This window comes from Electrophorus electricus, chromosome 4 (genome assembly GCF_041902795.1).
Source record: "Electrophorus electricus isolate QZ-2024a chromosome 4, ASM4190279v1, whole genome shotgun sequence".
NCBI classification, from domain to species: Eukaryota; Metazoa; Chordata; class Actinopteri; order Gymnotiformes; family Gymnotidae; genus Electrophorus; species Electrophorus electricus.
This window is the reverse complement of record NC_137500.1, coordinates 34,927,449-34,999,537: the sequence shown is the minus strand read 5'-3', so window position 1 is coordinate 34,999,537 and position 72,089 is coordinate 34,927,449. Positions and strand designations below refer to the sequence as shown.

The 72,089-nt window shown below is 41.1% G+C and overlaps 4 protein-coding genes across 10 annotated transcripts in view; all 4 read right to left on the bottom strand.

The window, feature by feature from the left end:
* Positions 1-8,641, bottom strand: part of gsk3ba (glycogen synthase kinase 3 beta, genome duplicate a) — a 29,918-nt gene extending 21,277 nt beyond the window's left edge. For 2 of the 3 annotated variants that reach the window (XM_027011895.3, XM_027011897.3), the window contains exon 1: positions 7,773-8,640. In XM_027011895.3, the coding sequence (XP_026867696.2) occupies positions 7,773-7,860 (88 nt within the window). In that variant the 5' untranslated portion in view covers positions 7,861-8,640. Of the gene's footprint in view, positions 1-7,772 lie in introns of all 3 variants that reach the window. The other variant, XM_027011896.3, reaches the window with a different exon arrangement.
* A 1,408-nt stretch (positions 8,642-10,049) lies between these two features.
* On the bottom strand, positions 10,050-28,810 carry gpr156 (G protein-coupled receptor 156). 3 transcript variants are annotated; one of them, XM_027011862.3, is made up of 10 exons: positions 28,270-28,810; positions 20,598-20,749; positions 20,296-20,423; positions 19,961-20,096; positions 18,160-18,270; positions 17,787-17,912; positions 16,972-17,067; positions 16,102-16,338; positions 14,713-14,874; positions 10,050-13,578 (listed from the first exon to the last, which is right to left on the bottom strand). In XM_027011862.3, the coding sequence occupies exons 2-10, from the start codon at positions 20,712-20,714 to the stop codon at positions 12,151-12,153; spliced, it is 2,541 nt and encodes an 846-aa protein (XP_026867663.2). In that variant the 5' UTR covers positions 20,715-20,749; positions 28,270-28,810; the 3' UTR covers positions 10,050-12,150. The 3 variants fall into 3 exon arrangements, with proteins under 3 accessions (XP_026867663.2, XP_026867666.2, XP_026867664.2); XM_027011865.3 differs by having other exon boundaries at positions 28,274-28,810; XM_027011863.3 differs by having other exon boundaries at positions 28,312-28,810.
* A 5,337-nt stretch (positions 28,811-34,147) lies between these two features.
* On the bottom strand, positions 34,148-39,964 carry lrrc58b (leucine rich repeat containing 58b). 3 transcript variants are annotated; one of them, XM_035520356.2, is made up of 4 exons: positions 39,347-39,964; positions 36,518-36,646; positions 35,974-36,251; positions 34,148-35,805 (listed from the first exon to the last, which is right to left on the bottom strand). In XM_035520356.2, the coding sequence occupies exons 1-4, from the start codon at positions 39,799-39,801 to the stop codon at positions 35,612-35,614; spliced, it is 1,056 nt and encodes a 351-aa protein (XP_035376249.1). In that variant the 5' UTR covers positions 39,802-39,964; the 3' UTR covers positions 34,148-35,611. The 3 variants fall into 3 exon arrangements, with proteins under 3 accessions (XP_035376249.1, XP_081569610.1, XP_081569611.1); XM_081713484.1 differs by having other exon boundaries at positions 34,148-35,712; XM_081713485.1 differs by lacking the exon at positions 36,518-36,646.
* A 513-nt stretch (positions 39,965-40,477) lies between these two features.
* On the bottom strand, positions 40,478-70,717 carry fstl1b (follistatin-like 1b). The gene is made up of 11 exons (XM_035520363.2): positions 70,562-70,717; positions 70,401-70,457; positions 51,610-51,711; positions 50,554-50,683; positions 49,624-49,656; positions 49,107-49,237; positions 47,006-47,124; positions 45,796-45,908; positions 43,608-43,718; positions 43,113-43,189; positions 40,478-42,375 (listed from the first exon to the last, which is right to left on the bottom strand). Exons 1-11 carry the CDS (start codon positions 70,562-70,564, stop codon positions 42,334-42,336), a joined length of 918 nt encoding a protein of 305 aa, XP_035376256.1. The 5' UTR covers positions 70,565-70,717; the 3' UTR covers positions 40,478-42,333.
* Between the last annotated feature and the right edge of the window lie 1,372 nt (positions 70,718-72,089).

Here is a 72,089-nt window from a genome sequence, read left to right as displayed (position 1 = left end):
CCAGTGCGACCTTAGCAAGTAGAGAACTCCTGTCATTACATTTTCAACAATATCCTACATCAGGGTGAATTAATGAACTTTTGTATTTCATGTTATTTTTTTGGTCTGGCTAACGTGATGTGTTAATTTATCTTTATGGTGCAAAATGTAATAAAACTGCATTGAATTACTGATCATAGCTTAATGTTACTCCCATAGCACCAAAAATAGCTAATTGTAGAACACCATAACAGTAGTGGTAGCTCAGTGCTTAAGGTACTTGACTAGTAATCAGAAGGTTGCCAGTTCAAGGCCCATGTGTCTTCAGTGATGTCAGGGCTTTGCTGTATATTTCCATTATTATGGAGACTGGAATGTACCTATTCTTTCACATTTGTGTATGTTTACAAATAAATAAATGCGCTGTCAGCGATTTAATTCTCGGTGACAAACTCATAGATTGAAATTACATCGCTATAATTGTATTACAATTGTTCTAGTTGTTCCTTGCAAAGTGGACTCCACAAGAAAGAAAAACGTACAGCGCCAAGAGGGATATGGGCCTCGCTCAAGGGCTCAACAGTGGCTGCACGGTAGATCCGGGATTCAAAACCACAAGTTTCTGATTGTGAGCCAAAAAGCACACACGCCAGGCTACCACTGCCTCACTAGACCACTGTTAAAGCTGCAGAGAGAAACAATGTATCTGTTTATCTAGGTTGCTATTGCCAGTATTGTGAGCAGTTAAGTCAGGAGAAGATACTGTTCTATATAATGCTATGTATTTGCTGTGCTTTCAAACTAGCCTTTCTGGCTAAATATCTATTGCTTTGACATCGTCTACTATTAATTATCCGCCCTTCTGACAAAATTCATGCCATGGTCAAACTACATAAATTCTGCCCAATTTTGACATGATTTTGATACAAATTTCCAGTCCTGGGCCCGATTATGAACATCGGGAACAAAGAACAAGACTTGTAGTGTGACTTAACCGAGGAACAGCAATGTGGTGTCTGGGAGGCTTTACAACAGCCTGACAAAAATCTAGCATGTCAGAAATTTTTGTATTTCTTGCCTAGTCTGACAACTTATGTGTTTTTTAACTTTGACCTATATGATGGCAGAGTGTTCTTAGGTGCACACATGTAAAAACAGTGAAGAGGGATGTTCCTGTTTCTGTTGACAGTGATCATGAAACCATATATTTAAAAATCTTTGCATTTTCATTAATTAAACTCTCTTTAATTAAACTCTCTTTATTTACCGGGAACTTGGTATCTACTTACATTTACGTAAATGTTTTTGACAATATTCATTGTTTAGTCATTATTCATTAATTTTGACATATTCATGGTTCTCTCTGAAGGATAGACAGCCCATACTGTCCTCTTTGTGACGTGCAGGAATGTTTTTTTTTCCCTCCTTTTTCTGGACACAAAACTGCCAGTATCACGTGTAGAGTTCTGTAGCCATGATTGACAGCTTCTTGACCCTCTTCCCCAATAATCTACGAACTCATGGAAGGGCATGAACGATGATTGCTCATCTTTAACGGTATAGTGTTGCCGACCTCCCAATCGAGACACGGCAAGAACGTATGCCACCATGATCACCTAATCTGACACTGTGGAAGACAAAAATATTGTGTAGTCAGTAACCCAACACCACCCCAATAACATCAATTAGGTGTATTTAAATCAGCCGGGCAATCAGTCCTTCTCTACCAGCCACCACACCCTCAGCAGTAGAAACCCAACATCTGCCTCACCTAAGTACTACCTTTTGAAGTCATGCACCGGCTCATCGCACAGCATTGCTCCGTGTACACCCACTCCACCACCTCATCAATACTGTATCTGCCTCATTCATTTCCGCTATAATAAACAAATTATATAGTGCAGCACAACATAAAAGCTCACTCCTTCAACATTTAACGGAGAATTTTAAGCAATTTCAGTTATTAAAACCTACCAGATTATTTTTATTTGAGGGGTGGGGGTCAGATAATTAATTAATTATTGATCACATTCCTCGATTTTTATAATCACATCCAAATTTTTGTGCTTACTCTTGAGTATGGAAATGCTCAAGGAAGCATAAACGCATTAGCCTATAAACTTTCATATTTACTTGCCAAGGGCCTTTTCAGAGGAGTGACACAACTGGTAATTTTACGATGTTTTAAATTCTACAACACATATGTAATTCTACTGGTTCATAGTAGCCCTAGACAGATTATTTTGTGCAGTAGTAATAGCCCCTTTTCCACTCTAGAGCCAGACACATGAACACAATTGGTCACGGAACACTTAGAAACATGCTCAGAGCTACAGAATCGTTCAGGTGGGACAGCTTAATGCCACAGGGATTTGCTAATTGGTTCTGCACACTTGGGGTAAGCCTTGTGTCACTTTCTCTCTTGTCACCAACTTTCTGCATTTGAATATGTCCTTTACTGTTTTGCCCACACAAAAAAGAAACACTAAAACAGTCAAAATAACCGCAAATTATCCATCGGACAAACGCAGTGACTGGTGGTGATTAGTGACATACTTATAATGGGAATCCATTGTAAACTCGAATACTTAGAGGTCCCAATTTCCAGGACAATACTTGTGGAAAAAGAAAATGCAACAGGTCTGGAAAGGCCTGAGCCAGCCTTAGAAACCTGGCTGGCTTGGGGGAAAAAAAGTTGTGATTTTGTAGTTGTTTTGTAGTTATGATGTGTAGCAAAGCTAAACTTTTGTGTGTGTGTGTGTGTGTGTGTGTGTGTGTGTGTGTGTGTGTGTGTGACAACCATGCATAAATCAAGTAGCCAGTCACTGCTCTGAAATTTTTATTAAGATTTCTCATCCTGTCTGAACAGTACTTTAGGGAACTGGAAAAGAGCATAAAACATAATGGTTTCTTAAAGCCCTTTACTGTTCCCTATTTGGCTTTTTAAAATAGCATAAAATAATACATATATAAAATGTAGAAAAAGCACAAAGCAGTTTCAAATGTAATAAATACTGCGTGTTGACCTCCTATCACAACACCACAACTGAGGATCCTCTATCTTACTCATACCTTAGATTTAGACTCAATACCGTATCCAAGCCAGATGTTAACATTTTTAAGATTTCTTTTCATGCATTTTTAATTGTTCCCTTTTAGGTGATCAAAGGAACAATAGTGGATGGGAAAGACTGATTGAAAAATATGGTAGCCTACCTCCTCTTGCAGTAAGTACAAAGCCTACTCACAGCCTGTGCGTGTGTGTGTGTGTGTGTGTGTGTGCACGCGTGTGCCACACCCTCTCTGGATCTGTTTTATTCCCCATCCCCCATGCTACTACTTCCTGCCATAGAGCAGACTCACACAGTCTGGGACCCAGGGCTACTGTTCCCAGACCTCAAAGCTGTACTCTTATAGTGCTGGTGTAGAAGCTGTTTTTGTGACCAATCCCACTTAACTCAGCATTAGTACTCAAAGGTCCCTTTCTTACTGCCAGCAATGCATATCTGACCAAAAGAAGTTGACCTAGTATGATTCTGCCTGCAAACAAATCGACTCTAAGGCTATGGACACTGCAGATCTTTAGTGCCTGATGCACTTAATTGTTAGGGACCCTTGATTAAACTAATGAGAGACTTGAGAATTACTAATTACTCACTGAATGACTCCCTGACGGCCTTTGTAGTTTGGTATGTAGTTTGGTTTAAGTGGAGTTGTATAGCCGACATGCACATTATAAAAGGTTTGAAAGTAAACACCTTTTTCATTCAGTCTAACCATAATAAGAACCATTCTGATTATTTTTAAGTCATTTTTTGTGTACTGCAGCTGAGAACTGGTGATAACATTTTCAGTCATATTACAAAGGGAGCATATGGAGAAAACAGGAAAAGCAAAGCCTTTCTCTGCCATGCCCCTTGAGAGAGATGTGAAAAAATACTATGATTCATTTTATATGCACAGATTTGCCTGCTGCTGCTTCTTTAAAAAACTGAGTCTAATGTACTAATGTTTTATGAAACCAGGCACACCAACAAACAAGCATGAGCATTCCAAAGTTAGCAGCAGGACCACAGCTTTGCTTTTTTCTTTTTTGGTCAAAACAGCTAAAAGGCATTAAAAGGCATCGACTAGGAAAAAAAAAAAATCCACTGCATGATCACAAAACAAACCAGGTTTATCCTGTTAAATTTGCTTTGTATCTATTCACACAAGGAGACGGTTGGTGCGCAATAGCTTTTAAATGCTAAACAAGGGTCTCATTGTTCCTGGACAGCTGCCTTTTCCGGCAAACAAATCTGGGGGAGGCAGTCTGACGAGTCACACTTCCCACTTCAGATCTTGCTGCCGCCACTGCCGCCCACCAAAGCAGCCTGCCCAGACATTTCTGCGTGTACACGCGTAATTATGAATGAGAAAAGTAACATGTATCTCTCCCCATATCCAAAAGCAGAGACATTGTCATCTAAAGGACTTAAAGGCATTAGATCCAACAATAGTAATGTGGCTGACATTGCTGCTGTTAAAGCCACAGTGTTGAATAGGAAGCAGGGCGTGAATTTGAGACAGTTTGTAGTTGCATCAAATCTTTGATGTCAGGACAGAGCCCTCATCTGGCATTCTGACCTTGGACATTAGCCCAACTGGACCAACCTGCGTGCAGTGCATTCCTGGTAAGGTTTTTTTAAAAAAAAATCAATTTACTATGATGATGAGCTCACATGATTAATTCCTCTGCATTGCTTCCTTCTACCCATAAAACAGCAGAAACATAACAGCATGTCCTGTCTCGACTACAAGAACAAACCACAGCTACTGAGAATACTGATATGTGTAACCACAGTGACAATCAGATGTTTGATAACTCTTAAATGCACAAAACAGAATGAAAGGTTTTCCATGCAGCGTCACTTTTTCAGAATGGGCCACTACCACAGGTGAATATTAACACATGAAGAAGCAACTCAAGAAGAGGAAGAGGAAAAGCCTGAATACGGCTGTGTACAGTAAACCCCCCCCCCCCCCAAAAAAAACGTATAGGCTCTTCCTTTAAGAGAACGTGTTGCCTATGGGACTCTACAACTGCCCCCTCACACATTTCTGTCAGTGAATACGCAGTAAAAGAGGGGTCTTTGGGAGAAGTGCTCCCCTACTTACATGCATGGGAAATCCTCTATGTGGAGCTCCTGTATTTACATAAAGCTTCAGGCCCTCACCTGGTTCATAGGAGCAGTGATGAGCTCTCCAATGGGTTTTAAGCTCTTAAGGCTACTTGAGGGCATTTATCTTAAGTGAAATGATTTGTTAGTAAGAGGGCAAAAGAAAAGATTACCTCTACAAAAAAGGAATGAGTAATTCAGAGCTGAACAGGAAAATTTTAAAGGTGGGAATAATGTGCTCTGCTCAGCAGTCAGAGGGGCCACTCAAGATGCGGTTCTGTGCCTGTTACTTTGAAAGACTTTAGTCATTAACCCCATGTTATGTAACTGCACTTATCTATTTATGATATATTTGCATTGTAGCAGGGAGTCAGCTTCACTGTGCTGTGCCATTCAATGGTCTGGTGTGGCTGGTGCAGTCATTTCCTGCTGCTAGGCTCTAATGATTCCATGTTTCAGCCACTTGTGATGTGCAGAACAAAGGCTGGTTCATTTTTACAAGCTTAAGGAGGCGTTTTTGGGCATTCTCCAAAAGAAATGGTACAAGATCAAAGTGTACTATACAGACATCCTGGAGCAGGTTGAAATTAATACTGAAGCAGGTTTCTGTTTGTGTTTCACATTCTTAATAGGCAACATGTTGGCATCATGCTGAAAATAGTTATGCTGTGCCTTTAACACTCTTTAAATTGATCCTAAACATCTTTGAACTTTATTTTTTTCACAGTAATAATACCGCTTGGTAACAATGAAGTAGTTAAATAATAACAATTAAGAATAACAATGGGACAAAATTTTTAAATGGATTCATTTCCTTCATTGGCCACAGATGTACTCTACTGCTTTAGTGAAATCCATTAACTTGCACACCCTGAATCAGGGTAGGTATAAGTCAGGAATGGTTATACTATCACTGTTACTTATACTATTAAATTACTATTAATGACACCATTATTCACATATATAAATAGGCAATCCAATATGCATTTCATGCTTTATCTATCGATTTTCTTTATTCTTTAAAACATAAGGTGAAATAGGAACATGTGAATAACTGTAAAAATCGAATAGAACCCAGTCACCACAAAAGTGGGAACACTTCCCTACACACTAGGACATAATGAGTTGTGCTGAGGTTGCAAGAAAGTGCGTGCACGCACACACACACACACACACAAGCAAGAAAAATGGTAATGAAGTATGGTGAAAGGTGACACCATATGTACCAAATCGACAGTATTAAGGGGTCATTTTTATTCCATGAGGAGGACATGGCATTATGTCTACACAATCACACTCAAACTATTGATCTAAACAAGTTATCCAACTGGGCAGAGCAATTCATGTGAGAGCTCTGAACAAACTCACACGCTTACAAATTCTACTGGTGTGATTATATCTCGCTAGGCATAAAAGGGACAATGTATCAATGCATTTTTTACTCTTCCATCCATAAATAAATTACAGCATAAATAGCAATCCCAAACACCTGAATCAATTTCAATGTTTTCTCTCTTAAAATAGAACCTTGATCTATGCAGTTCTAATCAGCAATCATCAAAACTGGACCGGGACTCTAAGCATCTCAAGTTCACCCACTTAGAGGTCAGGAAATATAACTGTACAGCAGGCACACTTCATGTGGTTCCACTTGCGTGCAGAACTGTTGTCTTTTGAACACCTCCACTGTTGTAGTAGCAGCAACTGCAGTGCCTCCTGGATGGAGGCAAAGATCTCCATTAACACAATGAAGGAAAGGAGAACAGAGACACCACAGCCGGTGCAGAACCCAAACGGCCGTGTCCATCTCATTCCTGGCTCGCTTACACACAGGTTAAGTTTACGTGTTTAAAACGGTCAGATATAATACTAATTGTAGTGTGCTGTGTTTGGTTAAGTTTAATCTGTCTAAGATTAAATCTCTTAATACAGTTTAAAATAAGGCCTTCATATTGACCATGTCCTAAGCGTGCCATGTTCCCAAACCCGAGTGTAACGGTATTTCATTTAACGAACTCAAATTATGCGATGTCTCTTTATTAGAACAATTTTTTATTTCTCTACTGGTCTCACACGACTGCTCAAACTGCTTAATCATTGCACTGTATGAGAACATTTGGCACATAAAACACTTTCTTCACTGTTTACAAAAAAACCCTTAAATTATCCAGTGCACGACAGGGCAAAGGGTTGATTGGGCAGATTGTGAAGAGATTTCTACAAGCTTTCAGATCGACTTGTGGCATATATTCCTCAAAAGCTGCGTAAGTCTTGCCCAAGGACAGGTTACTGAACTAAAAAGAAAAGTATTCAAGTCGCTACAACTGTTGTAACAATATCGTCTCTGACGTTAGACGCTCAACGATGACCGCTTCGCTGCCAAATATCGGAGACTGCGTGTGCCAGCTCTTCCTCAGCAAGGCCTTAACGGAGCGGAGCGCGCTGACCAACTCAAAAACGGGGCACGTCACGTTATACTTTACCCAAAAGGTGAAATCTCAGCTAATGAAATAAATGGGCCGATACGCATGGAAACATTTTGATAACTCAGGTGACGGGTCTGCTGCCTTTGCGACCGCATGAATTGTACTTCGCCGGTGAATTCCCACCAGGGTCTGCAACCCCCATACTCACTGCTGACTTTCGTGTTGCCGAAGGCGGATGGCTGCGGCACTGGTTTGCAGCTCTCGGCGAAGGAGGTGGTTCTAGGGCGGCCAGACATACTCCTTTCCAAAATCCAACGTGTCTCTCGTAATGAATGCGCTTTATGTTTTACGAATAATATCCAATTTGACACACTGGGGCCCGTTTATCTCCAAGATAGAATTTGTAAGGGGGGGGGGGGGGGGGGCAACTCCGTCGTCCGAGGACCCTTCCCAAACGTATTCTTCAACTGGCTCTCAACCTTCTCCCGTCCACCGGCAATCTTTCTCTCAAATCATTTTTTTCCTCTTGTTCGTATTTTAGTATTTATTTCAGTTCACTTATAAAATATCGAATACACGCTGTCAAGCAAATTAGTCATGAAACTGGCCTTTTCCCAGTTTCTCTCAAACACAACCTGCCGGTTCTCCCCTGTAAAGCTTGTGTACAATTTTACCCCAAGAATACAAAAAGCTCTAATGCACCCTCCAAAAATCGAGGAATCTGAGTGTATTAGACTTCTTATTACCGTACAACTGAGGGTTTTTTTTTTCATATACTAAGGTGGAGACTCAACGATCCAGCAGCTCCAGCCATGGCGGCTCCCTGGCTTTAACCAGCGATTCGAATGAGAATTTTCCAGTTGCCCAATTTGAAGACAGAAATCCTCGGCCTCTCAGTTCCGCGTAACTCCATACACACAGGCGATAAAAACTGAATCCGATTAACTCGAGTCCGAGTGTTAAAAACTATCCAGATTACAATTCCGTAAAGAAAACCCGACAAGAATCCACACCGCAAGCCCGAAATCTGGCTTTTATTCCTTCCCCGTCGGTCCGTGCTCGTTCTCTTTGTCACTCCGACCTAATCGAACGCAAACTGCGTATCTTGAGAAAAGCAGCAGTGTCCGCGCACGTGCGCATCGAAAGGCCTACGCCAAATTGTAGCTACGAGAATCGGAAAATGTGAACGCGCATGAAGGCCTAAGAAGTTCGGAGGTAGCCAATCCGTCGCCTTTCTTTCTATGTGGGCGGGGGAACATGGTCTTCTTAACCAATCGAAAGGCTGTGTCCGCAGAACACATGGCGTAATTTGCCAATCTGTCACTGGCGTTCCGAAAGACTTGGGTGACGCTCTTAGGGCAAAAGTGGGCGCGTAAACAGAGAGATTGATTGTATAACCACCAAAAGATTTAAACCAAGAAAAGAAGCAACTCAGTTATAAAACCGCTAATTGCGGCCCGCTGGTAACCAAACTGTATTGCTGCTAATTGACTGACACTGTCTACAGTTTTGCTATTGGCCTACGCATGGTATTATAGAGAATTGTCTGTATACTCGTAATTAAAAATGTACTAATCACTTTTTTACATTAAATGAAATAGATTACAATTGGCTACAGTGCTGGGATTTATGTTTTTAATAACTGTTTGGTGACTTTAAATGCGACCAAGCTCTTTCAGTAATAAACACTGTGGTTATTAAATTTTCAACGCATGAGAAAATATATTGTCAAAATCACAATGTATCATGAACAGATTTCTTGTGTTCGTTTACCTGTTCAGTTACATGCAGAAAGCCTCTGTTCATCACTCGGACCAAAGCTCAGAACACAAAGTTCCTGAATATGAGAGAAACTAGAGGAAGACAGGATAATCTGCCTTATCAGCAAAATGGTCCTGAAAAGGTAAAGTGCTTTTTATAGAAATAATGTTTTATATGTTTGTTTGATTGTTTTAAGATGAAATGGAAAAATATATTCTGGTTACTGAGATTAAGGTTAAAGATTATGGTTAAGATTAAATCATTCTTTGCATATGTATGTAATTGTGTATTTTCAGCATTTTGGCCAATTTCTTTCACATTTGTCCCCTCATCCTGACAAGGTATATAAACAAATGTCTATGTGTGCAAACTTGGTGGTAAAACATGTGAGGCAACTGACATTGCTCTGTTATCTGATGCCCAAATCATATAGGACTCAAACCACAGCCAGCTTTTCACATAAATCATTTGTTGTTAATATTCTGGATGAGAGATAATGACATAAAACCCTAATGGATAGACCTCTGATGGCATCAGTAAGGAAGAATTTGATAGGGAAGACAACGAGAGAGAGAGAGAGAGAGAGAGAGAGAGAGAGAGAGAGAGAGAGAGAGAGAATGAATAAAAGATAGACTCAGGAGGTGATTTTGAACAAGTTCACTTCTCATTTATTATTCATTCAGAGCTGGTTAGAGGTTAAGAGTCCTGTGGAGCTTTCCTCATGCTCTGGGTTGGGTTATGGAATTTGTAATCTCTAAAATGCAAGTAAATGCATTTACTGTATATAACCACTGTTAGATCCTGTTTGTTTTTCCATATTCACATTCAGGCAAGATGTCATTTCCAATGTAATTCCACCATTTAGCAGGAAAAGACACTACCTTGTATCTGACAAATCAACATCAACTGTCGAGACTATCTGGGTCACCATTTCTATCACACCTCCATTTAGAACTGTAAAGAGTCAGGCCATGTCACAGTTGGGAGGGAATACAGCAGCATATCCTTACATGAATGCTGCTGTTTTCTCCACTGTCGAGTTTTACCTTTTTCTTCATTAATATACATGTTACAGGTGTTTTCTCCAAAGTTCTTGATGTAGCTAAGCAGTGAGAATCTATGCTCTAACACCAGGTAAAATGAACACAGTGGATACTATAGATACATTGCTTTAAGAATGTATTGACATTGTTGCAGTGTAGTTATATATGATGTGAAAATGTAATTGAAACTTTATTTAGGTCAAACTTATTTGACAAGATTGGATGGCGCTTTACTCTTGAGCTAGTTAAGCGCCTGCAGGAGGTTTATAACCATATTTTGTCTACAAACATCACACGTGCATGTCCAGTTCTTTTCATACATGCTATTCAGTCCTCTCCATATACAATAATTATGTTCTATTTCTTTTTAAAACATGAAAAGCCATGGATCTCAAAAAGAACTGGTCATGCTTAGGTAAAATATCTTTTTTGTTCTATAATGCAAAGATATGTCTAGGCAAAGCTAACACACACACACACACACACACACACACACACACACACACACACACACAGCACCAGCAGCAGCGTTAATTTGTCCAATAGTCTAGAGTCAATCTTCCATTAAAAACACACATTTATTGGCATCTTAAATTATCTGATGCTCATTGCATTTTACAGAATCTAACAAATTTAGTGTGTGAAGGGTATGATGATTAGACAAAGGACCATACTGTGCACAGCAGGTACACTCAAGTAAAAGAAATTAGTGAGAGCAAGCTATTGTGCCTGAAATTGAAACTAAATAGTATTAAAATGCAAACCAAAGGAAAAAAGTGGAAATGTAGAAGCATAACAATAACAGTAACACTTCAGTTTACAATTATAAACAATTAAGACATAATAATTGAGGTGTCCACAACTAACATTCCTTTTCTTAAAAAAATAAATTAGATAAATAATAAACCAAGTGCCCAAAATGACCTTACATTCAAACTTGACAAAAATAAATAGAAATGGAAAACAACACAAATACAGTATGGAATTTGACCTTTGAGCATTCTGAAACACTGGGACACATATATAAATGAGGTGATTTTATTCAGGTCAGTTTAGTCTCTTCAGTACAGTAACTCTGCTCCATAAATATACTTTTCTTTCATTAATGTGTATGCAGAATATATAACGCTAAAATCAAAATGACACAAATGTAGTGCCACATTGACAAAATGTGAAAAGATATATATGTTGCACATTTTTATGTTATGTGATTAACACCTAAGATAGCAAGAAATATGTTTGTATTGTAAAACTTCAATCAGATCTATGTGATACATTTTCAAAATATTCTTATTCAGAATATATTTTTAAAAGCTATTTAATTATTCAGTCATAACAAATTTCATCACAGTAACTGTATTTACAATACTTTACTGCGTGTAATATGCACACACATAAACACAATATAATTGAATGTCAAGGAAGGCTCACAAGCATCTAATAAATCACATTAAGTGGAATAAAATGTAAACTAGTTCTCTTTCCCACTGTAAAGGCCTAAAATGATCTCACTGTTAACTCTCTCTCTCTCTTACTACAAGCACAGGTGTAACACAGATATGCTAATGAGACATAAGGTGAGGAGGCCCATAAATGGTGAATAATTTGTGCTGAGGCATGTTTAGGGCTAAGCTGCCAGTGTCTGCAAAGGCAGAAGAGAAAAAACAATATTTATATTCTGACCCAAACAAACAGGTAAGCCATTCAGAAATGGCAAATAGGTTCTGTCATATCTTTTCACATATTAGATCTTCTCTCTAATTTTGTCTAACTCCACTTTGTTCAGACAAGTGTAGGCTTAAGGTCATCTTTGAAGTTGACCACAGGGTGGGAAGAGTGGTACAGCTCCATGTACTCACTGTCTGAGGTCTCTGAGGTGCTGCTGCTCTCGCTGTTGGAGGCATATGGGTGGTGCAGGCAAGCTTCACAGTAGGGCCGATGGTAGTAGCTGTAATCCTCAGAACTGCTGGATTCGGAGTCGGAGTATCCATACAGGTCTGCGGCTCCAGTCCCCACCATAGACATGGCTGAACCTCCACGGTTCACATGTCCTGCCAAAGGACTTATGGGGCGTCTCTTAGATGAAGTCTCTTGACGGGTTCGTCTTGAAGCCCTCCTGCCAGATTGGGATGGAGCATTTGAGTCATGCCGAGCCCCCTCGCTCTTGCTCCCCTCTTCATCCCCACTCTGGGAGTCTCGGCACTGAGAGGAGTTCGCTGTGACAAACTGTGCTTTTTTGGAGTCACATTCCCTCAGTCTCTCCTGACTAGATGGCGCAGATGCCCTCCTACAGCCAGGGGGTGCTGAGCCTGGGTAGTAGTAGGGAGGTGACCCCGTTCTGGAGGAGTGGAAGGGAGGCCTTCGTTTTCGCATCATATATGGTGAGATGCTGGGGAAACAAAACTGTAGATGTGACTGTGGTGAGAGCGGAGAAAGAGGAGCGAGAGGTGAGAAGGTGATGAGGGAACTAAGATCATCGTGAACAGGATTAAAGGTTTTTCTCACTCCATTTGGTGATCTGAGTGAGTTTCTTACAGCATCCACACTCAAGTCCTGCAGAATCTCCTGCAGCTGCTCGCTGCTCACATACCCATGACAACCTACCCCCGTTACCACTGATGGTACAATGGAATCTACCGCTGAACTTGCGATATATCCTTGAGATGGACTTGACCAAGCAGGGGACGGACGCGTGGAGCCTTCCAATTTATTCAGGTTAACGGACGAATGCAGCAGTATGTCTCCTACCGATGAGGATCCAAGGCCAACAGAGGCACTCTTAGAGTTCGCAACAATGTTCACTTTGGACTGCATCACATCTGTGTACATTGTCAGACTTTCACTCTCAGGCTTCGATTGACCGATCTCAGAGTTCTGTGAAGCCCCATCTGGACTGTGAGAGGTGCGAGGTGGGGAGACCACCGGTAGCGATGAGGAGGGATCAGGAAGTGAGGGTGGAAGCATGTATGGAGGAGGGGAGAGTGCAGCAGGGGGAGTAGACACCACACTTCTCACAGGCAGTGGAGATGGAGGAGGCTCAGGAGGACGCTCGAGAGGTACCAGTGTGGTCCGGGTGGAGGATGAGTTGAGGTTGGTGGCAGAAGTGCTCATTTCTCCTTCAGCCTGAAGGTGGCTCACAGACATTAGCTTCAGCAGTTTGTCCTTGGCACTGTTAACTTGCTCTTGGAGGCTGTCAATCACTGCATTTTTCTGCCATTAGGAGAACAAAGACGTGGGAGAACAAAACCACATTTCTTAAATTTGAAAAGCCTGAATGCATAAAGCAAAGCCAAGCACAAACTAGACTCAGTTGTCTCTTGTCAATACTAATGTGTGTAATAGGATATGAATGTGAAAAATTGATTTTAGATCAATGGCTATATTTCTTATATTTCTATTTCTTTTTTATGTTTCTTTTATACATATGACCGCTAGTCTGTACAGTCATATGGGTCACTGAAAATGGCAAAGGCACAGATAAAAAAGCACTGCAAGTGAAAGAGTGAGACAGGAAAAGCCTTAACAGGATATGAGGTAATAAAGCGGTGCTTTGAGGAAATGTGAAACAAAAGGGCTGTGTTTCAAATATGGGTCAATGACGCATGGGACACAGCTTCTCACACCCAGCCCTGGAATCCTCATCTGGAACATTCATAAACTACTGACCTCAAAGATCATGGTGCCATCTTAATTCCAAGCAGCCCTTTAGTGTTTTCTTTAAAGAGATGCATGGAAAAGACAGTGTCATGTCACAGTCCATAATTACTATGTACAACTGGTCTGTGTTTACCTGGTGTACATAATTGGACAACGACACAATTTTGTTGTTCTGGATATGTCTTTCAGCAGACTTCATTGAAAATGATTTAGTGACTGTGAGGTTAAAGTGCAGTCTGACAGCTTGGTGGGGCTATGTATTAAAATACTATGGAGCTTTCATGCAATATAGATAGTAAGGCCCTTAATTATGACAAAAAATGTGCACTTTAAAGTCATGTTCATTGTTTCCTTACATATCCAGTTTAGTAAAGTTCTATCAAATTCTACCCAAATTTGTTTTTCTTTCCAATTGCTAAACTACACTTTTTTTTCCACACAGCACACCAGTGTATACATGGAGACATAAGGCATAAAGCCCCAGCCCTTCCTCCTGCCAACCAGAGCTCCAACTTTAATCCAACTCACATATTACTACTAATCGTGGTCTTGAAGAACATCAGGGATATTATAAGTAGGCATGTTAGATTATGGTGGAGCTAAATTCTGCGGGGTTTCGGGAGCAGGGGGATCTCTGAAATGTTGGGTCACCCTACTGTGCATGATGATGGAGCACAACATTTGTACCTCACTGATTAGTCTCTTCATTGAGTCGTGTTCTCCCAGCAGGTAGAAGATCTCATCCTCGCTGTAGATGGAGCGTAGACTTTTGCCGGGGCTGTTGAAGTATTTGGCCATCTGGCTGGAGTGGGGGTTCACCTCCTCTTCAAACTGCTTCCACTGGCTTAGCTGGAAGAAAACAAGGTAAAGAAAGTTGAGGCATATCAGAGTGTTCCTACTTATATAGGTGTTGCAGTTTCCTCATACTGTTCTGAGGCATTTGCAGATGTGCATGGTTCATGCTTTTGTGGTATTCTGCACACACACACATATACATACCCACACGTACACACAAACACCTCCTCCTCTATATGCACACAAAATGTTTGATGACTACTTCATTTGTCATTAACATGAACATTTATACCCCTTCCTGGTCTTTAGGCTCCATGCAGTGTGTGCTAGCACTGTTTTCTATCTGTGTGTGAGGGTGCCATGCTGGTGCCAGTCTGGAGGATGTTTACTTTGCATGAATCAATTCTATGTAACTGTCAGTGCTGACTGACAAATATTCAGGTCAAATACTCAGTTGAATTAAGCATGCCTACCCTTTCTCGGCAACCATTCTAGGGTAATAGGAGACATGGGTGTTATATTGCCACATAAGTGTCTTGCTGTAGGTATGAAGGGCATGTAGGTAGCATGCTGTCTGTTTCTAAATGTAATCTGAACCAGGAACCCTCTGGCTCAGGATGTGGAGGAGATGGATCACAACCACCCAGGGTTACTTTGGAATGTACATAATCGAAGATAGTGACTCCACATATTGAACATTTTAGTTAAATAAGCTTTTGTCGGTACATCACCAAAACTGACTGAGAGCTGATTTCTGTTTGGGACTTTAATCGACAAGAAGATGTTATTTACAATCACCAGACTTTTTTCTTGACCACTGACCATTATCATATGCTTGTTTTATCAGTAGTTAGAAAAAAGAGTGAGTCAGTAATTTCAGACAAGGACCACTCTATCAATTAACTAACACAGGCTATGATCTCACCACATTGACACGGATTTCTGGGTCCACACCTTTGATCTTGGCTGCTGAGTCACTATGTCTTGAGCTAGCTTTATCGATTGGTAATGCCCCAATTCATTATTTAAATTCAAACTTGAATCAATTGGAAGAAGCTACTGACAAAGTCTGACTCAACATTTACCCGGGACTTTTTGTGCGTGAAAAAACAGGCATATCCCTCAATACAACAGTATCTCCCATACTTTCACACTAAAAATAGACTGATGTTCAGCCTCACCTGATCTTCATTGTCAATCATTCCTGTGTCAATCATTCCAAATGTTTGTGTCATAAAAATAGTTAGCTGATTCTAGCTAAGCAGGCTGCGCATTGCTCACCTGAGGGACAAACAGCAAGCAGTTAATGACCGTGGTGCAGATGAAGATGGCTCCGGACACCACGCCATAGACCAGGTTGGGCCAGGCATACAGGTAGCGAGAGATGGGGACGGCCACGGCAGTGGATGCTGTGGTAAGGCACACGGCAGCCACGATGGGCAGAGTCTGGTTGACTGGGGGCAGGCTCACGTTGCTGGTCAGCCCAGCCAAGTATGTGCCATAGAGCAGCACACTGCCCTGCAGAAGAGGGCAAGAGAGCTTTACTAACTACTACATGGCTTATCACTTCAAACTTTATTATTAAAGGTCAATTTACTCTAATACTGTTCTGCACTCATTACAGGCAGTTAGACATTCTTAGACAATGGTAACACAACTGGCCTCAACACAACTGGTCACAATTAAAATGTTTGTATTAAAAACAAATACAGCGTATTATACAGTTGTGTAGTTTATAATGTTGCTGTCAGGTATAAGGATATTCTCTTCAGAGCTTTTTAATCATAGAAATAATAAGTTTGTAAACTGTAAGACCATAAAAGGGAACTTAGGTAGGATGCCCCGAACATGACAGAATCCCCTTGGGGCTTTAGCATTTTTCACACTGTTTGATTTTCATTGTAATACCTTTGTCACAGCAAGTCTGATCTTATAGTTGAAGACACTCGTGTGAAGTTTAGGAGCAAAATGCAGTTTCATTGTTTCATTATTATATTGAACCTGATTAGTTATTTAACAACCCTTTGGTGAGCAGGAATGGGTGTGTTAGGAAGGTTTAGGCGGAAGGCTGTTCACTTTGACAGTCATGTATTGCAAAAGGTGTTGAAGATATAGGAATTCATAGCCTATAAAATGTGAAAGAGGTCTTACCTTGACTACGGAGAGGAGAGTGACCCACAGGTCTGTGTAGTGAGAGGAGCAGGAGTCCATCTGAGACAAGGAGTAGCGCATATCAAATCCTACTACCTAAAATATAGGGAAAAACCCCTGATGTGAAACACAGCATTGCTTTACTGTTTATCCTGCTAGACAATATTAACAGCAACATGACTTTGTGCGATCAGATGCAGTACACAGGTTTTTTTATTTATTTTGCATCCCCACAATGTTAAAACTGAGCCCATCAGTCATAGTCCAGTAGTAGCAGTCCAGAAGACAGTGTTAAATGGAAGCGCATTAAATGATAGTTAGAAATGATCCATGCTGGCCTTTATTCATTATTAGCTTAATCACCATTTCTGGACAAGATGTACATTTTAAAGCAGTCAAAACAAACTAGTTGTGGCAAAACAAGCTAGTTTTGCCTTTTAGCCAGTATTTTTCTATACCAATTGTTCTCCCCCATGCCATTACCAGTTCTGTCTAGGCCTTGAAGAGTCTGTCTAGCTCCCTCTATTGCACCACAGGTACCAAAATGAAAAGGCAAGGGACATAGGACAGCTGAGCTTGGAGGAGAGTGCCAACTGTCCAGTTAGGTATACATGACCTAACAGGTACCTGTGAATGACTGGCAATGTCTTGAATGAGGAGAGAGGAACTAGGCCATCTTTCATACCCAGTGAAATCAGGGCCAAACAGTGCTCATGCACATTCCCACCCCTGGATGACTGAAGCATTGCTAAGGACCGAGGGTGTCTCGTGAGCCTTGCAACAGTGTTCCTAACTGCTGTAAACCAGTGCAGTACCTTGACCACAGCGCTGACTGACCGGGAACACTCAGCAGGGTCAGTAAGACCCCACGCAGACAGAAGTACCACATCCACCATGATCAGCAGAGCTACCATAAACATGAGCTGAATGTCGCGGATGATCTGAAATGCGATGAAACAAACAACAAATGCTTCATATCCTGACTGTTAGTAACAAGACCCAACAGGAGACATTGATAGTATTAACAAATTAGGACTGTCTTGTATCTCCAAAAGTACATATTAGATTAGAATATTCAGACCTCTTTTATCCAATAATTTAGGAATTTTAAGAAACAAAGAATCCCTGTCTGAAAGTGTAGGTGCTGTTTTTTAGTAGAGTGTCTGTATAGCTCTGTGTCTCACTCACCACTCTCTTGTCAGGTACACGTTGGGTGAAGACCCTGTAGAGACGCCATGTTTTCCCCAGGATGGGTCCAAACACAAGAGAGCTACCAACACACAGCATCCATACCCGCACCTGACCCAGAGACAGCGTGGGAAACGGAGTGATCGTTAACATGACTTCTATGCATGACTCCTATGCTTTATTGAACTCACCGATTACATGCGCAAGACATGTGAAGTGCTAGGGTACTACCAGCAATTTTTGCACGATATTAAAAAATGAGAAGTTGTATTGTCAGAGATTATGAGCAGTTTTACCCTACATAAGAGGTATGTGAACTTGTTTTGGTTTCACATGTTGAAACTGAAGCTGCCTAATCCCTGATAAACTCATCACTGGGGGACAAAGACCTCCAAGTGTTTATTTATGAGAACCGTTAAGCCACTGCTAATTCATGCAGGACGACAGCTTGGATAGACACACATGCACATACCCATGTAAATAAATACAGGGTCAGGCATGCATTCAGCATAAACTCAAATGCAGAGCTAAGACATGGTTAGTGACATTCATTGACTTTTCAAGGGACACTGAGCACTCCAATATCAGGGAACTGGTATGATTTGGTCTACAGAGCTGTGTCATGCAAACATTGGGGAAAAGGGGATTCCAGTGTCTCAAGCTTTTTTTCTACCCCAGTTTTCTCCCAATATTAGCTATATCCCATTTCACCCACTAGCTAACTAATTCTCCCCCCACTGCACAACGCCATGAAGCTGGGAGGGTGAATGCTAATATGTGCACCTGTAGCTAACCACAGCATCATTTTGAGCTACCATCAACGTGATGTCACAAGCTTTGTTTACTGTAGATTTCCATTTGAAACAAGTTTTTCCATATTCAATCTTTTCCTTGAAATGTATGAATTGTAGATTCATTTGTGATCTGGACACAAACTAAATGCACAAATGTGTGTGTGTGTGTGTGTGTATCAGTGAGAGAGAGAGAGAGAGAGAGAGAGAGAGAAAGAGAGAGAGAGAGAGAAAGAGAGAGTGTGTGTGTGTGTATCAGTGAGAGAGAGAGAGAGAGAGAGTGAGTGTGTGTATCAGTGAGAGAGAGAGAGAGAGAGAGAAAGAGAGAGTGTGTGTGTATCAGTGAGAGAGAGAGAGAGTGTGAGTGTCTGTGTGTGTATCAGTGAGAGAGAGAGAGTGTGAGTGTGTGTGTGTATCAGTGAGAGAGAGAGAGAGAGAGAGAGAGAGAGAGAGTGTGAGTGTGTGTGTGTGTATCAGTGAGAGAGAGAGAGAGAGTGTGTGTGTGTATCAGTGAGAGAGAGAGAGAGAGAGTGTGAGTGTGTGTGTATCAGTGAGAGAGAGAGAGAGAGTGAGTGTGTGTGTATCAGTGAGAGAGAGAGAGAAAGAGAGTGTGAGTGTGTGTGTATCAGTGAGAGAGAGAGAGAGAGAGAGAGAGAGAGTGTGAGTGTGTGTGTGTATCAGTGAGAGAGAGAGAGAGTGTGTGTGTGTGTGTGTATCAGTGAGAGAGAGAGAGAGAGTGTGAGTGTGTGTGTATCAGTGAGAGAGAGAGAGAGAGAGTGAGTGTGTGTGTATCAGTGAGAGAGAGAGAGAGAGAGAAAGAGTGTGTGTGTATCAGTGAGAGAGAGAGAGAGAGTGAGTGTGTGTGTATCAGTGAGAGAGAGAGAGAGAGAGAAAGAGAGTGTGAGTGTGTGTGTATCAGTGAGAGAGAGAAAGAGAGTGTGAGTGTGTGTGTATCAGTGAGAGAGAGAGAGAGAGAGAGAGAGAGAGAATGTGAGTGTGTGTGTGTGTACCATCAGCACAGCTCTTGCTCCTGCTCCCTGTATGGGTGATCTGTCCTCTATAGCAAACAGGAAGCCACTGGTGTATGTGAATACACTCCCAACCAGAGTCAGCATGTTCAGATTGGGGCTGGACATTTTCACAATCCTGATAGATAAAGTAATCAGAATCAAAACATGTTCTCTAAACGATTTTGACTTATTTCTAGCGATCTTGAAATAGTACAAAAATAAAGAAAAAAGGAAAAAGGAAACTCACTGCCTGCTATAAGGCCTGTGAGAAGAAACATGGGAGAATGGCACAGGAGGGTGATGGTATATGGAAAGGCATGAGGGGCTGTTTGTACCTGTTGTTTTTGTAACGGATGGTGAAGATGAGGAAGAGGAAAGCCAGTAGGATCCCACAGGACAGTAGGGTCCAGACCACAGCACACAGCACTGGAGACAGAGACCTGCTCTGTACCTCCATTACTCTCTGTGCACACACACAAACACAAGCAAAAGGCATAATGTGGTATCATGATATCATAAAACAAACAGTAACATCATCCAGGCCTGAGTGCACAGTTTAGGCTGTATGTCTTACCATCTTACCATACCTTGCATTATGTGTGTGTGTCTATGCAAGTGTGTGTGTGTATGTCATTACCGTGGACAGAGTGCAGAGTCTCAGTAGGATATCCCCGCTCTGCTGGCTGTTGACTGCCGGCTGGATGAAGCAGGATGCAGACTCACAGTCAGCACTGCAGTTTGGCCTGTTTTCCATCACTTCTTCACTATTTCTTACTGCTCACATGCATCCTGAGGAGCACAGTGCTGCTTATATGAAGTCAGCAGTGGAAGAAGCACTTCCTTAACTTATCAAGCCTTAACTTATGTTTGAGGCTAATACAACCTCTAAAACCTTTTAAAGTCAAATTAAATGAAAGTTTTAAAGCATTTGGTTTGAAAATGATTTATTTATTTCAAAATGTAACCAATTAGAAGGTGGGAATCCCCCCCCCAAAATAATTACTTCAGTAGAGCACTGACCCTGAAAATCACCTAAAGTACACAGTAACTCAGTAGGTATACTTTGCAGATTGACCACTGTATATAGTGTCAGAATTTTACAAATTTTACCCCTAACACCCAAGACAGTGTCACTGGAATTTGTGTCAAAGCTTAAAGTACAATTCTACAAGACTGATATAAAAACATTTAAATTACAGCCCAAATCTTTCAACAACATTGCATTGTGTGGCAAGAATTTAACTCAGACAATCAAACAGACAGAATGCAAGATGAATTAAAAATAAGACACAAAGTGGTGCTGAACATGTGAATGCTAAATCAGTTCAGCTTCAAGAACCCTCAATCAAAAACCAAATCAAACACCTCAAATTACTACTTTACACTCAGAATGCAACTCAAACTTCTACTTTCTAAAGTCTAAACCCAATGATCATGTTATTGATCTAAATGGCAGCAAAGATGAGAGAGCACTTGGGGTGAGATTTCTACAGCCTTTAGTGAGATCCTGAGGAGACCACCGTGAAACAGGGAGGCTCTTGGTCCTAAGCTCTGGGCTGCTTATATAAAGCAGCACGGAGTGGAAAAGGTTACATTATGAAAAGTGTGTCTATCATTACTAGAGGCTTGAGAAACAGCAAAAGGATATAAAAGTAGTTTCTCTTTTTAGTTTCTGGTTAAGTGACATGTTTAAGTGACTAGAGGAAAATTCTCATTGCTCATGTCTAAGGATTCAGATGAAAGTGATCATGTCACTTTCTAAACCAGTTTAAATCTGGCAGAAACTTTACTTTGAAAGTTCTTCAAATTAAAGGTTGAAGAACATTTGAAGACCTTCCAGGTTCCTCCTTTCAGTGGCACAGTGTGAAGTTATCCCGTAGGGTCCTTGTATGTTCAGAATTGGCCTGCATCTCCAGGTAAATGACGCTGCAGAAACGTAACACCAGAGGGCACTCTTCTGAACACCAATGTAATTTCATGTAACAGGTTTTTCAAGATTGCCGTTACATTTTCGTTATCACAATATGGAAAATGACTGTTATTTTGAACCATCACTCTATCTGAGAAGTGAACCCAATTTTAAGAGGAACCAGAGCAATAATTCTTGGAGCTCACCCTTTTCGGAGATAATAGCATCTCTCTTCAAAATACACAATTACGTTTAGAACCTATTTGAGACACTGTAGCAATCATAAAGGCTTGTCTTCACACTATCTTTTATGGAACCATATCTCTCACATGTAACATGTACACACTGAAGAGTTCAGAGTTAACTCTGATTGGCCAAAAGATGCATGTGTAAGCCCATATCACCTGTGTAGATCAGGCATGTACGCTTTGGTATTATACGTACAATGTAACCACAGCTAACTTGAAAAGATGCCAAATACAATTACAGTGCACGTTGATCCGCTAGTGTGAGGTGCCAGAACAGCTTAGGTGACGACTTTAAGAGAGCTTAGATGTTGCACGAACTTGCTGCGGTAATGACGCCGTCGTGTTCTGGGTAATAAAATCCTTCAAGCCTAATTGCGCAGTTCAGTGTTTCATTTTACCACAGTACTCTCTCTCTCTCTCTCTCTCTCTCTCTCTCTCTCTCTCTCTCTCTCTCTCTCTCTCTCTCTCTCTCTCTCTCTCTCTCTCTCTCTCTCTCTCTCTCTCTCTCTCTCTCTCTCTCTCTCTCTCTCTCTCTCTTTGTGTGTTTGCATGCGTAAGCGCACAGAATGAGTAGTGTACTGGCATCTGACCTCCCCGGTAAATATATAAAAGGTAGAAAAAGAAACAAAAACTGGTAGAAAAACATTATAATCTCTTGCTGTGGTTATCTCAGTTAATAACGTCCTAAATATCTTCATATTTGAGTTGTCAACTCAAATGGCTTGCCTTAAATAATTTAATGTATACAATTTACTTAATTTATTTAACTGTACCAACTGCATTAATTGTGGCGTACTTAACATTATAAATTTATGGTCAGAAAAATGTCAGGCTGTAAAGTCTGTCTTCACACAAACCTTGCTTGTCAAGTTCAACTTCCACAGCTTTTACCCACGAAAGGATAAAGCCCAGAAGCTAAATAGCAACTCTTTGATTCTTATTACTAGAGACGACTCGTTTTGACAGACAATCCCAACGTACTTTACGATAAACCCCGAAATTAAATGTGTACGAACGAGGCCAGGTAACCACTAGACCAGACATAAACACTGGCAGGTAAACTGGAAGGGTGAACCGTAAATAAGTGGCACTGAGAGCCACTGGTGCAGCTGCATGGATACACAATTAAAAAAATCTCTTTCAAACATGTTTATCAGGCAGCAGCCGTTCAACAGGCTGCTGACAAACTAGCAAATTCATTGGGATAGCGGAGATAAGTAAGCTTTTCTATACTTGCTACGCACTGTTAGCAGTAAAAGTTCGCAACACAATGAGTTAGTTACCTAGCTGAATAGGAGGTGAGTGTTCAGCCAATAGGTTCCCATAGGTTGGTTTTCAATACAGAGCTTAATACACAGGCATTGATAAGATCTCTCATATTACGGTGCCTATGTGTTATCCTGTACGTAGGAATCTCTAGCTGGAAAATAATCTAGAGCTTTACTGTTCAACCCTGCATTTCTGCAAGGCCGACAACAATGACAGTTCACCTAAACATGATTTTTTTTTTTTAGTGATTAAAACATCTTGATCACAATATTTCGAGGCAAAATACCGAAAGCTTTGTGGGCTATTTGATTTGATAATAGGGAACACTAAACAATTTTGAAAAACAACTCATTACTGCCCTAAGAATGTGGGATTTTTTTTTTTTTTTCTGAATATAATAAATTTCAATTACATTTTGAGTTATTTTATTTGAATAAGTTTATGTGAGTCCACATTTCTGTAATTTTTAAATTGTCAACTTTAATTATTTTCTGTTAGGTTTTACAGTGTAAATAAATGAAAGCACCTATTGGAACAGATGTTTGAATGAATCTCTGGTAGTAGTGGCCTTTTAATAGATAGGCCTATAACAACACATCTATTCATGATTATGATTCAAACAGAACCATATTGATTGTACATATATATTGTGTACAATTGGTTTTATAGCAAAATTCCTTTCATATTTATGCATATAAGCTAATATGATAGTTCTGTATTGCATCACATCATGTATCTATGTATATGTAGAGATGGCTAGATATTGTGATTAGCCCCTACATGTCTATGTTTGTCCTGCATTATTAGAAATGTCTGCACCCATATGACTAATGCCTAGATGCATATAATAAAGCACTTGTGAGAGTCAGAAAGTTTGAGAGTATTGCTATGAATGAGTAAGCATTGTCTGAATTTTAAGAGTCTGAATGCATGACTTTCTAGTTCTGACTAAGCCTCTTTTATGGGTGTGAGTTCTACTTAAAAGCCTTGTCCATCCTCTTTCTAGCTATCTATTTCTTGCAAATACAAACACACCACCATTTCACTTAGACATAAAATATCTGTGACATAACTATGAAGCACAGTCTCTAACATTAGTTTATAACACTAGTGTAAATCATTGATTGAACTGGTTCGATCAGAATTTATACTTCAATCGAAGACGATATTCCTTAATACTCTAATGTTAATGTATGTCACTTCTATACTTTTTCTGCTCTTCTATTTTATTTTTGGTTTTATGTTTTATCTTAATTTTATTTCTACTTTATCCTTCTATAAAGCACCTTGTAATTTTTTTATTATTATTGTTGTTGTTGTTATTGTTGTTTTTGTTGCTGTTTTTACTCCTTTTTTCAGTAAATACTGTATACCTACAAATATTGCACAAAATGTTACTGGTGTCTAAATTTACTAATTTACTTGTGATATATGTAACTTTTGCACACTGGATTATGGAATAATCAGAAAAATATAACAATGTTTTGAATTTCAATTAATAAAGCATGACAGTCACTAAAAATAGGAGGGCAAGTATTTTAGGAAATGCATCATAAGTGTGTGTGTGTGTGTGTCTGTGCATGTGCATATGTGTGTGTACAATCAGCTAAGAAAGCTGCATCCTAACACTGTAACCTGTATATAACACTGTAACCTGAACTCAAATTCTAGCTCCAAAAAGCAAGTAGCTAGCCCTTACCATCCTAAACGTGGGTTGGCATTAACAATCTGGACATAAATATGGTAATTTATGAAAACATATTATTTTCAATGTTAACTTGAACAGAACAACATAGTACAAATTATAGAATATAAGTTGAATTTCTGAACAGAATTTACATTTTTATCTCAACTGTAAATCTCCCTGGATGTATGTTCAATATGACACTTTAAAAACCAACATTCTTCAATCTGCACTGCACTGTTTACCACAATGCCTGCTCTAATACACCTCAGCAATAAACTCATGAAAATTACGATACTGATGTAATGAGCTGACTTGAGTCTGTTGAAGGGAACATACTGGAGCCCTCCAGGAATGGGAGCGGAGGTGATTCCCACAGATAGTGTTAGTCACCCCAAACCAGTCACACTCTCATGAGCCAAAGACATCCATCAGCAGTTTACTAAACAAATACCGCCAAATAGGTCACTCTGCCCACTCCACTAGTCTGTTACTATTATTACTTTAAAGTATTTTGCATATATGCTATGTGTAAACAATCTTTATTTAGTTTATTTAGTCCATACAGTTTTCCACACACAGACATTTTCAGTGGAGAACTACTAATGTTGAAAATTAGGCCATAGCTAATCTCCAGTCAGTGTTTGCCAAAAAACACATCAAACTTCTTCAGGATTGCTTGTTTGAGACAGAATGTTCTAAAAAGCATCAGAAATATTGCACCTGTTGCCCCAATAGGTGAAAATCCTGTTGGTTTAACCAGGTCATACTATGCTGGATCTAAAAGAATGAACCTATTTAAGCATGTGGTTTCTGTAGTGTGTAAATGACTTCAAATTAATATACTTCTAATTTTTATAAAAACAAAGCAGTCCAATTTTCCTGTATTTTGAAAATCTAGGGTGCATTTTCCCCTAGTTGAATGATGTCTGGTTAAATGATCAGATACTTGAGCTTGATCAGAACTGCCACTGTTGTGTGTTTATTTCTATAGAAGCGTTGCATCTTCACCACTGTGACCTTTGTTTCTATGAAGCCAATGACTATTTAACTAGGATATAGTTTGTTAATAGAGTTCAATCAGCTCATCTGAGTTCATGCTTGATATAAAATTTCATTTTCCACTTGCCATTAAAATAACTGATAGCATCTTATTTCCTTTTCATTGTTCTCTAGTTTGTGTTTTATTCTGAGGTTTCATATGTAGGGTTAAGATATAGTAGCCTCGTAGCCTCTGGAGACGGCATTATAAAGACGTGAAACAGTGCCAGAAAGGTTTTATCATTAAAGCCCCTCTATACTATTAACGTATTCTGGCAAACTGCATAATGTTACGCACGCATCAACGACCACACACTCACACACAGTTTAACCTTTTTTTTTTTTTTTCAAAGCGCTCATAATATCTCCTCATAAGTGATCTGGACTACTTATCACCTTATTGTTATATATCGATACTGTTCCTTTTAGATTACAGAATGACAGAATACAGAAGATTACAGAATTGTTTAGTTTCGTTATAAGCAGTTAAAACGTGACAAGGTAGCTTTAACCATCGTCAATACTGAGCTTTTTGAATAGTGTGTTATTTCATAGTTATTTGTTATTATATTCTCATACTGTCTATAACTACTTTTATTTTTAGGTTTTTATGGTGTTTTTGTGCTTAATAACGTACATTGGTATAAATTGGCATAATAATATTAATAATAATAATAATAATAATAATAATAATAATAATAATAATAATAATAATAATAATTATTATTATTATTATTATTATTAATATTAATATTATAGACCTATTGCAGACTGACATGCTCACAAATTATGATACATGTTGTTTCCCTGTTCTGGGTGGTTTGAAAATTCCAAAGCTATCGTCGCCTTCCCAAATTTAGATCTGTAGTTTTACGGTTTCCTGTAGGCCAAACCGGTGGACAAAGGCATTTCCGACCATTTTTCACCAGAACCCAGTGCGCCAAGATGTATGGGATGTCTTTGTCACACCACAAGCCTCGAAACCGCCATGCGCTTAACAAGAGAGATAGGGGTCTCCAAAGGTTGTTTATCAACTGGACACCTATCAGCGCAGCACCTACAGGTCATGGCTTCCCGAGGCATACAATAATCCCTAAAGCAAAAACGTTCGTATCAGTAATGACTTCTATAACTGCAGAACTTTACAAGAGAATGTGGTTACTGAAATTGTGGCTGAAGGCCAATGTTGCATAGGCGTGTTAATGATGACATGTGTGTTGTCCTATTGAAATGGAATTTCCCGTCATTAAAAACGAATGCTGAACAGCCGGCCTTGCGCTGGAAAAAAATAAGACATTTACAAAAAACTATCAAGGTAACTGCTCTCACAATTTAATTAATTTAGTACATTTTGTTGTAGACAACCGTTTTTTCATTGTTCCATCACACTAAGCTGATTTAATCACTTTTACATGAAATGCAAGTACCAGAAGCTATTCGTTTTCATTCGGTTAAACGTGATGGCATTTTAGTTGACTGCACAGTCGTAATACTTAACCTGTTCCTTCCTTTCTTTCTTGAAACTTCTAGAGATCTCAAACTGGCAATGAGACACTTAGTGTTTGAGGTATAATACTGAAACATTCCTCGTCAACCTGTAATCCGTTTAGCAATTTAATCTAAGATGATAAAGTAAGAATGTCAGTTATTGGTATACCCCCTGCAGTGCCCCGCTTTCAGAAAGCGCCAGTGGGTAAACTGGCTTATTTCGCAAAATGAGAACAAGAGGTAATGGAACCACATGGCCTCATGCCAGTGAGATTAGTTTGTGACTAAAATGTCATTTTCTCTGAAATACATCAGACCATATCGTGAGATAGCCACAGGCTTATTGACAAAATGTGAATAGAAGACCTAAACTGCACAAGATATTTTGATTTAATGCATTTTAAAAATCTCTCTTCATGGAATATTTAATGAATACTGATCTTGGAAAACATCTTAACATATTTTACGATATTTGGTTACTATGCGCCTAGCAATAACAAAGTTGAAACAAAACGACAAAATAAAATTATTCTAAGAGTTATTTTTAATCGAAATTTTGTGGAACTGTATGTTCTTCCTTTTAAGGTGTGTGTGTTTTTTTTAACGCAAACATGTACCATTATACCAACTGCAAAATGCATATGAACAAGCACACGAAGAGTTGACAAACCTACGGCAAAAGCGGGAAGTGTCAGACAGACGCGTGGATTACCCAAAAGCTTTTCCTTCGCCTTCGCTCCATCCTTTGGGGTTTTCTTAATCGAAATAAAACGTCCCGTCTAGGCGTATCGTGTCTTTCACATTACACTGTCACAGCTGATACGATCGAAAATACATTTATCGTCTTTGAATAAATGTCAGTCTGCAATCACTTCCATACTGCCGGTCATGTGGAAGTGAGCGGAACGAGAAGGCGAGGGAGAGAGAAAAAAGGGTTTAAGGGGGCTGGAAGTTCATAGGGTAATTAGGTGGTAGCGACCGAACCAGCGCACTTGCGCAGAAAGTTCGCAGTGCTCCCGCGAGCTTGTAGTTTTCCCGCACCCATGTGAGTGACATGATGTGAGCAACTGACAGAAGTGGTTTGTTTTTCATTTGGTAAATATATCTAGTTTGGGGAAATATCAAAGTCGTATGTTGTTGTCGAAAGAGTAGCACCTTTTCATTACTATTTTTGCTTCTTCTTTTTTTTTAGCATCCCGCAGCTCACCAGTTTTAGGTTATTATGTATGTATCCGTTTCAAACCATGATAACTATGGCTGAAGTCATTTGGCGTCGAGAGCTCTCGTGGGACAGGGTGGCGCGTGGGACAGGGTGTATGCCACCACAAATCGAGTCATGATCTCTGTTCAAATAAATACCGTCCTATCATAACACAGCTGGAAAGAAATACATTTACGACACAGGGTCTATTACGCACAGGTGTGTGTGTGTGTGTGTGTGTGTCTGAGAGAGAGAGAGAGAGAGAGAGAGAGAGAGAGAGAGAGAGAGAGACAGAGACTCTTAATACAGTCACTGCTTTTGTGCGTGCGTCAACAATGATACCCCTAAAAAGAAATACATTCTCAAAGGTTTGTTGGTTTCTACAAAGGTGCCATTAAGCACAGGTTTTTCTATACTTTTGCAGATCTGACGTATTCAAGGGATTGTTTCTTCTGCCCAAGAAAGGCAAAAAGTACTATTAAAACTTGACAGGGATTTGCGATGTGACTCCACGCAGGGCCATTCCTGGTGAGGGTGTGACATCCCAGCTCTAGAGTAAATGTAATACCCTAGAGAGCACTCTTCGGGATGCGCGGTATTGTGAGTAGTCTTATATTTGTCACAGAAAAAACAAAACAAATACAAAAACAAACTGTAAGACAAAACTCAATTTACGGTTGCAGTTGCAAGACAAGGCAATAGCACATAGAGATCCATTTGGGGGTGTGGGTTGATCCCAGGTATTAAAAGTCTCGGCGTAAATAAGTATTTTTGATAGACAGAACAGTGTGTAGGTATGATGCGTCAACAGTAGGTGGCACTGTTTAATTCTATCAAAGTCGCGTATTGTTACGTGTGACGGTCAATATGATCTCATTCGTGCCATTGTAATTGTCTGCTTAAGAAATGCAAGCAGAATTAGCCTAACTGGCAAATACTACCATAATATTACACCATTACACAGGGCCAGCAGCCATATCTTGCATATCACTTTTTCACCCCAATATGCAATTTGCTGTACTGATGTTAGTTTTCATACTCTGAAGTAACAGCTGATTATTACGCTACTGTATTTAGATTTAAATTGTAAATGTAAATTTATGTTCATGGGTTTAATGGCTGATTATCAGTAAGTCATAATGATGTAAGGGTCAGAACTCAGCACTGAAGACCTATATCAGGTTATGTCCGAAGCATACTCAAGTTGCAAAGCCCTGTTAAATATTTTATTCGGGCCATCCAGCAGAAGATGGCTGCCAACAGGCCTGGGGCCAGGATAGTGGGGAGAGACGAACCAAATGATTAGTGCCTAAAGAACACATGGTACATTTCTGTGGTGTAATCTATAATAACTAAAGCTTTTCTTTTGTCACAGTAGAACAACAACAGGCATCAGTGTATTTAATCAACTAAAGCAATGACCAGTTATGCCTCAGTATTGTAAGAAGCCAAACCAATTCATACTGCAGAATTGATTGTTCATATTGCTGTGTGGTTATTCTCCCATCATTTTCAAAACAGTGTTAATCTGTACAGACCATAACATCATTAAGTGCCAAAGCAGTGTGAATCTGATCTGTGCAGAATAGTACATCCATAAGTGCTAAACTACTTACAAAACAGTACAATTCACCTCTACTTGTAGGCTTCAAGGTCTATGGAAGGCCATCAATTCCCACTCTATAAGTGTTCTAGGAACGGAAGCAAGTTGTTCTCGGAAAGCCGAACAGCTTACCTCTGGTCTGAAAGACAATGCTGCACTGCACACTCTGTTCTCATCAGTCTGAGGAAAAGAATGTTCCCGCTGCAGGCCATGCCATCATGTCATTAGATTTCTATAGTTACACTGTCATCACCCACGTATATACAGATGATCAAATCTCGTAGTCTAAAGAATCCAACAGTTAGACAAATGACTGATTCATGAGGGCAGAGTGTCAGAGTTACAAAATGGTATGCTCCACAGCGTACTGCTGTACTGATTGTAGCCTGACATTCTAGGTACATGCATGCAATTTGGCCAGTCTGCTTAAATGCATGTCTGTAAACAAGATCCTGCACAGTGTGATAACAGTGCACAAAATATAGTGGAGATCAAGTGCGAGTAGATATAGCACCCACTACCCCTTCTGTGACTCTCATAAGACATGTCTTCCACACAAAAAAAATATTTTTGTTAATCACCTTTTTGTATAAAAAAAAATGCTTGTAGGGAATTTAGCATGCCATGTACCACTAAGGGTGACCACTGCTTAAAACTAATCAATAATTTTTTATATTTTCCCTAACTTCTGTAGGGTAGTATAGTACTATCATCTTCCCATCTTACCAACAGTAGCATCAGCTCCAGGAACTCCACCACTGACAACCCTCGGGGATGTTTATGTCAAAGTTCTTAATGCTGATCACATATCCATCATCCAGGCTGAGCTCCATCCTCCCAGGTATGTATAATGGCACCATTGAACATCCAGGTTAGTTCTTCTTCCAGATAGAGGAGTTTATATAAATGACCCTCTGACTGATGGAGTGTCAGGCACCTCACAACAGTTCAGGCACTTCACTGCTTTCTTCTCACAGCCATTTCAATGCAAAAGATTTGGTTTCGTCCTGGTGTCGTTCCATATATCTCCCTGGCTCAAGTTGCAAATGACAGCAGGCTAACCCACAGACACACTCATGTACACACAAGTGCACACACCCAAACATACACACACCCACACTCACCCCCCCCCCCCCCCCCCCACCCACACTTACCTGTTGCTTGGTGATCTCTGTCCTATAGGGAGACCCATTCTGCCTGAGCTGGGGGTGTCCTGTAACAGTATGCACAGTGAAAAATATCTGTGGAACAGTTCTTCTAAGTTTTAAATGTGTCAGGGCATTTGTAAACCTAAGTCACCATCCCTGTCTCTGCTTGTTCCTCTCTGCTTCCACACATGAAGGTCTCTAAAACAATTAAGGACCAGCCTTTGTTTACCCACAGTACTGTCTGGTTGTGCATTCCTGTGGTCAGGGATCCAGTCTGCTCTGTGCAGGTAGTTGCATGCACAGAATGATAATGGTATGTGAAGTTAAGGAGTGGACCAGAATGAATCAGAGAAGATTATTAACTCATTTGCATATGACCCACATATGGACCTGTAGGATAAGCCCCATATAATGAACCTGGTTTAAGAGACAATGAACCTGTGTCCTCAAAACACCCTGATGTTGCAATTAGATTTTTTAGACAATGCATCCAAAAGTGTGTTTGATGTACCATTTTACAATAGTGTTATTTTTATGACAGTTATGGACATTTACACGCTTGCCTGGAATATTTTTATTCACACAACACAGTAACATATCAATGATATCAGAGTCAATGTGCTAATCTAGTGTTACCTCTCAGGTCCTTAGCCTCTTCATTTGAATATCAAAGATAAAAATTAGAGAAAAAGAAACATTAACAGCAAAATCAGCAGTATTGAATTAACGTATGATATAAACTGGAGCAGGCGGTAAGATTTAGTTGCCTACTGGTAATTTTATTTTTTAGAGTCCTTGAATACACATAAACTCAGGATGGAGGGGGAGGATGTATAGTGGCATTATATGCCCAAAGACAGGCCTGTGGAGACTGCAGAACAAACTCTGCTTCATGCACTTTAGTTTCACCTATAGTTGTTCAAATGCAAATAGTAGGTATCTGTGTTTGATGGAGCTTACAGCCTTCATTCATGGACTGTTGGGTAATCACTCAAGAAAGAGACATTTGTACCCCTAATAAACCACATGGACACAAGCTGAAGTTGAGACAAAACGTTCTGTTCTGCTGCCAGTAAAAGGGAGGCTTAGAACGTCCAACTCCCAAAAAGTGTTCTAACAGCTCACAGAGCAAACATGTCTATCCTTCAAAGCCATCAAAGTCCCGACAGTACTCTCATCAGAACAGCCTCAGTGCAGAGAAGAATAGGGTGCAGTTTGTGTTAGCGGGTCCTGGCATGATACTCAGCTAGAAAGAAAGAGTGAGATGTAATGAAGTGAACATTTGGGATCAGGGGTGAAAAGGAGACCTCTGTGCAGCAGCAGTGGGGTGCTTAACATTCACATGCTAATGAAGCCTTGCAAACCAGAGAGGCGCATGACGAACTGCCTAACCTCTTCTGACCTGATAAGCATCTGCTCTGTGGTTTCTATGGAAAAACATCAGAGCCAGGCAAAACAAATAAGCTGAAATCCTGAAATGACAGAGGACAAAAGTGGTAGACAACTGCACTGAAGACACTAGAACAGGTACCAGAGTCCTCTCCCAAGATTGCGATGAACATAGCAGCCATATTAACTATCCTAATGACAATATTCCACAGCCCTTACACTCACACAGTAATACAGTGGAGGAAAGGCAATACCACATTCAAGTCTACATAAGTTCCAGGGAGACAACAAAACAGTTCTGTAAGTCACTCTGGACTAGTGCATTTACGAATCACCCATTATAAGTTACACTTCCCAAAATTGCTATGCTGGCTTCAAACCTGGTGACTGGAAAGGCCACTGAAGAACACTGAAATCCTCGTCATGGTGCACATTGCTAATAAGAAAGTAGCCATTATAAGATGCATAAATGGTGACCATAAAGGGAGAGTCAGTAGCATTCAAATGATGCTTGACTGATATTAGGGGGCGTGATGTGTGCCAAGAAAACATTTCCTAAACCTACACCACCAGTCTGAACTGTTGACACAAGTTTATATCCATGGATACAAGGCTATGGATTCATGCTAACTTCTGACCTCAGTATTTGTTTATCACAGGAGAAATAAAGATTTTTCAAACCATGTAAAATTGTTCTCGTCTTCAACAGTTCTGTTCCAGTGAAACAATGTCCACTCAAACTCTACTTCCTCACTGACAGGAGTGGAACCCAAGCTGGGCTTTCAATATGGTAGCTTATTCGCCTCGATACTTGATGTACATGTTCTGTGTAAACTCAATACACTGCTGTGCATGAAAATACAAGATTAACAGTTGAAATAGACAAATCAACCAATCCATCCATCTGATCACATTTTATTACACTCATTCTGAAGTTTGATCTGAATATTAAAGTTATTGTTGGCATGGTTTTATGCAATGTATTGCCACCATAATTGGTTGATTGTATAATTGCATGAATAAATTACGTGAGGTAAACAGGTGTTCCTAATAAAGTGGCTGGCAGGTGTGTTAAAGACAAAGCACAACATTCATTTTTCTTAAATATTTTGAATAGACTAGTTATGAATGACAAACATCTGATTACCCCAGCTTATCCCCACCATAAACCAAGTCTCTTAAAGGACTGATCCAAGAAACCATACAATGTTTTTATAAGTTTATTTTATTTTTAATAAAATTCCTTTATTATCAGATTCAGTATTAGAGGGAAAAGTGCATTTCTCAAACACCATCAGAGATCTAGAGAGCCTACTGAACACTACTGCCTTCATATTAAATAAAATATTTTCTTCTGTGCCAGGGAGACCTTGAAGAAGTGTTACAAGTGGACTTGGTACAAAAGCAAAACACAAGGAAGTAAATTATCAATTATTAAGTAAAACAATTAAGATGAAAATTAAGGATGTCATTATTTAATGAATATATTTTCCAGGTGCAACATTCAAACTTTGTGATTAAGAAAGTTTGGCCTTTTTGATTGGATTTTTTGTTTTTTTCTGAATTGTTTTTTTTTTGTAGTAAAACTAAGCAATTGACAAGTAGATTTATTTTTCTTTTATAGTACAATATTAAGCCTCCCTTAATATTAAAATGTATTTATTTACTTGTTACTCAAGAATACAGTTAAAGAAATATGAAATGTTTCCACTCGAAAAGCAGTGTAGTATCACATTCTTTAAAAGGCAAAACAATTATACTACAAGATGGACAAGTTTAGATTTTAAACGTAAAGTCCTCGGATGTTTAATTTCCAAACCTGTATCAACCTACGTTTTAGATCGCTTTGGGAATCTCGCCCCTGGTGACCTTTTAAACTAAATATGATTTTTTTTTTTTTTACATTTTTTAAAAAAACTTTCATCCTATAGAGAACCATGCTCAAAAAGCAATGTAACAGACACCTTTAAAGACAGCATACTATTATCCAAACTCACAAAATCCAAAAAACACATGAAAACCTGAAAAGTACATGTGAAGCCAAAGGATATGAAGTTACTAGGTAAAACTATTTTAGATCTGTTTAATTTATCCTTCAATCTCTCGCACACACACACACACACACACACACACACACACACACACACACACAACTACATGTAGACAAACACACTTGCACACACTTTTTCTAACTTTTTTCTTTTTAATTCACAGTAAATCTATAGAAAAGTGTGCGTTGTTTAGCAAGTGGTAGACAGGATGAACAGATCTCCACACTTCCCCACTATCACCAAACACAGATACTTACCGTCTCTTTCATAGCACTTAAAAAGCCCAAAAGAGCTATGCCCTCCAAAGGGTTTGATCATCAAGGCACCTTGGTTAAACTATTAAATGCCAAGCAAAGCACAACGCCAAGTGGCTTTGATTTACTTGGTTAGAAAAGGGAACACAAGTCCCTTTTGTTTAAGCATTTGACAATATTACGTGTGCGTACCTGAGACTTCACACTCAACACATTTTGAAATATGGGCCTAAAAAACAAAATGTCCCCTCAACTGACAGACTCTAAACAAATCAGCCACAAAGTTCAGTGTGTTTTCAAAGCAGCACCAGATAGAGAGACAGAAGGAAAGAGAGAAAGAGAGAGATTGAGCACAGTGCGTGAGCACTATCCCAGCAGCACTCTTTGCAGGCGGTCTGCTGGCACAGACTGGTCATCGTCTGAATCGGCATCACTCTGTGGGTTGGAGCTGCAGGGAGAGGAACATTCTGGGGAGCACAGGTAGTGCATGAGTGGCAGACGGTACTTCCCACAAAAATCCACAAACTTGATGTGGCGCACGCACGAGTCGAAGTACACGCCTGGAGGGGAAGTAATACATTAGGAGGGCACTATACCGCATCTTATTTGAAAAACAAAGACAACTGCAATTCTTTTAAAAAATTATCGAAACCCTATCCGAGCTTAATACATCTGGCTAAAGTATGGAAAATCGAAAAAGTTCAGTGTCTCAATGACCTCTGTCTCACCTGCACACTTGGGATTGGGGCACTTGCTGGCAAGATCTAAGTATCTGATAAGGTGACTGGGCAGGTCTTCTTCTGAGTACTGCAGATTGCGTGACTTTATGGTCCGACCAGCCAGCTCCAGAAGGGAAGGGGGGTCGTAGGTCATGTCCTTGACAAAGCGCACAACCAGGGGGTTGCCACGGAGACTGAGCTCCTGTAGCTGCACCAGGCTGAGGATCTCACGGGGAAGATAGGTCAGAAGATTATTGTGGAGACTGAGAGAGCGCAGGGAGTGGAGTCTATTGGAGAGAGAAAGAGACAGCAGGAGAGAATCAGCAAAAGGAGACAAGGGTGAGGGAGATACAGAGAGGGATAAAAGAGAATATGGAGCAAGACAAGAAAGGAAACAAACAAAAAATGAGGAAGCACAGCGAAAAAGGAAATCAACGGGAGAAGAAACATTGCTTCAATGTGTTTTACTATGCTCAGCAGAGAAAAAAAAGTACAATTTATCCTGTTCTGTGAAGTGGTTCCTGTGTTTTAGGGTGAATGCTGGCATGTGCACCTAGTGAACTGTGGCGGGATGCTCTGGATGCGATTGTCACACAGCACCAGGTAGGTGAGGAAAGGCAGGCTGGCCAGTTCCACTGGGATAGTGGAGATCAGGTTCCCCCCCAAATACAGCATCTCCAAACTGTATGCAAAAAAAATTAAAACCACAACCAAACATTTTCATTCTAAATAATCAGTGAGTGACATTATTATAACAGTGATTAAAATGACACCTCACCGTCAGCTTGTTTAAGAGGTGGTCAAAAAAAAAAAAAGCAAAAACAAAACACAAAACCAATGTCAGTTTAAAATGCTGATCTAGTCTTTCTGATGGCTATGCAAAGAAAGAGGAAAAGTCTTTTAGCACCAAGCATATTTCTAAGTGAATCCTTCCTTGTGTGTGTGTGGTAACTGAGACTTTCAAGGTACCTTTTACCACTACGTCTGCTTTGTCTGTGAGGGATCACCAATGAAAACGTACAACAGAACAGACAGACAGAGACTTTAATGCAGGATCTCAACACTGATAATTTTCATCTATGTTCAGTCTGAGTTGGTTGATTTTCTCACCGAGTTGCCCAGAAAGAGCCATTCATTCCTAAATCAATGCTTCATTCTCCAGCAGAGCCAGCATGGTCGAGACTTCGCAAGTACTGCTCAAGAGAGCAGGGGAAAGACAGCAGGAGAGAGCCAGTGAGACAGACAGAGGGGGGGAGGAGTGAGAGGGAGAAAGATCGAGAAAGGTAAAGGGAGAAACTGAGTGGGAGAGAGAGAGAGAGAGAGAGAGAGAGAGACAAAGAGAGCATGCAAGCGAGAGACGGGAGCCTGGGTCCTTGAATGGACAGAGCCAGTGTATAATGTGGGCAATGTGCGTGTGCTTGTGAGCAGCTGGCTTTGTGCCAAGCTGCACCCTGATGAGTCACTGCTCCGAAGGCGCCCCAGTGCTGCTCAAGCCCTCATCACTACACCGCAGCACCACCTGGATCACCCCTGCTGCAGCCTGCACACTCACCACAAGGCTAGTGGAGAAGGCAACACAGCCATTAACTCGGCTATCTGGACCGTGACGGCTGTCGGACAGGTTTAGCACACAATGCTTGAGCGGGCAACTGAGGAAACTGGGTAAACAGGTTTACAGGAGCATGACGCATTAAATAAATAACTTGGCTAATATTTAGCAAAATAAGCCTATTTTTCATTAGGGCTGCAAAATTGTTTTTATTTTACACTTATATAATAGTTAACTCTGCTAAATTTCATTCTTGCGTTACAAAAGCTCATCATTTAGATGATTCTAAATTGTAACGGTAAATGATCAGTTCACCCTAATGCCCTTTATTCATCATGAGGCTCATTTCATCCTAATAAACTACTTTATTCATGTGGCTTTGTTACTGATCAACTGTCTAGTCTTAGAACTCTTAGTCTGATTCCGCAGTAATCTTCCTGCAGCCCATTACAAGCTGTAGCCTGAACTGGCAGGCCATGACTCACTCTCTGGCCCAGACAAAGCATGCTCTGGTAATGTGAACAATCGATATGGCACAAGGTATATGGAGACAATGACACTACAGGTAATACTTAAATGAGGTCAGCTAGCAAAGACATGCAAAATGAACAGCCTGATTTAAATATCCATGTATACATAATACACCATAAACTGATAGCGTGAGTAGGAGAGAGGAAAGAAAGGAAGTGTGTGAGAGGAGTGAGAGAGAATGTTTGAGAGGGACCAGTGGAAAGCAAAGGTAACGCAATAGTTTTTCTGATGCCCCACAAGAAGCACATCTCGCAAACTACTATTGGAACACCGCTGACCTTTAACCTGGAATGGTCTGTGTATTCTGTGCTGCTGTAAGTGTTTATCATTCCTGCTATGTCAAATAAAAACAGAAAAGAGGAAAGAGAAGCAGCAGAGTAAACACAGTTGGTTTCTGCAGGAAAAAAAAAAAAGGTGGAACTGGATTGTTTCCTGGTCAGGGGTCAGCAAAATGCCTAACTACATTTCAGAACCATTTTTCAGTAGTAGTTCACTACAGTGAGTACTCAGAATCATCTTCATACTTCAGAACTACTTTGTGCATCTGAACTCTGAAAAACATTTTGCTGGCTGAACCAGACTGATTCTCATTTCACCAAAATCAATAAAGCTACCACAAACATCCTGATATGCTGTCAAAGAATTTGTATAGGTAATATGTATGAGACCAGATGTTTTTCTTTCACCCAAGTAAAACTATTGGTTCAACCACTGTGCTACTGCACTGTACTGTACTACTCTACACATGCCTTAAGACTACTGGGTTCAGTTTTAAAAGGATTGCAAGTAAACACTCGTTGATGTTGTTCAGTCTAAGGCTAGGCCAAGGCAAGTCCTAAACATGCTAACCTTTAAAAAAAAAAAAAAAAGAAAGATACAAAACGGCTGATGGGGTTTCTTTTAAAAATGATTTCGCATGTGTTCCCACACCAAAGAAGGGGGGGGGCGTTCCTCGTCGCAGCGTTTCCAAGCGTTAGATGGGACGTGAATGCCAAGTAGGACACAAGCTAGCAGACGATTCGTTTGTTCCTCTGCCAACGAGAAAATCTTACGCAAAAGACAGAATTCTTCAGTGATGTTGAAAATACAGCCTTTGTACTGTATTGATAACTGTACTAGACATATTGATCCAAGAATATCGAATTCGAATCTGGCGATTAGAAATCTCACTGCGAAAACGGAAGCAATATTTACCGGGTTATTCAGTGAAGCAGAGACGCGCTTTGGCGATAAACTTTGGCAAAAGCTTTCCTACTTTATTGCTACCAATCACTACTGTCGTAGCACATTCCTGCTCCTCACCTGGTTAACTTTTCTATTTCTGCGGGGATACTTTTTAGTCTGTTTCCTCCGAGAGACAGAGACTGTAACCGCTGTAGCTCTAAAAACTGTGCGGGTATTTCCTCAAATCTGTTCCCACTGAAGTTCAGCACTTGCAGCTGTAATGTGCCAAATTCCTTGGGCATTGCAAACTCATCCAAGCGATTGTTCTTAGCAAGCAGTGTCTTAAGTTTGGTCAGTCGGGTTATGTCTTCACAAATGACCGACAATCCATTGTTGCTGATGTCCAGAAACTCAAGGTTTGTGAACCAATGGATCGAATCGGGAAGCACCATAAGTCTGTTATGAGAAAGGTGAAGGTGCCTGGTGTCTTTCCTCCGTTTGTCGCCAATGCTGTTAAAATTCAAACTGTTAGAGTTCAAATGCGACAAATCTAAAACGTCTTCGACGCCGCTGGCTCCTTCGAAGAGTTCCATTTTTAAATTCAAAAAATCAACGACTCCTCGAGCAAAGTTTTTGGGATGAAGCTACCTCTCAAAACACAAATGGTTGTCACTGGGGTTACTACACAGAATGGGTCGCACAGGCTACTCCAGAATAAAGTGTGGGACATTTACACAGCGCCTCTGCCCAACAACACGACGGCATCTAGTCGTAAAATAGGCCGTATACAGGTTCCGGGGCTGATCCCACTCCGCATCCCCGCCCCGGTGATATTAACCCGTTACTGTCCACCACGTAAAGAGAGAATTAACCCTGCTGCAATAATCCTTATTAATATCATTATATAGTCGTACGTGGATTCATGAGCAAGGCATCATAATTCATAGACATTTTTTACATTTTGTAATCTTTTATGTAGGTTTTAAATTATTTTAAATAATTTTTTAGGTGTCGAGGTCGCTTCCCCCATTGTTGTGAAGATTGCCTTAGGCTATAGCAGCAAGACGTTTGCTTAATGCTACACAAACTGATGTTATTTCTACAGACACGTGCTCCAGATGCTCGGACCTGGCGCAAAACTAGTAAACGTGCATATTACGTCTCTCCTTAATCACGATGTCAAAAAGCTGCAATTAGTTTCTCACTTACATGAAAGGGTAAACCCAAAAAAAAAAAAAGTTTGAGTAACAAATTAAAATCCAGTGAAAATTGTGGAACTTTTCTTTTACTGACATACAGTACAGAGCCAATAGTCATTATACAAGTAAATTCAGATACAAGTCAACAAGATAGTCTTTACATTAAAATGATTTAATTCTGTCCCTGTTTATGTGAAATGACATTGTATTCTGTCATACTCCAAGGATAAAATTTGGTAAACTGCCATAACACTATAAAGCTGATTCCTAGAATAGATGTTTAAATTTCATAAGTGAAGGCCATTTTATCGGTGGCGCTTAAGGATGTTTTTAAGGCACTCATTACCACAAAAGATCCTTGATATTACTGGAATTTAGTGGAAAAACAACAACAAAAAAGGCTGGCACACACCTTTCTTTCTATCTCTCACACACACACACACACATTTGCAGGCACATACACACTCAATAAGAATGCATCAAAGCTAAATAGGTGACAGCGATTCTAATCCTTATTCTGACCGCTCTTTGAAATAAAAGGTATAGTGTTGTTGCTGGGTCCAGAGTAGTGGTTTACCTGGAGGTTTGTACAACATTTAAACACCCTAAACATCAGGCTTTGGTTTTAAACCACTTTTCCTGTACTCATTCCATTCAGTGCCATCCAAGAATGTCAAACAAAATTCCATGTGTCTCAGTGGAGCACGTTAACTTTGATCTTATACAGTTCTTGTGTTTTTCTTTTCTTTCACCTTGTTGGTCTATTTTTTTTCTAGTGCACGAACAAGCACTTTCAGACTGAAATGAGCAGAGCAATAGTTTTAACAATTAATACTACTTCTAATTGATGCCACTACATACAAGCAGAAGCGAAGCAGACACGAAAGGGTTCCTGTGACGCATTGTGAAAGAGTTTCTATCTGTATGGAGAGTTCTACCTGTATTTTCTATCTGTGCAGGCCCAAACCACAAGCCTTTTATGGAAGACCTGAAGAAACATGGCTTATGATGGAGTGCTAGTTCAAGGCAGGAATACAATCCTAAAAGTATTGGCAACTCTCCTCAAAAACACCAGTTCCTCAAGTGTCTTGCCGCGCAAATGTCTGTTCTAGATCTATTACCCAATGTTTCCCCATTATACTGAAATCTAAAAGTAATCTAGAAATATGCTGATGCAAGAGGGCAATGCTGAAAAATCAAAGGAATACACATTAGCACCTTTTCGAAAGGTCTCAAGACTATGGCTGCCTTGTCTGTGTGGAGAGAGAGTGCATGTGAGGGGAGACTTGGCAAAGCCTTGGCTGCCATCGCTGGTCTGAGTTCCCCTAGAGCTTCAGCATCATCTATATGCTTCCACACTAGTAGTATCTCTTGGGTGGATTCACTGCTGAGGTAGCAGTAGCTTTCATGTTGCCATAACAACCACAAGGGTCCTGCTACAGCCTCCCCCAGACACTCCTCTCCTCCATCCACTGCCATTGTCTCAATCAAAATCAACATGTATACAAAAAAATAAAAAATAAAAAATTCAAAAACAAAAAAACATCCATAATAATAATAATAAAAAATAATACATAAACAACCGCGTACAAAATAGCCCCCAGATAAAGTGCAGGGGCCTCTTAGGCTTAAGAGTAATACTGTAAAATAAGAGACAGTCCTCGGTGACACACAAACACCTAAACATCAGCTAAAGGTATAGTTAGCTACAGCTGTGACCTAACAAATGTCAACCCAAAAAACAAGATTATAATGATGGTGCACATAAACCGATAACAGATACACATACTATATTCAAAGAGATAAAACAATACATGGTGAGATTCTCTCAGCAACAGTACGTAATGTCAGGATTCATTGTGGGTGATCAGTAGGAGAGGAACCTCTTCCACATCTCTCTCCTCTCTCTAATTTCTCAAAATGTCTTTAAACCTCCTTTGTGCTGGACTTCATCTTCTCCACCGTCTCCTAAGAAGGAAACCACAATGTTAAAAGGCACTCTGTGATTCTTATTCAGGACTTTATGTATGTCAATCTTACTTTGACATTATGATTATTATCTATGTCTCAGTCTATTCTCTTATAACTGCTGGCTTGCATGCAAGGGGTTAAGTTGTGGATAGTGGAACTGTCTGAAAAAAAAAAAATCTGTTGCAACGTAACAGCAAAAACATATGAATAATCAGTAAAACATCATCAAGGACATACGGTTCTTAAAACACTACCCAATGAGATATCAAAAACTGACCTGCTGCCAATGAGAAATTCTAATTTGTCAGGTCATGGAGTCTAATTTAATATATAAATTGTGTATAAGCATTAACTTTAGGAAGTTATCAAACACTGTTCATGTGTGAGTCTTCCCAACCACACATCACTGGCACCAGCTTAATAAAACAACAGGGACAAACTGAAGTCATTGCTACTTAGGCATTTTTATTAGTTTTGAAGCTGTAAAATATCTTTTAACTTTGTACAAGCATATACAGCATGATTGGCCTTGTTCAGTGCCAGTTCTGGGGAGCCACAGCTGAGTGCTGTTTAGTGTCTTCCACAATTCACTTGCAAGAGCTCCTGTGGCCTGCAGGACTGGAACTGGATATAGGTTGTTGCTGGCAGTTTAGTGCTTCTAAAGCACACTGTCACTGACCCATTTTTCTGATAACCCACTTATTTGAGTGATATGTGAAATAGCCAGTGAGGACCTGATGTTTGTTGAGTTCGGCCACATGTCGGCTCCACTCCTCATCGCCAGTAGCTGGCTCCAGTGCTGGACTCTTGTCTGTGAACAGATTTTCAGTCATTATTTAGTCCGTGTATTTGGACAGAAGGTGAGTTAGTTGTTAGGGCTCCCAATTACCAGCTAGGTGGCTGCAGGGTTCGTAGAATTGGAATCATTGGAGTGTTGTAGATGGAAAAAGCCCTATAATCCCAAACCTGTGTGTACCTTTACGCACTTAGTTCTTGTCCACAAATGAAAACCATAAAAAACTGTTTCCTGACTCTGAGAAATAAGAATATGTTCTCAAAATGCCTTACTTGGGATCACTTCTTTTACTAACAATGAATTCATATGCTTTATAATTTACAACCTTATTGAAAGGTTTTGCTTCAGAGTAATAAAGCCAAGTTTAAAACAGTACACTTTTTTAGTATAATTTTCCATTTTTAATCAATTTTAATTGTATTTTGAGCCTCACCGTCACAGGTCATGGCAGTGCAGACCCAGTTGCCACATGCACAGACACAGCGGTTACAGTCCACTTGAGTCTCTGCTCCGTCTTCGTAGGTCTCATCCTCCAAAGCGCACTCTGCAACACAGAGTCCCTAATCACCTTCATAGCACACTCTGATCACTCTCTTCCCCATATCACACTCAGCAATACACAACACACTAATCATCCTCATCCCCAAAGCACAGATGCACACAACACACTAATTTATGTCATCCCCAAACCACACTCTACAACCTAATACACATTAGACACCTTCATCCTTCAAAGCACAATCTGCAACAAAACACACAAACATGATACATGCTATATTAATTCAGCCCAAAATATATCCAGAAGTACCAAACACACAAACATGACCCATGCTATGATCAATCAGCCTGACACACGTTACCAAATTTGCATTTTTACTGCATTTTTTAAATTACTCTGCTATGTCCCAGAGTATCGAGACAGTAGTAGGTAAACTTACTGTTGAGATCATAATGCTTGTATTTAACTGCTGAGAGCCTCAGGGAGATAAGAGAGCCACTGAAGACATATCTGCACAGTCTCTGGTTCTCAGTAACTATAACAGCTAATGGCCTTCCAAGAAATCTGCTTCTAATTTTGCATAGACAAGCAAACTGCCATGTGCACTGTGTGAAACAGGCACAACCATTCCAACTCTCTTTCTGTGCACCACCTATTACCACATCTTTGTACTTTATCTTTCATCTCTTTATTCTTTTCATATTTTTCTTCCTTTTTATTCTATCCATTTTCCTTTTGTGGCATACATTTTCTTCTTCTGTAGTTCGGCAAAGAGCCTTTCTTTTTTCTGTCTTTCCTCACTCGCTCTTTCTGCTTATCGCTCCCATTCCTGGCATTTCTCCTCCTTTCTAGCAGGAGTTCGGCAAAGAGAAACAAAAGAGGGTCCAAGATCTGGAAAGGAATGTGTGTGCACTGCAAGTTACGATGACATAGCGCTATGTAGAAATCTACCCTCTTCCTCCCCCCTGAACTCTGGCCCACTTTTTCACTGCAGAGAGGCAGACATGGGCAGCTACAACCAAACTGCAGAAAAAAATCTTATTCATCTCATTCACATAGTGCACTCCACCATAAGTCCAACATCCAAACATTGCATACCAGCTAGAAGAAGTGGGTACGGGGACTCTCTGGGATGAAACATGAAGCATCCATGAATTCTGTCAAGCACTGGCCTCCACATATAAGATGATGAGCAAGTGTCTCAAACACATGGAGGAAATGGATACCCTGGAATTAGAGGGTATCCATGGCAGGATATGTCCATCCATGGAACATACCTTTGACAGACAGCAGAGGTGGCTGATGTAAGACAGTCCTGCCAATGGCTAGAAAAGGCAGGACTAGTGTACAACAAAGGAGCTAATCAAGACAGCACAAGAACAAGCATTAAGCTGTCTGTCACAACAGACAAGACCCAAGATACAGTGCAAAGGGGTTCTTAAAGCATCTAGTAGCAGGGTGCCAACTATGGCAGGAGGCACAACAGCAGGATCATATGCAGGAACATATGCAAAGCATTTTAGCTGGACCCCTCCAAGTCCAAATAGATGGAACCTTAGAGACTGGTGAAGAAAATAAAACATTCTCTGGGACCTCCATGTGCAGCCAGACAAGCAAGCAATGGCAAACAAGCCAGATATAGTGATAATAGACAAGCTACAGAAATTAGCAGTGGTGAAAGATTTGGCAAGTGCTTTTGAAGTAAGCATGCAAAGGATAATAGGGATGGAAAGAGGCAATAGAGAGAATGTGTAAAGCTAATGTGAAAGTCTCAGTGGTGATGGGGGTGCTTGGAGCTGTGACCACTTAGCTGGAGAAGTGGCTCCAACTGACTTAGGGGTTTATATATATTTGCAAGACACTGTATATACTGTATATATCAGAATACAGAGGAGAGGGGGTTTGAATGTTTCAAATGCCACCCCAAGCAAACTGCACGCAAAGTCATATGTTTATTTCAAAGCAACAGTACATGCTCTTTAGCGCAATGATGCTGTGCAGAATGCTAGAATTTTAGGGTGAGTATTGTGGTCAGCATATGAACTGTGAATGGTGGGGTGAATCCAGAGGACTGTTATGTGATTTGTAAATGTTCAGTGTGAGCAAGAGAGTGGGGACTCACTCTTCTCAGGGGGGCTGAATCCTGGCCGGAGGCAATTGAGAAACTCATCGAAGCTCAGTTTCCAGTCCGCGTTCTGATCCGAGAGCTCAATCAAGGCATCCACACACAGGCTCCTGTACAATCAGAGACCACAGAGCTTAACAAAGGCACCGTTACTGTCCTTTAAATATTTTGAGAGCACAGATGTTATTACAATCTAACAATTTTATTATTCTGTTTATTTTTGTTTATTCTGTTTATCTTGTTACAAATGTGACAAGAGATGGATCAGGGGAGTTACAAAATGTAGGATGATCATGGCTGTGAAAACAGACACAGGAAGTGTCTTTGCAGCACTGGAACGTGTGGCCACTACAGGCAGTGACTGTTGGTGTGACTTTTCCCTTATGGTTCTGTTCACAAACACAGAGCCGCTCTGAACCCACATGACCCTGACCCCTACTGGCCACACAGAGGCTGTATCTGCCTCCCTCTCTACAGTCTGCTCCAATCTCATTGCAGTTCACAGGTTTGAGAAGTTTTTCTTTAAGACCAAAATATGAAGGTCCACGTTTTGCGACAGAACATGTGAAACGGTGAATTACGAGGTCTTAACTGAACACTGAAGTCTGCAACTTCTCGTAAAGAGTATGGTACTGATCCATTAATTACACATTATAGCCCACGGTGTGTACAAAATACCGTATACGCATCATTATCACCTCAGTATAATGTTAGAGCCTGTAGCGTGAAAACCCACATGCAGAGGTTAAAGTACATATACAGAGAGCAGCTTTTACTGCTGTTAGATGTAAATGCTATGGGGAGGGCTTGTTTATATAACTTTATATAATACATAAAAAACTCAGTCAACATCTCTTGCTGTAATGATAACGAGAACATGATGTGTCAGATATAGTCTAGCAGGATGTGCATCAATTATGTGCGCATGTGCACTAGGTTTGAGGCTTATGCAGTGCATAAGGTTATGGAACTGATATGAAAGTGTTTATTTTCAGTGCTGGCTTGACTTTATGGTGCCATGTTTTAATCTGATTATAATTACTCCCACAATAAAATGATTCTTAACATTTTTTACATAATGACATTTTATTTTTATGACTAAGAGGCAGAGGAAGAATTTTGGTATAAGCATCAGTGTACATGTTTGTGTGCAGGTATATGTATTTGCATGTGAATTTGTGTGTGTGTGTGTTTGTGTGTGTGTTGCCTGAGCAGACGGTTGCTCTCCTCCTCGGCATATGAGCTCAGCTCCACAGCGGATTCATTGTGCTGGATGAACCGCAGCAGTTCAGATGAGTCCAGCTGCGAGTCGCCATTATCGTAGTTCTGCAGCAAAACATGAGGACAAACGTGACCAAGTACACATTATGCTAAGACACCTTCACTCTGAATGGGGAATCTAGTCACACTAAAAATAGATATCTAGGTGCTGTCCTGAGCAAGCCAGCCCTATATGAATAACTCATTACATGCAAATTCCTGTTAGACAAATTCCTGTTAGACTAATATTCATAACATTACTATCACTCTTTTGAAAAGGTTTTGTAAAACTAAACTAAGCAATGGCTGAGAATTGTGATGCTCTCACACAGAGTTGGTCTACTACACTGTATAATGCATGTAATGGATAATTTGTTCCTTACATAACTGCCAATTATGAAACTTGACTGTGATTATTATTTCAGTTGCTTATGGAAAGGACTAATTTTTCTATGTTTGTTATTACAATGTGAACAACAAAATAAATGCAATAAAGACAATGGGCTTCAATAAATCAATGAAGGGATTTGATTATGAGATTAACATGGACAATCCACATAAGAAGATTTTTATGAAAGAATCTTTAAAAACATGGTAGGGATGTGTTCCCCCAAGGAGCTTTCCAGGTGATAAATCATTCCAAATCCCCAGTTAGTTTTTACAGTGCTGTGACCTTAGTTTGGAGAGAGTGGGGCTGATAAGTGATGTTCCCCCTAGGGCAGTCCAGCAGGTAGACAAAGGACAGAGGACAGGGTGGAAAAGGCAGAGCAGGAGATCAGCTTATCTGATCAGTGTGCAGTTTACTGACAAATACAGCTAGATATAGCTGTGCAACTGCCAACAACCACACACTCTTTTACACATGACTCTCTCTCTCTCTCTCTCTCTCTCTCTCTCTCTCTAACATGCACACACAGGCATGCACATACATGTGCACACACATGCAGAGAGCAGTGCAGACACACACACACACACACACACACACACACACACACACACACACACACACACACACACACACACAAAATAAAACTGTTCTGCATAGTCCTGACAGTATCTCCTCATAGCTCAAATAAAGGTAAAGGACGTGTCATTTCTACTAATATTTTTAAAGGATTTTTGTGTGCTTCTCCTCCTCCTCCTCCACTCCTTCCTATAGACCAGTGCTAAAGGAGTCCACTGCTCATCTCACCTGCCATTCACAACCACAATACCAGCGCCAACACCCCAATCTTAACTAATGATCAAGTTTACACTCCATCTCCTCAACAAATTGTCAAGCCTTACCTGAGCTGTCACTGGCATTTAAAAACAGCGAACACACAACACTGTGAAGAGTATGGGGCACAATGAACTGACACTAAACTGCTAAATTGCTAGAAAGTTTAGCATCCAGTTGTTCTCCTGTGTAAGGAGTTGTAATAAGCATTATAGCATGACAATCCATGCAGAGCAGAGCAGTGCTGCTTCATGGCCTTGGTACGAAAACACTTCTGCCAGCCTGGCCACAGGCAGCGATGAGTCAAATGAGGTAACGGCAGTCATCTTCTAAATGCCGTGAGACAGCTTTCACAGAAATGACTGGTAATGTCCTGAGGCCACTGTAAGGATCAGTGTGGGGGACACTGATACCCCATGTGAAGGGTAATAAACACAAAAGACACCTGGACCTGAGAGTTACCAGAAGTAACCAGAGACAAAGCCAAGACCATCCTCCCTCCACTTCAGTCCTTTGATTTACCTATCAATGGACTTACAGGTGCACAGAGTGATTGAGACTGACATTCTGAATGCAAAACAAAAGAAAGAGTCATGGTCCATAGAATAAAGACAGATTTGTGACTGTGAGGTCCCTTATATATGTGTGTGTGTGTGTGTCAAAGTGGCCACGCCCTCATTGTGTCTCACACACACCTGCGCTTCATCATGTATGCGAGTGATCCTGTGTGTGGAGTAAGAGCCAATGATATTCTATTTCTGTGCATTGTAAGGTTGCCTTTCTGTGCACTTTAAGACACCCAGAAGTGTCTGCACCTGTCCAAACCCACCTTAAAGTAATTGAGCAGGATATTGGTGAAGTTGGAGCCCTTGCTGAACCAGCCGTCCGGCACGACCTCAGTCTGCAGCCACTCAATCACACGCCTGCGCAGTTCATTACGGTCAGCCACATAGCAGACCACTGCCCACACACACACACACACACCACAGTAAATAGAAAGAAGTAACCAACCAATGCACATTTTCAAGATGGTCTAATTTATTTAAATAAATAAACCTATAAATTTGACAATTACAGGTTGAGTTATTCCCTTGAGCATTATGTATTACTAATTAAATAGCGAAACAGGGTGAATTGCCCTCATTAATCTACTGTGAAAGTAATGTGCTGTGCTGACTAAGCACATGGCTGCATGGCCTCATTCACATGCACTCCTCAATATCTCAGTGTGAGCTCATATTGCTGATCAGCAGTGGAAGGCCTGATCGAAGGGCCTGGATGATAAGAAGGGAGATTTGGGTAGCTCAGCATGACTCAGCACTCAGCAGGAATAACGGTGCACTCACCTGGGCTGGCAACAGCTTTATCCGCTTTTCTCTCTGCAACGGCAAAAGAGAAACCTCATGGCTCTCTCCAGAATGGAGAACACATGTTTGTATTTCACCATTGATTTTTTTTACCATCTTGACTGTGATATTTGTATGACTTAAAAGTGATCACTTTACTTGCTTGTGAAGCTAAAAATAACCCCCCTGAACTCATTCAGTCTTCCTCTCTCTTGAAAAGTATTTTTTATAAAAAATATCAATCACGACAAACTCTGGCGACTCACATTCACATGGGTATTGATTTTTGGTAATTACTGCTATAAAACATTAACTCAGTTTAAAATAGCAGCAGTACAGAAGGTGTGAGGTGGTCTGGTTGGTCTGTGAGCCTGAGAGAGCAGTCTGGTCAATGTCCACTTCTTCATTCAGTCACTAATAAACCCATGGTAATGAGATCAGCGGGTTCGTACAGGTGCAGACCTGCAGAACTCAGTTCACTGATCTCCTGATCAACTACCTGCTCATTGCACAAGTGATCACCACACGTGTTATACAACCATGGGGATGTTAGATAACTTAAATTTCAATCAGAGTCATGATAATCCAAACCCAAACTGCACTTAGACAACTTTTTTTTTTTCTCTTTTGGCTATTTCTTTTTTTCCTTAACATGTTGACAAGAATTACAGTTCCAGTATGGGCATGACTTCACAACATTATTATAATTTTTTTTTCTGAAAGAAAAGGGATAATTTCACATCCAGAGACCAAACTCTTTTCAATCAGGACTCCACTGTGGAGATCCAACCTAACGCATCCAGATCTGATTGCCATGCATAAACACGGTAGATAACATAAGCTTTATTTATTTAAATAGACTTAACCACAGCATGAGGTACAAGGCCTCGTTAGCAATGCCCTGCCCCTCACCACACCCTATTCTCTCACCTCTGCAGTGCCCATCATGCGCCACCTGGATCTTGAGTCCAGTAAGGCAGGCGTCTCGGTGAAGCTCACAGTGGTTTCGGTATGTTTTCCCATTACTGCCACACACAGTTCGTTTGTGAGGCTTGCATTGCTGAGAGAGATGTGCGGTTGAGAGAGACGGTGAGAAACATGGACAGGTAGATACAGAAAGAGAGAAAGAGACAGAGAGAGAAACAGAGAGAGAGAGTGAGCGCGAGAGAGGAGAGAGAAAGTTAAAGAGTTAGGAGAGACAGATATACTAAATTAAACAAAGACAGTTAAAGCCTTACTCCATATACATAAGTGGTGAGACAGGCATCATGGAAATGAGCTTTGAATTCCTAAATAAAGATACCTTGTCCCCCAAAATGTCCCCCAGACATTGTGTTTTGTGCATAATCTTTCTTATGCAAGAGCCAACAGGCACATTCTGAGTCGTCTATAGCCACTGGAGAGCTTGTAAGTAACAATGTAGAGTCGAGCTCTTCAAACTGCTGGTCAGTGTTGTAGGACATCTGAACGTGCATGGAGGAGAGCACTAACCATCCTCCACTTATATGGACACTTCTATGGAACCTCACCAATATCTGCAATTTACTAGTACTGACAAACCATATATCATTGACAACCCTGTTGAGTATTGTATACATTTGTTAAAACAAGCAATAAACAAACAAAACATTCTGTAAGAAAAACAAAAGGCAAACAAGCAAAATGCATTACTGAAAGTTTGAAATAAAACAAATAAACCTAGTGTAACGATATTTTACCATATTCTATCATTTCTATAGAATTTGTCACGTAATTGTAGAGATAGGGAAGAAATAACAAGGGCCATTTTTCCATACATGGATTATGCCCAGCGTTTCACTTGATTGCAGTGCCAATGACACTGTGTGGGTGCGCATGTGTATGTCTGTGTGTGTGTGTGTGTGTGTGCGCGCACATTTGTGCCACAGTTTGGTGTGTTGACTACAGGATTATTGAGAGGACAGTGCTGTATCAGTACAGTACCATCTTACCTTAGTTTTACCTTACCTCAATACACAAGCAGCTGGGCTCCCCTTTCTCTGTTACGGCACACTCTCTCCCTGCCCCACAGAACACGTTAGCACACACTTTCGACTTGCTTGGAATCTCCTGCAGAACACACACACACACACACACACACACACACACACACACACACACACACACACACACACACTAGGTATTTCTACAGAGATATGATATATTTACAAGAGGCAGGATAGCATTCTACAATTACATATACACCTCACTAGATGGAGCTATTACATTGTTAGGACAAAAAAGCTCAAGCAGTTGAGTTACTCATGTTATGCACGTGTCTGTCTGCACTGACTACAGGTGCTCCAGCCATGTACTATAACTGTGGATTTTACTCATTAGGTTTCCTTCTTTATTAGGCAGAAAGTTCGTTAGTGCAAACAAGGCTTGAAGTGAAACCTGGATGCACTGCAAGTGATATCTGGATGCACTGCTCTATTCAGCAGGTACCAAGTGTTGAATCAGATAATGACATAGTGATTTTTCTTCATTACATCAAGAGATTTTCATCAAAGAGCCCAGTAGGTCCCCCATCCATGAGCTGAACAATTCTGTTTTCCATATTCTAACACAAATGATTTAACTCATCTACCCATTCCATTAATTATAAAGCCTCTTATGATCTGGGCCACACATTACAGCAAAGAAAGTGCAAGAATGCCGAGACCATGATGGTCTGCAGATGGACACAGGGAAGTACAGCTCAAAAACGTCATTCACAACTTTATTAAAACGGCATGTTGCATGGCTGCTGGGTTTAGAGTCAATATGTTTGAATGATACTTAAACAAATAAATCCATTAGGTGGTATTGGGTGATATCTCTATTAAAATTAACTAAAAGAGTCTGTCATTTTGAAACCACAGGAAATAAATACACACAAGAATACTCACACACACATTGCCTGCACACACATCCTTACATATGCAGGGTATTGCATTTACTGTAGATGGTGGGAGAGATGATTGACATCTGTCGCTAATGGGGGAAGCAGAACCCTCTCTGCTCCCCATGATCTCCCATAAGGCTGCCTGCCTCTTGTTACCCTGACAACAAGATGTTCTCCTTGAAAAAGAGGACAAGCATGGCATGTAACGCTTCCTTCCTGTTCCATAATAAATGGTTCTCCTCTGGAGTACAGAGACCCACACAGCACAGCCAACTCTCCAACTGGAGCAAACGACCAACTGAAAGAGCCACCAAGCAGGCGTAGCAGTATCTGTCACTGCTCCTGGGGCAGAGAAGAGGGCCTAACACAGTGAGAAATGGAGCCACCACAGCTGGAAAAAAACCAAAAAACTAGGAGACACACATTTATAAAGGGGGAGTGCAAAGTATGGCTGGGATCGGTCATAGTCATTCTTTATATACTTAAAAGTACATGGAGTGTGAGGAGTAAACAAAGTGATTCTTTATGTAATGCAAAACTGTCGGTGGACTGACGGCTGGAAAACATTTGAAAAAGCTTACTCCAACATCAAAATGCTGCATTTTTCAGATCGCCAGGTTAGGCTGTAACATTGCAAAGCTTTTGGAGAATAGTTCTTATGCCTATGTTGTATATTCATTCCTTACATTATATGGGTGGTCTGCTATATAAACTAAAACACCATGTGCCCTCTAAACATAAAAGTGCATCCACTCTAGTGGGCAACACGGAGCCGTGGAGCACACACGTCCCCCATTATAAGTGCAGTCTAGCTGTCTCTGGAGTCAACGCTTCTAGATTCCTTCCCCTCTCTCTCTCTCTGTAACTGTTACTTCGTTCCCTCACTTTTCACCTCTCTGCTTTTACTTGCAGTCCAGTTTCTGCTTCAATCCTCAGTTCATGTTTCTACTTTTCCTTTCGCCATTTTCCTCTCTCTCTCTCACCTCCCTTGTACTGGGACAACCCCCCACTGCACACCACGGTACTGGCCATGTGAACAGGAGGCAGCCAATCATGTGCTGCCAAGTTGAGACTGAAGTAAAAATTTAGGGTACACACACACACAGACACACGCGCACGCAGACACACGCGCACGCAGACACACGCGCACGCAGACACACGCGCACGCCCAGGTTGAGCACCATGCTTACACTTGGCTATGGGAATAATTTTTCTTCCACCAAGTTTTATTTTATTCTAAAATCCAAGCATAGCAAAATGTAGGTTTCGAGAATGTAGGCTTTCATTTGTGTGTGTGTGTGTGTGTGTGTGTGTGAGCGCACATGTGTTTGCCTTCCACAAGAAAATGTTTATGTCTAGAATCTTGCATGTCCTAGTTAAATGGTTTGGAAAAATTTGTGTGCGCACGCACGTCTTCCAATAGAAAACATTTTTACGTCTTTTACGTCTACGATTCTTGCATGTTCTCTCTTTTCCCATGAATCAGCAGTGTATGTGTTTGTTTGTGTCTATGTCTGTGTGTGTGCGCGCGTGTTATTCAAAGCTCATTGTAATACCATTGTAATTAGCGCACACATACCACCCACTCACAAACACATACACCCACACACACCCTTTTCCACCCATTCATGACTCATGCAGCATAACTGAATTTTCCAGAGGCTGGATTTTTGTGTGGTGCGAGTTGTTCACTTTGTGGGCCCAACAAAACAACAGATCAGTGCTTAGACAAAGAACAGATACATGCCCTAGACCAGTCAGTGTTATTCCACACTAATGTAGACTTCTAAATCCTAGTCAAACAATGCAGAAAACAGGAGGTGAAAACAAGAGAAAAGCAAACACATAAATCTCACAAATAAGAATTTTTTCAAACAAAAGTGTTGCAGATGCCACAGTAGAAAAACACCAGTCTTACTCTGAATTATTTTTGCATTCTTTGGAGATGAACGGATCCGGGAACGCATCCGGATCTAGAGTAACATTCTAATTGTAAGCAGAGAGAGAGAGAGAGAGAGAGAGAGAGAGAGAGAGAGAGAGAGAGAGAGAGAAACAGGAATCACCACTGGCATTGGAGCAGTGAAACCTTCTCTCTACTGGAAGAGTCAAACTGACATTTAATTTAATGAGTGCTGAAGCACACTTTAGCTCAAGCAAATTATAACTTTGAGGGTTTCTATGGCAACTTGTCAGCAGTGGCTGAAAATGTATAAATGTATTGTAGACAAATGGATAGATGGAGTAAGGGAAAGATAGAAAAGAAATAGAAAAGAAAAGAAAGATATAAGGGAAAGATAGAAAAGAAAAACAGAAAAAAAGAGAGAGAGGAATGGGGGCTCCACTCATTCAGCCAAGCTTAAAGCAGGAATTGTAATGCAGAACAAGATACACTGCAGTACAGCCTGATGTGTGGAATGACTTCAAAAGACCAATTCCAAATCACCAGCATCTGGCTGTCAATACCGTTAACAGTGATTTACACAGATTGGCTAGTAAGGTTCTCCTGTTTTGCTGTAGTATAGCAATAGCTATAAAGCAGAGAATGCGACATGTATATTTACATATAATATATTTATAATATATAAAATTTGAATGCGATAACACAGAAATTCAGCAACTAATAGCAAGAAACAGCTCAGCTCATACTCCCTCACTCCTCTAACTTCTGTATCCGATGCAGTTGGATTCCTGTACACCACAAACTTAGTGGTGGTGGATTTGATTCTTAAAGAAGAATCAAGTTTTAATGACCTATGGCCATTCTCCCAGTGCAGATACTTTACAATAAGCAATAGTATACCCACATCTCCACACGTCTGGAATATGGCAGTAACATTTATATGACCCTGCCATGGGTTAAATGTAATACAGCTCTATTCTCTCTGGCCCCTATTTCATTTTTCAGCACAAAAGTTTCAAAGTCAGTTGTGTTTTGAGTTTTGAGTGTTTTGAGTTTGCTGACAGCAAAGAAAACAGGTGCACAGTAAATCAGTCCAGACAATAACCTATTTCAGAGTGATGCATTAAAGCTGTAAATGGCAGTCACAGGTGCAAAATCCAGAAGCTCAGTGGACAACAATTCCCAGCTGCACTGGTGTTTAATTTTCATTTTCCTGTCAGTGTTTATCAGTTATGACTGCAGCCACAGGCCTATGACACCTTTCCCTCTGTGCACACACGCACATGCGCATGTACACACACACACAAGCACGCACACACACACACACCACACACAAGCACACACAGAAGCACGCGCGCACACACACACAGAAGTACACGTATGCGCGTGCACACACACACACACACACACACACGCACGCGCACACACATACGCACACGCACACACACAAGCACGCGCACACACACAAGCACATACATGCACACAGTAAAGGAATGTGAAGTGATGTTTATCTTGTGGGCTCTTCTTCCAAAGAGAAAGGATGATGGAGTGGTTAAAGGATGGAGAACGAGAGATAGAGGGGGAAAGACAGAGCAAATCTTCCCTGTGAAGAAGGCGGCCATGGAATGTTGGATAGAGTCTGTCCCTGGAGTTATGACACACTAATATCCCTTCAAACCGCATAATCTTGGTAATAGTAATAGCATTGCACAACCTTATTATACATTTCAAGACCTCTTTGCCATAAATATTCACTACAACTACAGGTACAGTCGACCTGAGCCAAGACAGTAGGGAACATGGACCATGCAAGAATCATTTGTACAACAGCAGTACAGCCATGCTGAAAAGTATATAATGAATAAATATAACAATAACCAGCAATGGCCAACAATATCAGTGCCATTACACTGCAGTTTTACTGGCTGTAGATTTGCACTCTTGAACCATTCTTGAATGCAAGAATGTCACCTGCCAGTGATGATTCACAGGACGATTCACAGGGTCACTGTGTCCATGTCCCTCCTCTAGACATAGGTTAACCCTAACCCTAACCCCTGAGTGACTAAGGATCAGAGTGATGTAAATGATGTTCACTGAGTGTACCCATGCCATGTCAATCACTGCCTGATAGCACAGCTCATTTTTGTATGTGTTACACGTTTTGTGGAGATTACAGAAACTTGCAGACTGTGCAGTCTTAAGTTTTTCAACCCGTGTGCATTACCAGCCAGTGGGTCCCAGAGCATCAGGAAAGCTGAAGCAGATGACCTTACATGCATGTACTGATAATACTAGTTCTGGAAGGGCCCACGGAAATAATACTTTTAGGCACAAAAACATATTAGGGCCCAGGTCACATTGCATTAAGGCATTTAAAACCACCACATAGTCAGATTCCACAGTATGGGGTATTACAGTACTGAACCCTAGTCTAAATCCATGGCTCTTACTACAGCTTTCCTTTTCTCGCTCTTTCACTCACTATTCTTTCCCCTCACCCTCACTTTCTCCCTCACCCCTCACCCTCTCTTCCTCTCTCCTCACCCTCACCCTCTCCCTCACCCTCTCTTCCTCTCTCCTCACCCTCTCTTCCTCTCTCCTCACCCTCACCCTCTCCCTCACCCTCTCTCCTCACCCTCATCCTCTCTTCCTCTCTCCTCACCCTCTCTTCCTCTCTCCTCACCCTCATCCTCACCCTCTCCCTCACCCTCTCTTCCTCTCTCCTCACCCTCATCCTCACCCTCTCTTCCTCTCTCCTCATCCTCACCCTCTCCCTCTCTTCTCACCCTCATCCTCACCCTCTCTTCCTCTCTCCTCACCCTCATCCTCTCCCTCACCCTCTCTTCCTCTCTCCTCACCCTCATCCTCACCCTCTCTTCCTCTCTCCTCATCCTCTCCCTCACCCTCTCTTCCTCTCTCCTCACCCTCATCCTCACCCTCTCTTCCTCTCTCCTCACCCTCTCCCTCACCCTCTCTTCCTCTCTCCTCACCCTCTCCCTCACCCTCTCTTCAGCACTGTACTCTGAACTGTTCTGGCTGCTACCGGTGACTGCTATGTTCAGTATAGCATGTCACTGACTCCTACACACAACCCACTTTACATATCCCCAGTACTGTGCACTGGTCAAAATAAATGCACTGTCAAATTCACTGTTCATTGTGTATTGGTCCCGTCCTGTATTTATTGTATTTATTTATTGTATGACATTTTGCACTGTATTGTATTGTTTGCACTCGTGCAATGTGTTGTCTGTTGCACTTGTTCTGTGTTGTGTTGCACCATGGTCCTGGAGGAACATTGTTTCGTTTTTGCTGTGTGCTTGTATACAGCTGAATAAAGCCTTTTGAACCTTTGAAACTTTGAACCTTCCTCTCTCATCACCCTCACCCCTGACCCCTCAACCTCAAACTCTCCCTCACCATCACCCCTCACCCTCAATCTAACTTGTCAGGCTGGATCTGCTGCTGCATGAGGTAAGAGCAACCTGCCTCTGGCAGACTGCAACCCAACCAGAGCAGATCCGGAGATTAAAGAAGAGATGATGGAAAGAAAGGAACAGAGTGAGCAGTGCAGGAAAGGAGGAGTAGGAGGAGGGGGGAGGAGGAGGAGGAGGAGGAGGAGTGGGGCTGGGCTGGCCAAAGTCAAAAGAGAGCGAGAGGAAGCGAGATGAGGGACAGATGGGAGACAGGCGATGGCAAGAGAGAGGGTGACTGTAGAAGCTTTAATTAAAAGGACGGTGCCTGAGAGAAACTGAGACTTCAGTCATGCACATTTTCCTTCTGCTTGGAGTCTTGACACTTCGCCATCAGAGCTCAGTGGTGATGTTAGACATTGCTAGTGACGGATCACTCTGCAAAACCCCTCCTTTCCTAATAATCTGCATCTCAGGAGATCAGAGAAGTCAACAAGCAACTAAACACAATCTAGCTCATCTTACACCTTTTGTAAAGTCATTCAGCAAGTTCAGCAGTGCAATTACATTTTAGACAGAGGTAATCAATGAAGCAGTAAGCAATAACTCACCTCACATTATAGATCACCTCTCCCTAGTTTCCAGCATTGAGCAGTTTGAGTCCAGAGATGGCCTTATGATTTTCTAATAACATATTGATCAAAGTGCAAGTCATGATGACTGATGAGTTTAAGGTGCTAGATATTCACATACATCAGTCTGAATATCTGTTGACACTATTCATCTTTCTCTCTTGGGTCTCCTGTAGGGAATATGGCGAGACGACAGACCTACTCCTCGTCAGTCAGACACTAATGCTTTACTGTCTTCTTTTCACAGACGTTTGCAGACCTCTATTGCTATCCTTGAAACGTCTCTCTGTGTCACCTAAAGTGAATAGAGCTATTTTCATTTCATCAGGCCTTTCTTTAAGTTCTATTTCTGCTTTTTTCCCTCAGCACCCATCACTTATTCTCCCCCCTCTCTCTCATTTCTTTCCCTACTCTCCTATGTGCTCTCTACCCTGATACCTCCTCCCTGTCTCTACGGAGTACTTTAAATTAGGCCCAGGAGCGCAGGGTCCTGTGCAGTGTTGATCAGGAGATGGGATCAAGACTAAAGGAAGTGGTGGAAATTAGAGAGTTGCTGGTGGTGCACAGTAAGATTGCACAATATGTTGTTCCTTAGCTAATATTGCAGTGTTGATTGTTGCAATATAATGGGTCCAATATCCAAAGGAGTCCTGTAACACGACACTCACTGCATGTTTATTGTGTGCTTTGAGCATGGATAATCTCATATATTCCAGATATGTAGAAAGTTCTCTCCTTGCTGTGGACTTTTTGATCAATCAATCAATCAATCATGACTTTAACATGATCCAACAAATGGAAATCATTTTGGTGAAAGTAATGCAAGCAAACCTTTAACCTTACCACATCAAGGCAGCGGCCATATATTGCAAGGCATTTGGCCCCACGTTTCAATATGTCGGCTACATTATTTGTCTGTGTCACACAACCCTAATGTGTATGAAATAGTGTATGGAGATGGAAACTGGAAGGAGGCTTGAGGTGTTTTGAGGTTTTTCTCCAGCTCTGCGGGTGTCCTGACCTCACTCTGTAAAAAACGCCCTATGCTATAAAAATGCAAGCCTCTTCTCTACTCTCCACCCTCTTAAAAAGAACTCTCTCCCTCTTCTCCGCGGGAGGCTGCAGTAGCATGCTGGATCTCTTGACCAATCAGATGGCTAAAGACCAACTCTTCCAATCTCCCTCTTCTACAGGAAACGAGCTATCCCATAATAATAGTAATAATAATAGGTTTAATAGCAGGCATTATCGTTGTCACTGCCATCAACACTGTCAACATTACTGTTGCCATCATCAAAGTAGATCAAGTAAACCACAATAAATAATAAATCTGCTACCAAATACACACTGGAGCAAACACACAGTGCATAGAAATGTATATAGTGACATAAATAAATAAATAAGAACAAAGGACTACAGCACTAAGTGAGAACAAGTGCCTCGCAAGCAAGAATTCTCCTCATGAAGAGAGTGATTACTGGGGCCCGGCTGTGGCTCTGGCCCTGAATAAACCCTGAGTGTATGTTCCAGGTGCCCTGCTGCTCCCTCCTCACTCTCATTATGAGCTCAGTGGGAACCAGAAGCCTCTCCAGCAGCTGACCTAAGAACAGTTCCCAGACTACACGGTAACACCAAGCTGCTTTGCTTCTGCAGCAGACACACATGCACTGGGAACAACTGCATCTCTCTGTGGTCGTCTGAGGACACGGCTGCATGTCAGACATGAAAACAAAAGGGATATAAATATGTAAAGGCATGCAAAAATGTTTGTTATTTTTTATGATGTTAAAATCACCTGCCAGCGCACATATGACAAAAAGCACCAATATTCTGAAGGGAGAGAAAAGTGGAACGTTAGCCCAGCTTTATGGTTTGTGTATTAGTTCTCACCAGATGAGCTGCTCACTAATTAAAAAGTCTTTCTGGAAGAAGCTGACAAGGCAGTCAGGCTAATGTTATCTCTAAATGAAATGCATTAAAGCAAACACCTTTCAGCTGGACAGAATTGTCAGTCCACCGAGGAACGCTGAAACTGACTTAATTAACTCTCTGGAATGAACAAACTCCAATCTCTTTAATTATGATAATGTAGTCCATCTTAATACCCACAGCAAGGAGAGAATTCTCTACAGAAAGAGAACGCATCTGCCTTTCGGCTAGGGTGAGGTTTCACTATGTTATCTGCCATGCAGGCTGCCAACATGCCATGGTTCTAATAGGCATATTTCAGGAGTTTTAACTATAATTACACAGAGAACATTGATGCACTTTTTGGCCAAAGACTCTCACCAGCGTAAAAACAGCTGAGTGCAGTTAGAGTGCTGGGCTCGGATCTGGCCTGATAAAGGGTCTCTTGTTCTTCTAAGTCCAGGTTAATCTAAAATCTTTGTGCTCACACAGACTGAAATGAGCCAGTCCAAAAAAGTCTAAAAGCAGAAGTTCTGTTTGCTTTACCAACCATGGCTGAAAGCAAAAGATGAGAAAGGGATGGAGTGTAACACTGTGTCAAAGGCAAAAAGTGTCTTGTGTCAGAGTGAAAGCATCTGAAAGACTGACTGAACAAACTGACTGAAATTAGAGAAAGAGATGGAGAGAAGATGAGGTCATAGCGGCTGCTCACATGTGCAGTCTGACACATATCCAGGGGTCTATTTATGGATGAGGTGATGGCCCTCATTCCATTCCCTTCATGCTAGCAACACCTACAGGCCCCTGCAGCCAGACACTAAGCTCCAACACACACAAACTGTGGGGTGCAGAGATCACTGTGCTTTTGCTTTCTTTCTCTCTCTCTCTCACACACACACACACACACACACACACACACACACACACACACACACACACACACACACAGGGCCAGATATACACAGGACCGCGGAGTTACAAGAGAACAAAAGATAGTAATGAAAGGAAACTGTTTTCACACGGCTGTCAGATATTCCTACCAAAGCTTATTCGGTTAAAGGTTTCGTTGTTTTTCTGCACTGAGCACAGAGCAGCAATAACTGAGGCTCTTGAGCTGACGAGAGGCACTGTGAGTAGGGAGGGAGAGAATTTACTGTTTTTCTTTAATAACTCAAATATTACAAAGCAAGTTTGATTAGCATGCCACACACTAGGAACTCAAGACTCCCAGAGACTAGAGTGAGAGACACTACAGGAGCGTGCCTGTTTTCTGACTGATATTTCTTTCTGACTGCTTCCATCTGACAAATAAACCAAACTTGAAATCTGAGACTGTCAGAGAGATTCCAATAATCACCCCAATTCCTGCCCCTCTGGTTATCTACAACTTCCATGCAAATGTCACACTTTCTGCAAAACAGTTATGTGCTGATATCAGTTCAGTGAGGGAAGATATGTGTATGCATAACAAGCAAAAATGTCACCATGAATGATGTTATTCAATGAATGAGCAAGAGAGACAAAGTTCCTGCATAAACTAGCACCTGTCAGAAAATGTGTATGTATTTGTGTGTGTGTGTAAGTAAATGATTCACTGGCTGTAAATCGGTTCTTCAAATGAAAGGCTCTCTCTTAGCCCTTTCCCCAGACACCTTCACAGGTTTGATCTGCATGCGGTTCATCAACTTCAGCAGGCACACACCCGGAGAGACTCGCTCTGCTCAGCTTGTGCTCCAAGTGGACTCACCAGCTAACAAGCTAGCCAATTAGCCCTGTTAGAGGTGTGTCTGTTAAGCCAGAAGGGCAGGCTAATGAGGGGGGTGGGGTGGGGCATGACTGAAAGGCTACCAGTATCGTCAGCACCAGTTACTGAATCCTCAACAGGCTGCAGCTAGAATGAAAACACATGGAATACACGCACGCACACACGCGCACACACACGCAGCATGAGCAGCGTAAAACAAAAAACCACCTATAGGAGGTAAGGGAGAGAGCACATTCCACACTTATCCTGACCTTCTAACTTTTCCAGCTCCAGATCAGTTAGCTCAAACAGACCTGTCAAACATGACTGGCACTATTACTTTGGTGACTTCACACAGGCGCTAAGCTACTGCAACTACTTTATTTATCAAATAGAGAAAAGAGTGGAGGAATGTGAAACATAAAAAAGGCAAAATGACAAAAACCCTACCTATAAAAGCAGCGAAATCAAGCAAATACAGTGTGACATGGAGCCTCGACAGACACTGGGAAACTGCATTGTCTGTGAGTGGATCCTGAAGAACATTATTGAATAAGCAGAGAGACAACAGCCATGCATCAAGTACAATAGAACACAGTGTGTATCAGCTGTAATAGGAGATCATGTGCCTCTTTTTACAATGACCACCTGAGTAAGTGATTGAGCGAGCAAGCGAGCGCACGTGTGTGTGTGTGTGTGTGGTTTGTAGCCCATGTAACTACTAGTCATGACGTCATTTGCATAAAGCTAACTGGTGGCAATTCACTTTCATTAATTGTCAACATTAACATTCTGACCAAGTAAAGTATATATTTGGATACTAAAGTTACCAAACAAATCTAAACATCACTGAGATTTGAGAAAACAGCATTGTAGTAAGGTCATTGTAGTATGGTCAGGTCTCCCACGGGAAGCTCAAGAATCTGGCACAGCCGCCATTTTGTTTGCACACCAATACGGCTGAGCAGTGAAATCTGAGCCACCTGCGTGTGTGGAAGGGGTGCAGGAGAATCATTTCGAGAGGATGTGTGTGTTTGTGGGTGTGTATATTTTATGTTTTAAAAGATGATGTCATTTCTAACAAGTACCACTTTATCAGTGTATTCTTCAGTGTAGATGTGACATCATGTGCCTTTTCTTAATTTCTTGTTTTTTCCCTTGGCTCATTCCCCCCCCAACAAGCTATGCTCCAATAAAACCATGACAGATTCTCCAACAAATGACCCAACAATGGAGTGATTCATTCCCATAAAAATGCTTCTCTGACTCAACACATATGCTTGCTATTGAGAGAGGGAGGGAAAGGAGGAAGAAGAAGGATGAAGAAAAGACAGAGAGAGGAAAAAAGAGAAAGGACAGAGAGAAAGAGGATATGGGGAAAACAAAAAGATATAGAGATAGATGGAGGCAGATCAAGGAGAGAAAGAGACTATAGAAAGGTACAGATGAAGAGGAGAAGTGGGCGATTTAGACATCCGAAAAGACTGGGTATATTCCTCTCCATCACATTCACTCTCACATTCTTCCCACTGGGCTTGTCTCATGCCAGAACTCTTGGCTATTTGTATCAAAGGAAATCTTCAGCATTCTTTAACTGCACACACAACTTCTTTGTCCAAACTTTCCCATGTCCAGCATTGGTGGATGCCCCAAACTAAGGAAACAAAGTGATAAGCAAACCCAAATTTTTATACATCTTTCTAAACAGCACAGATTTCTTGTCATTCCTTTTAAATTATGATCTACCATCTGTACAAGATGTAAAAAAATATATTAACATTTACCATGAATGAAAAATAACTTGAGGATCTGGCATCTCATGTTTCCTTGACACAGTTAATAACTATAATTTTCACTGCAATTTCCTTTTAGTCTGTTTTATCCTTTTCTCATCTCAAATATCACCCAGAGACCTCACAGCTCCTGGCTCCAGAAGAATACCATGCCCTACATTTGTTAGAGTGGTAACAAGACCATGTCTACACAATCTTATTCCTAGGTCCACAGACAACCACCTCTTAATTACAAACATACTTCAGTGACAGCCATATCCAGATACAGTTCTGGATTTTGTATTAACTGGCAGTCGCCTCACCAGTTCATATAACCAGCTGGCCACTTTGTCATCAGATCTGACTCCTATATAAAGGGAAGGGGAAATCAGTATAACCAGCACACTGCGGGCTGCGATTTGAATATTTTAATTTTACACCTACGCCATTAAGTAGGTGCATTTTACATTTGTTTAGTTATAGACTGTAGCCCCCTCTAACTGACTCTTGCATTTCTCTTCAACTCCTAATTCTCATGGTGCCAAACAGCTTATTGTACCGTCAACTGCCACATGAACTCCAAACCTGCTTCTTGGTCCTGTGCATCTGTCTTGAATCCATATAAAATTCTACCCGTCATCTTTGACATCCTATATGTCAAAAAACAACACTGGTCACTGGGCTAGCCCACAGATCTTTGCTCTGTACAATCTGATCTTCGCCTTGTAATCTCAGCTGTATAAACTTGGATCCATCTCTCACACATCTGTTAACTTCACTGTACTGTGAGCACTCAGAAGTGGAAGGGTTCCTCTTCTGATCCCTGGCACCACATCCTTGTGCAATGCCAGGGAGATTTTTCTTGCTGCCACCGCCCGTGGCTTGCTCATTAGGGGTCTGAAACTGGATTTCTGTAAATCTTTGTGACAGTGTCCATAGAAGAAAAAGAATAACACTATACAGATAAAATCTGAATGGATGGAACTGGACTGGGATGCAGAGACACTGAAAATGAAGCGAAACACAAATCAAATGAGAGTGACACTGGTCCCCACTCCATGTCTCTGTAGTGGTCCTCCCTTTAGACTCACTCATGTACACTGACTGTTTTCATCCCAGCCTCTCAGACACAAAACACATTTTGAAAGGACAGTAATGATCGTTTGTCTTCCTCTGTTCTTCATTTGAATGGAATGTCTTTATAGTGTGATGTCATCCCATTCTACTGCCTCACGCATTCCAAGTTGGAATGTCTGGAAGGAGCTTGGAATGACACCAGGACAAAGGTGATAAGAAGGAGAGAGTGTGTGAGCGGGGAAGAACTACTGAAGAGCAGGTCCATGTATGCTTATTGTTTGAAGCACAATGGCATGCGAGTCAGGGGATTGACCCCCATACCTGCTAGTGTCTCAAATGTAGGCCAGCTAGCCAAGAATGCTGCTAGTCTCTGGCAGGTTCTTATTCTTATTTAGTTTGTACAGCATACTGTGAGCAGCCACAAAGAAAAAAAACAAAAAACAAAACAAAACAAAACAAAAAAAACCATTGCTGCCAGTAAAATTTTCCTGTTGACAAACCTACATTGGCGTAGGTTATAGACACTCCACTGCCACCAATGGAATTAAAAAGCCATGTATGCACCATTGGGAGGCCATTTTGCGAGCTGTGCAGCAGTGCAGTGCCGGGGTCTGGGTGTGGGGCAGTGGGAAGAGCCAGCACACGGCAGGCAGCCAGACTGCAGGGTGTCCACCAAACGCTCCCTTTCCACTTTCCCAGTTTGCTTAACTGTACATGCTTCCATTATCTGTCCCCTGTCCCCCTGCAAGAACAGTCTTCTCTCTTTCTCCTTGTCTCTCTTTCTCTCTTAGTGGATCCATCCATCTCACCCCCCCTTTATCCTCCATCTCATTTTCTGATTTTTCCCAGGCTTAGAGCCAGTAGATATATTCCTTCTGCTTTCATAGCCACCCACCTTATCTCTGTCTCACTCCCTTTTCATTTCTCTATTCTTGCTCCATCTCTCTGCTTTGTCTTTGTGCCTTTTTCTCTCTCTCTCTCTGTATATGTGTGTGTGTGTGTGCGCTCTGTCCTAAAGTGTGTGGTCACTGAGATCTTTGCAGGCTTGCTGAGAGCTCCCCCAGACAGCATTCCTCTCAGGGGGTGGGGAGCAGAGGGCTCCTCCAGGGGAATGCCTCACTAATAGCTGACGTGTGTTTGCAGAAGGAAGAGTACTTGTTTCCATACCCAGTTCTCCACAATAACCTTCTTCTTTGCACTGGGCACCACAGATCAGCTGAACTGCTTTCTGCTTGGTGGCCAATGCACCATTTTGAAGCAGAGGAAGCCCTAAGCAACACTTACTCCCTTAACAATCATCCACACATTATGCTAATGGAATTCATGAGGCAAAGAACAATAAGATGACTATATCATTGCCAGCTCCTAAATAAACTTAGACTTGAATAATAATTCCAAACAGCAAAGGTTTTAAGATTTCTCTGAGATCTTTGAAGTCATATCTATTTAGATCCTTATTCCCAGTGCTGGTAATAGAGCCAGAAACTGCAACATTCAAATGATAACACGCTGCAGGCAAGCAGCCGCACACTTGCACACCAATCAACAGTCTCAAAGGCACAAGAGGCTTGGTGACAATTGAGTGAAGGAGGCACAGAGATAGACAGAGATGGAATAAACTGGAGGAAGTCAAAAAGTCAAGAGTCAAAAAACAAACAAACAACAACAAAAAAACATGCTCGTAGTGAGACTCCATGACAATTGGGATCTGTGTTAGTAGATTTAGCCTCGGTTCCAGTTTCCTTACATCTCCCCACCATAACCGCTCCCCCCTGCCGGCTATCGGAAACAGAAAACTGCTCATCTTCGCATCTCTCTCTTCCTCATCTCTCTCCATCCTTCCGACTCAGTATTCTTCAAACTGAGCCTCTGTTTCTCTCTCTCTTTCACTGTCTTCCCTTCAGCCCTATTAGAAATGGCCACACAAAACCAAGGATGTAAGACACTAGCATATAGCCAAATACGGGACAAATGCAGTTCTAGATGAGAGAGAGAGAGAGAAAGATGACAGATGGTAAAGGAACAACATTAAATGAATATCGGTGGGCTGATCCACGGAACATTCATTTATCTCAGTGTGGGGATGAACCAGAACCAGGGTAAGCAGGAAGTGAACGAGGCTGATAGAGTACATACACGTGCACACAAGGAGTGGAACAGTGAGAGAGATTCACCTACACAGTGGGAGTGCACCCTGAGTGCACATGAGAAAGACATATAAACAAACAGATGAACTAAGAAACGAGAGTATATAATGATTCATTTGTTATTTTATATGTCTTTCAGTTTGTAATCAGTGTAGCTACAGTAACAGCACAGCTTCATAGCACAGATTACTGGCATTTCTCTTTTTTTCAAAGTACAGATTCAGTGATGGAGGGGCATCTTTTTGTACTGTCATGTACAATTAAGAAATAAGACCCAGACCTTTAAAAAGGAACACCACCCAATATATACTAAAAGCTTTATAGTTTTCATGTGGCTTTGTTTTCATTACCTCTTATTTTGAAGTCCTGTCCTTGAATATTTTTATGCAATCACAAATAAGTACGAAAACCATTACCATTACACTATAAATTTAAAATATCAAGTTTAAGGAAGTTCATATGAAAACACTAATATTTATTTTATTTTTTCCAGAACAAAGGACTTAGAGACCACAGTACAGAACACGTTTTCTCTTCAACAAAATACCTTTAGGTGGTATTGGACTTTACTGGACAAAAAGGCTCTCAGTCGCAGATGCCCAAATGCAACTCTCCTGCCATGTCACCAGTGCTCTGGGCCTGATTACATCCTCCAGACTCATCATCTCACACTGGGGAGCTTGGTGCCCCTCCTGCACATGTGCTATTCATATAACTAGGCCATGTCCTGCCCCAGAGACCAGCGCCTCGTACCCTGCAGCCAGGATCTGACCGCGGAGAACTACTCAGAGCTTGGAGATCAAACGGCCTTCAAGGACACCTTCCACCCCTCTCCTGGCTCATGGACAGACCGATTTGCAGGAGAACTAACTAAACACATTTGTTAGTGCAGGACTTGATGCCAGTAAAATAACAAATAGGGCCAGGACATCTTTCTTGGCTTTGATAAAACATGGCCAGATCCAGTCCAGGGTGAGATTGTCCTTCAAAGCTTTCCACCCGCAAGTTCACAGCGGCGACAGAAAACAGGGGAGTTTTTTCAGCGGCAATGTCTATGTAGGTCAGTGTGACATGGCCACGTGAATCATGATCAGGTATAATGGCGGGAGAGCATCTTGGGAAGTCCTCCACATTGAGCGCAGGACCTCATCACTTATCGTGGACTGGCACTGAACGTCAGGGGTACGCCAACCTTCAGGGAGAGCTAATGCTCTCTTTCTTGCTTTCTCTCAGTCCCCCCTCCATCTCCCACTCTTACCCCACATCCCTCTCTCTGCATTACTCTCTCTATCCAATCCCTGAGCTCTAGCCTGCATCTCTCATCACCCTATTCAGCTCCCAACAATTATTCTTCTACATATTTACTCTTCCCCATTTGTATCTCTCCCTCCATCTTGCTCTTTCCACCTAAACTCTCACTCTCTCTCTCACTGGTAGAGATTCTTTTAGGCAGGAGCTTATGAACTGGTAACAGTGTAGAGTGGATGGTCACTAATTCACTCTCATTTTCTCTCTGTGACACTCTCTCTTCCCTTCTGTGCTCATTATATGCCTATTCCTCTATTATTAGGCCACTATAAAAAGGAGATATGCAATATTATATTACCTTCCTTCATTGCATATGTCTACACCAACATGTCCATGTTTTCAATTTATTGTATGTTTATCATGTCTGTAATAGGTGCACAATATCCTCTTAATTTTACATTCTCAGACTGAGAGAGGAAAAGAACTTAGCCATTCAAGGACTGATGGCTGGCAGTTGGCAGCTGTTTCTGCATACTTAACTACAAACATGTAAGTTCACATCCAAGTCTAGATTCAAACTGTAGCACACAAAGTCATCATGGATTTACACAAACAGGCATTGTACACACTTAATATGCAAACACAATAACAACTCTATTTCTGCCCTTGAAATACTTGAAATGTGTTTGACTGTTGTGTGTGTGTGTGTGTGTGTGTGTGTGTGTGTGTGTGTCTAAAGGGTGGAGGGAGGCACTGGAGCTCATAGAGGGATAAGCAATATGGTTTAATTTGGGCTGACACTTTTTAAGCACATGTCTATGTGAGCCTCCCATCCTACCTTGGGGGAAGGCAGTATCTGCCATCTTACAAATCTACCACTAGCCCAGGCAGAGCCAAGAACATATGCAGTGACCTCTGGAAAGCTTAAATTATGTGGAGGGAAAGGGATAGAGGTGTATTAATATATACAGCCCTTGTCTCATTTTAAATGTTTTATCAACCTCTCTACCACTTTCTTCCACATCTCATGCATAAAGCCTGTGGCAATGGGTCTTTAGCGCTCAGAAAGCTCTTAATCCAACAAAGGCCACAACTCAGCTTCTCTATAAAAGCAAACATAACCCTTATACAGAAGATGAGGAACAACCAGAATAATGTCACCACTTCAATCACACCAAAACACCAGAGGAATATTAGAAAACATATCTGAAATATTAGAAAACATTTCTGTATGGTCCATTTCTGCATAAACATAAAAGGAAACAACAACAACAAAAGGTATAGGCCAAAGCCTAGCACTACATTTATCTAAAGCAGGCTAAAAACTGGAGCATGTGCCCTTTCTGTTTAGGTTCTCGTGTGGTTTGTGAAACCTTTTCATTTGCAGTGTGCAAGGCTTCATAACCGGGCACCGCTCAACTTTACAATGCATTGGAACCAACACAAGTGAACATAGCATCCAAGTCTCATCTGTGGCTGGGTCTGAGGGCAGAAATTAGCAACAGCCCGAACCTCTCTGGTAAAGTTCATCCACCTGAATTTCATAATCACCGTATCGTCGCATTTTAAAGGTTTCATGCTGAACGGAGTGAGTGTATTCAACAGCATTCCACAACTCTAGTCTCCCAGGCTGACCTAGACTTGGTTTCGTAACTACCACTAACGCACTTCCTCCTTTTGTGAGGTCTCCGTGTCCCCTTAACGGGGACAGACCCCTTCTGCATGCAGTAATGAAAACGAGTTAGGAACACACCCACGTTGAGTAAGCCTTCGTAACGGTTGCATTATGACAACCATGTCCAACATTTGAGATAATTATTAATTTTACTATAAAAGCGAGATAACGTAAAAAGAGTAATTTATTCAAGGGACTGTCAAGCAAATATAGATCAGAAGACGACATGAATTGTTATTAATATAAAATGCGAGATCGTTTGGGAGTTTTTGGGAGTTAGCCTAGCTTGTTTATCCGGATACGACACACTGCAACTTATTTTACGCACAGTGAAATTCTTTCTGGCAACTTACCTCGGCATGGCAGCAAAGAACGACCAGCAAGACTACAGCGGGGATACTTCGAAACATCTGTAGCGGATGACGAGAAAAGAATAAAAAACAATTAGAAGCAAACGTAATGACAGAAAATAATATTTCAGACGTAAAGGAATGTGTCGATTTAACCTACTCACCATTTTTGCGAGCTGCTCCACCTAGGTTGTAGTTGGAAGAAATGTGCGGGTCCGCCGCCTGCTATGTAGTGTGAGTTGAGAGCAGCGATTGCAGGAAATTCGGCGAGCGCTCTGGAATCCGCACTAGGTCGGTGGGTCTCCTCCGCCCCCCAAGCCACCTCCTTTCCCCGTAGGATGTGGCCAATGAAAATGCTTCGAACCGAAGACACAGACACAGACACAGACACAGACACACACACACACACACACACACACACACACACACACACACACACACACACACAAACTCTCAGAAAGAGTAAGTGTTCACATATGATGCTTTGCTTTGGAAACGTTCCCTACCTTCAATATCAATATACTCTGGATCAACACGTTTAAATAATTAGGCTACCTCTTTAACTTGTCAGTAACCAGTCAGTTTCATTGTCTTTAGATATATGTTTTTATATTTTGTTTTGTACATATCTAATTGCAAGGTTTATTTTTCTATAAGTTTGTTTTTTTTAGTTGTTTTTTTTTTTACAAAACATTTTACAGAGAACTGCTTTAGTGATCTCTCATGAATTATCTAGCACTAAACACATCTTAAATGATCTATATTTCACTGCACTAATATATATATTCCACTCATGACCTGTTTCTAAACTAGTAGCTATTCACAGACCTACACCTATTCCATAACAGGGGTGTTGGGTACTCAAACAAGCAGTGCTTTCCACAAGATGTGTCACAGCTATTGCAATTAAACATTTGCAGAAAGTAGCAGTCTACTATTCTGCTTTCACAACATGGAATTGTGTCAAGTTAATTGCTGAGTTCCTATGTGTGCACAACACATTTGAGATGGAGCACTGGAGAGATAGCTAGTGATGGGGAAACATTTAGTTTTGACTGATTAAATGGACCATGAGCATTAAAGCAATAATCAAAGATGAATTTTAATTATATTCAAATATGCACATGTGGGCAGCTGCTTTTAAACAAGAAGCTTAGTTAAGCATTCTTAGTTTATTTTGTAAAATTGAACACTGGGTGAATCATACTGTGTTTTGATTATATCATAAGGATTGTCAGTTGTGTGAATGGTTACATGTTATACAGTGTTTTTTTAACATGGTGTCATAAGGGAAAGTGACAAATCTTCAGATCTGCCTTAGATTTGAAGTCTGCAGACAGGGATTTAATATTACCTGCTTTCTTTCATTCAAACACAAATGGGCAGGGTTACAGGACACAGACAGGTGGACATCAGATTCAGGGCTCATTAGACTACTGGGCTGCTCAATTCTATGTCATCCTCTGATTTAATGCAATGTGATATTCAACAGGACAGTTGTTACAGCTGCATCACACTCACAAACACACACACACATACACACGGAGAAGAGAGAGAGAGCGATATACACACAAGAAGGCTCTGTTATAAACGTAATAGAATCACATACTGGCAATAGCATTAAAAGACCAAGCCCACCTCCAGGAGCTATGATTTATTGTTCTCACTACAGATGACAGGAACAGAAGAGAA

Excerpts from the sequence above, each read along its gene's own strand:
- fstl1b (XM_035520363.2), bottom strand. Across the intron at positions 50,684-51,609 it reads CCAGCTGCTTGTGTATTGAG|CAATGCAAGCCTCACAAACG; the intron begins GTAAGGTAAAAC and ends CATCTCTCTCAG. Across the intron at positions 43,719-45,795 it reads ATTCAGCCCCCCTGAGAAGA|AGTGCGCTTTGGAGGATGAG; the intron begins GTGAGTCCCCAC and ends TCTGTGTTGCAG.
- lrrc58b (XM_035520356.2), bottom strand. The coding sequence starts at position 39,801 with ATGGAACTCTTCGAAGGAGCCAGCGGCGTCGAAGACGTTTTAGATTTG. Across the intron at positions 36,647-39,346 it reads GAAATAGAAAAGTTAACCAG|TTTGGAGATGCTGTATTTGG; the intron begins GTGAGGAGCAGG and ends TTTTGCATACAG. Across the intron at positions 36,252-36,517 it reads ATCCCGCCACAGTTCACTAG|ACTCCACTCCCTGCGCTCTC; the intron begins GTGCACATGCCA and ends TCTCTCCAATAG.
- gpr156 (XM_027011862.3), bottom strand. The coding sequence starts at position 20,714 with ATGGAAAACAGGCCAAACTGCAGTGCTGACTGTGAGTCTGCATCCTGC. Across the intron at positions 17,068-17,786 it reads CAGTCAGCGCTGTGGTCAAG|GTAGTAGGATTTGATATGCG; the intron begins GTACTGCACTGG and ends CCTATATTTTAG. Across the intron at positions 14,875-16,101 it reads GCTTGCTGTTTGTCCCTCAG|CTAAGCCAGTGGAAGCAGTT; the intron begins GTGAGCAATGCG and ends GTTTTCTTCCAG.